At 36.0% G+C, this 72089-nt stretch overlaps 4 protein-coding genes, 1 long non-coding RNA gene and 1 pseudogene across 5 annotated transcripts in view; 3 read left to right on the top strand and 3 right to left on the bottom strand.

Annotated features, from left to right (window-relative positions):
• LOC145608396 (F-box/kelch-repeat protein At3g23880-like) overlaps nt 1-719 on the top strand; it is a 2605-nt gene extending 1886 nt beyond the window's left edge. Inside the window, exon 3 of the mRNA XM_081664006.1 lies at nt 1-719. This exon is cut by the window's left edge and continues 754 nt beyond it. Within this exon, the coding sequence (XP_081520132.1) occupies nt 1-405 (405 nt within the window). The 3' untranslated portion in view covers nt 406-719.
• A 2178-nt stretch (nt 720-2897) lies between these two features.
• Nucleotides 2898-3473, top strand: LOC145607080 (protein synthesis inhibitor PD-S2-like). Its single transcript, XM_081662850.1, has 2 exons — nt 2898-2901; nt 3010-3473. Exons 1-2 carry the CDS (start codon nt 2898-2900, stop codon nt 3471-3473), a joined length of 468 nt encoding a protein of 155 aa, XP_081518976.1.
• Nucleotides 3474-14869: 11396 nt separating this feature from the next.
• LOC145608330 (uncharacterized) lies at nt 14870-18936 on the top strand. The gene is made up of 5 exons (XR_014105783.1): nt 14870-15099; nt 17242-17709; nt 17785-17915; nt 18019-18072; nt 18172-18936. It is a non-coding gene; the product is annotated as an uncharacterized LOC145608330 (long non-coding RNA).
• A 4859-nt stretch (nt 18937-23795) lies between these two features.
• On the bottom strand, nt 23796-27225 carry LOC145607081 (uncharacterized). Its single transcript, XM_081662851.1, has 8 exons — nt 26982-27225; nt 26076-26548; nt 25652-25955; nt 24740-25424; nt 24427-24643; nt 24266-24331; nt 23960-24079; nt 23796-23843 (listed from the first exon to the last, which is right to left on the bottom strand). Exons 1-8 carry the CDS (start codon nt 27223-27225, stop codon nt 23796-23798), a joined length of 2157 nt encoding a protein of 718 aa, XP_081518977.1.
• A 57-nt stretch (nt 27226-27282) lies between these two features.
• On the bottom strand, nt 27283-28685 carry LOC145607082 (uncharacterized). The gene is made up of 4 exons (XM_081662852.1): nt 28622-28685; nt 28060-28420; nt 27826-27929; nt 27283-27746 (listed from the first exon to the last, which is right to left on the bottom strand). Exons 1-4 carry the CDS (start codon nt 28683-28685, stop codon nt 27283-27285), a joined length of 993 nt encoding a protein of 330 aa, XP_081518978.1.
• Nucleotides 28686-54950: 26265 nt separating this feature from the next.
• LOC145609813 (small nucleolar RNA R71) lies at nt 54951-55049 on the bottom strand (annotated as a pseudogene).
• Between the last annotated feature and the right edge of the window lie 17040 nt (nt 55050-72089).

A 72089-nucleotide genomic window follows, 5' to 3' on the forward strand; every position in this document is an offset into this window, starting at 1 on the left:
ATTTCTTTTGACTTGGCTATTGATACATTCGAAGAAATGGATGTTCCAGACTATGCACAACCAAGCTCCAAGTGTCTTGGAATGTATGATGATTCTCTTGCATTTATGTCTCTCCATGAGAGTGAGAAGAATTTTGATGTATGGACATTGAAAGAAGGGTGTTGGACCAAGAAATTAAGTGTCGGGCCGTTTCCTGATGTTTGGCGTCCTCTTGGTCATTCGATGGACAATAAACTTCTACTACAGTGCCATGATGGTGGGCTAGGTTTATTAGATCCCGACACACAAGAGATAAAGGTTCTTGCATTTCAGCATACATGGTGTGCAGGAGCTTTTGCATACATGGAAAGCCTGGTTTCGATTAAGGATAAGAATGCTGAGGAAGTTGAAGCAGGAAACAATTGAGCTTAGTCCGTCCTACATTGCCTCTTCAACAACTTTACTAGTGCAGTTTAGTGTTTTGTGTTTTTTGATAAAACCAGTCCTTGTAGTGTTGGATCGAGTGCTTTGGTGATGAGAGTAAGGGAAGTTGGAATCTGAGGCAACAGCTTAGTAATTTACTGAGTAATTCAGAGTTTGCTATGCTGCTATTATAAATGTCATACAAATTAACATATTATGGAATAGTTTGTATAATTTGAGGATTTAGAGGTGCTTGTTGTTGATATATGTAGTCCCGTTATTTGATGAAATAAGATATTCCAAAGTCTATTCAGTTATTACTTGTATTATGTAGTGATCCTGTTGTTATGTATGACAGTATGCATACACCTCTAAACTCTAATTAGTGCTTGATGTTCACACCTATGTAATTTGTATGGTCGCTATTTTAATCACCTACAGTATAGTAAGCGCCTTAATTTCGGAAACTTTTGGTAATATGACTCCAATCAGTTGTATGCCTAGTACATATACATAATGGATCGGAGGAGCTTATCTTTAACTAAACTTTTTAGGGTCGAATTTGACCTCAAAACCTTCGATTTCACCATAGAAACCATCGTTTTGACGGAATTATGCAAATGTCACCAATTTGACCGTGAAATCACCAATATTGCGAGAAAAACAAAGAAAGAACAAAGGGAAAGAGGAGAGGAGAAAGAAAAGACGAAGGAGAAGGAGGGAAAGAGAAAGACGAGAAAGAGGAAAGAGGAAAGAGAAAGACGAAGGAGAGAAAGAGGAAAGAGAAAGACGATGGAGAGGAGAATAGGAGAAAGACGATGGAGAGGAGAATAGGAGAAAGACGAAGGATAAGAGGAGGAAAGAAGCGGCGCCCATACATTATGCCCATAGGGTTAAGGGTGTTATAAAAAAAATTATAATGGTTCCGACGGAAAAACCCGTCGGAAAGCATTAATTTTCCGACGGATTTCAATTCCGTCGGAAATTTAATTACTTTCCAACGGATTTTCCCGTTGGAAATTTCAGACGAATTTTAAATCCATTGTAAAGTACCTATTTTTTGACGGATTTACGATACGTAGGAAATTTTCGACGGATTTTCTGACGGATTTAATGAATTTGTCGGAAATACCCAACGGAATGGAAATCCGTCGGAAAATTTAGTGTTTCCGACGGATTTAAGTGTTCGTCGGAAATAGTTGTTTTCTAGTAGTGATTGTTACTAATAATTATATTTTAGTTCACTACAACTCTATTTAATTTAGTCTAGTTCAATTTAATTATTTTTTCCAACTCTTTAAAATATGCCTTAAGTGGCCAAGTATTATTGTCAAATGTTTTCGTGTATTCAATCTACTCATGGCCTACGATACTAACTTCATGATAAAACTATTTGTTAGTGTCACACTGTCACAAAGTCTAAACTCAAAATTGGCGGAATTGAATGAAACCGTGCGAAATTACAAATTAATCAATGATTAGATTACCAACAATGGCATGCAGCACTCAATCTCCAACTCATCAACCACCATCACTCACAACTTAATTTGTTTCCTAAAAAAACCTACACATTCTCTCACCTTCATCGTCATTTTCGACACATATCGATAGTTGAAAAGGAGGTGGATTCTCAGGTTACATATCGTACGCTGTTGCATGCACTCAAAGTATTGTGAATATAATATTCCCCTATTATGAGCGAGTAAAAATTCATTAAAGGTCTTCCATACAAATGAGCTTACCAAAATAATAAATTAGTCCACTATAACAATATTATGATCCCTAATTCTAGATAATATTATAAGATTCCCCTATTATAAGCGAGTAATTAAGAATTAATTAAAGAAGTCCTTCAATACAATGGGGTTACCAAAACAGTAAATTAGTCCACTATAACAATATTATGATCCCTAATTATAGATAATATAATAATATTCCCCTATTATGAGAAGTAACGTAGTGATGATAGTTTCAAATGAATGACTAGTGCTCCACTATCTGACAAGATGATCCTTCCTTGTTCCTTTTCTAATTATGGCTTGCAACATATAGTTCATATATGTCATTGTAGCTTGCATTTTATGCTTGTATATATAGGTCAGCCTATTCAGTTGTTTTATTACTACGTTGTATGTAAAAGCATTTTGCACACACACAGAAAAAAAATAACACTCGAAAATACATTTCTTACATCTAACACCAAAAGAGCTAATCATGGAGTTGTCAAGAGCCGCAAAATGCATCTGGTGGTGCATGATAATGCTGATTATGGCGTCCTTTTTTATTCATCCAACAGCGAGTTTCAATACTGTCATTAGAATTTTATGAAACCGACTACTCAGACTTCTTAACCCAAGTGCGAAATCAACTCGCTAGCTCGGTGAAAACATGTGAGATACAGACAACGCCAAGTAATCCAGCAATAGGTGTGAAGTACGTGTGGGTGAAGCTCAAAACTGACAGCAAAGAGATCACCTTGGGAGTAAATGTCACAAATGGGTATGTTTTAGGGGGTATCAAGACAGTTACGATGGAAAAATCCGAGCCAATGTGTTTAAGGATATTAAATTAAAGCAACTGAAGCTAAGGAGCTATTTCCTAATGCAGCAACAACAGTAACCTTTTCTTTTAGCAGCAGTTATTCTGATCTTGAGCGACCATCAATTTCGGGCACCAATAGAGCGACAATTGAATTAACATTTGAAAGCCTACATGGTGACGTTGAAGCCATTGCTGGCCAAAAATCTGTACAAAATAAAGTGGTGGCTAAGTTCTTTTTAAGAGCTACCCAATTCGTGTCTGAAGCGGCACGTTTCAAGTTTATTGAAACTGCCATTGAGAATCAAGCAATTACACCAGAATTTAGGAATAAAATGATAAGCTATGAGAATGCGTGGGATAATATATCTCAAGAAATTCACACAGCAGCGTCCGAAACTAATTGCGGGCGTTTTGAAAAACCAATTACTGTCAACGGCCAGAAGTTGGAATATGTCAAGGATGTGAAAGGGGATATGAGCCTCATTAAATGCAAAACTAAGAAGAAAGCCGCAAATAGTTCTACTCTGTAATATTTAGGATTTTAGGGATAATAATAATAATAATAATAATAATAATAATAATAATAATAATAATAATAATAATAATAATAATAATAATAATAATAATAATAATAATAATAATAATAATCATAATAATAATCATAATAATCATAATAATCATAATAATAATAATAATAATAATAATAATCATAATAATAATAATAATAATAATAATAATAATAATAATCATAATAATAATAATAATAATAATAATAATAATCATAATAATAATCATAATAATATTAATAATAATCATAATAATAATAATAATAATAATAATAATAATCATAATAATAATAATAATAATAATAATAATAATAATAATAATAATAATAATAATAATAATAATCATAATAATAATTATAATAATAATAATCATAATAATAATAATAATAATAATAATAATATTAATAATAATAATAATAATAATAATCATAATAATAATAATAATAATAATAATAATAATAATAATCATCATAATAATATTAATAATAATCATAATAATAATAATAATAATAATAATCATAATAATAATAATCATAATAATAATAATAATAATAATCATAATAATCATAATAATAATAATCATAATAATAATAATAATAATCATAATAATCATAATAATAATAATAATCATAATAATAATAATAATAATAATAATAATAATCATAATAATAATCATAATAATAATAATAATAATAATAATAATTATAATAATAATAATCATAATAATCATAATAATAATAATAATAATAATAATAATAATAATAATCATAATAATAATAATAATAATAATCATAATAATCATAATAATAATAATAATAATAATAATAATCATCATAATAATCATAATAATAATAATCATAATAATAATAATCATAATAATAATAATAATAATAATAATAATAATAATAATAATCATAATAATCATAATAATAATAATAATAATAATAATAATAATCATAATAATAATAATAATAATAATAATAATAATAATAATAATCATAATAATAATCATAATAATAATAATAATAATAATAATAATAATAATAATAATCATAATAATAATCATAATAATAATCATAATAATAATAATAATAATAATAATAATAATAATAATCATAATAATAATAATAATAATCATAATAATAATCATAATAATAATAATAATAATCATAATAATAATAATAATAATAATAATAATAATCATAATAATAATAATAATAATCATAATAATAATAATAATAATCATAATAATAATAATAATAATAATAATCATAATAATATTAATAATAATCATAATAATAATAATAATAATAATAATAATAATCATAATAATAATAATCATAATAATAATAATAATAATAATAATCATAATAATCATAATAATAATCATAATAATAATAATAATAATAATCATAATAATCATAATAATAATAATAATCATAATAATAATAATAATAATAATAATAATAATAATAATCATAATAATAATAATAATAATAATAATAATAATAATAATATGGAATAGTTTGTATAATTTGAGGATTTAGAGGTGCTTGTTGTTTGATATATGTACTCCCTTTATTTGATGAATTAAGATATTCCAAAGTCCATTCAGTTATTACTTGTATTATGTAGTGATCATGTTGTTATGTATGACAGTATGCATACACCTCTAATCTCTAATTAGTGCTTGATGTTCACACCTATGTAATTTGTATGGCCGCTTTTTAATCACCTACAGTATAGTAAGCGTCTTAATTTCGGAAACTTTTTTTAATATGACACCAATCAGTTGTATGCCTAGTACATATACATAATGGATTGGAGGAGCTTATCTTTAACTAAATAACTAGGTTAAATCTCGTTCAAGTATTTAAAAAAATTACCACATGTAGATATATATACAAGTAGCTATAATAAACAAATTAATATTTTAATTAGAAAGTTTAGTTTAATTTTTTATGTAAAGCAAATGTCATAATCATATCATATCACTAAAAAAATACAATATCATGTCACTAATAAATAAAGCAGGCGACAAATTGGTATTATTGACTTATTGTGACAAAGAGTTTTATTATTGATATACTTCTAATTATCATATATATACATAATTATTAATTAATCCTAACTTTACTCCCTCCGTCTCTTTATTAATGTCCACTTTCTCTCTATTATGTGAGTAATAAATGATAGGAAGTGGACATTAATAAAGAGGCGGGGGAGTAATAAATATCTTATAACTGGATTCTATTTCCAAAATAAATTCTTTTATACATAATTAATCCTAACTTTTATTAAATATCTTATAACTACATTCTATTTCCAAAATAAATTCGTTTTAAAAAGTTCTTTAAAGTAAGATCCATTTGTTATTGAGTTTATTTTAAAAAAAAAATAGAGAATTGTTAAAAATAAGTCTCAATTAGTAAAAATATTTAAATTCAATGAATGTGACTTAAGTAAGGGCAAAACAGTTAAGGTTATAATTAATTTCTACCTACGTGGCACGACAACACTTGGTGAATAGCTGGAATGTCAAGTGTCGCTGTCTCATGGCTTATCTAAAAGTTTAGCTTTAGTTACTAGTTTTGTGCCCCGTGCAATGCTCGGGTTCGTTGTTTATTAATTTTAAGATAAAGTTTTGATCTATATGTCAAATTTTAAAATATATCATTGATGCAAAATTAGCTAACAATTGATATGCTTTTGAAACGATTTAAACTTTGTAGTAGGCACGTAAATGTCTAATAATAATATTTGTGAACAGTATTTGATTAATACATTTAAAAAAAAAACAAAACAAAGTAAGCATGAAATATTAGAAATTTCTATAAATTAGCAAAAAGAAATAAAAAAAAATTAAGTAAAACAAATTGTTCTAAGCTTAATTAGTGTGTTACCCGAACCCAAAACTTTGGGATAGGGTTGAACATTTCTTGACTCGTAACTTAAAGTGGCCCGACCCAATTGATTGATCTACATACAGTCATAGAATCATACAAAGTATTATATTGTGAAGTATATTATTTTAATAGATTAGATGAACTACTTCTTTCGCTCCAAACAATATTGTGATATAAAAAATAGATTTATATAATAATTAGTGAGTGTTATAATATAATATTTTTTTAAAATAAAATTATAATTCAACTTGTACATATGAAATAATAGTGGTATTTTATCGAAAATAAAACTCTAAACTAAGAATTTAATCCTAAAACTCTATCTAAATTTGATTGAAAATAAAACTTTATACTAATTTTTTTATCCTACGAAGTCTATATAGATATATCCAACGTGGCGCGACACTTGGCATTCCAAAGTTGGAATGCCAAGTGTCGTTGTCTCGTGACCTTGCTAAAAGTTTAGCTTTATATATACTAGTTATATGAAATGATATGATTTATTAAAAGTTATAATTAATTTTGTATACATGAAATATTAGAAGTATATCAATAATAAAACACTATACAACATTTCTATCTTAAAAAATTTATCTAAAATTCGCTTATTTAGCATCCTATGTGTCACAATAATACCTATTTATTGCCTATGTGGCTCGACACGTAGTGTAACACCCCGTCTAAAATAGAAGGCGAAACATTAGCGGAAATAACGTCAAGACGGAATGTCACTCTAAGGGTTACTAAAACTAAACAAAATAAATAAATAACTGAAACAAACATTATGAAGAGAAAGAAATCTCAAATGATCAAAGAAAACTTTTAACGAGGCAGAACAACCTCAAATTCGACTATCTCATAAAGAGTGGTAAAGACATCAAATTAAAGAATAATCGATAAAAGTACTTGGGAACAACCTAAACACTTTGCTCTCAACCCAGACTCAACAAACGCTACTCTTCACCTGCAAATAACATTTAGGTTCCACAATCAGTGGGGAGTAACTAGCAGTTCTCTCAAAACTTGTAGAAACACAAAGCTAAGCATAGTGTAAAGCATAGAAGCATACATAAAAACAATACAACATGTAGACAAGATAAACAACTACTTCACAATATACTCAAGATAAACATGGTAAGATACATAGATAGGAATACAAGTCAAAACATGCAACATGATTACAATACAATACAAAACAAACATGTATATTAAAAAAAATGAATATATTACCACATGATTACAGCGTAAGAATAAATAGAACCCAAAGCATAAGCAATAAACTCATAAAAACAATAATTAACACTTATAAAGGTTCTTTAAATAGATTTAGAAAATTCTTGACTTGACTTAAGAAGACCTTCTGAAAGTAGTAAAAATTTTGAAATAGAGAATTTAACTTTTCGGAAACTGATCCATAGTGAGGCAAGCATATAAAATATGAACGCCGGTGCAGTGAATTCCGCAGCCCACCATCAAAGGTTTGTCACGGCTAACCTACAGACGATTCCGCAGCCGTCTGCGTCTGAGAATGGCCAAATTCCCAGTTTTCCTACTCGAATTCCGCAACCCGAGTAGTTTCGGACGACAACAATTAACCTAGAAAATTACATCTCGAATTCCGCAGCCCAAGATGTTGGCATGTTCCAACCATTGAATTCCGCAGCCCAATGGTTGTCTTACACTCACGAATCAAATAAAGCAGTAAAAATAATTCTTCAAAATTATCCAAACACATTTAGGGATCATCAACCCCAACTTAAAATACTGCAGGATTTTACTTCTAAGACCAAATTTCAACAAAAATCCTTCAAAAGAGTTTAACTTTGAAATTCTTCAAAGTGTACAAAAAAATCATTTATATATCATAACAAGGTGTCACTCTTATTGTCTGGATTTGGGTACGAAGCTAATTATAATAAAATATCACAATACACTCCGTACACAACCCTTGGCGAAGCGGTGCTAAAAACAGTGTTATTCTACTTTAAAGCACAACGACGTCGACAATTCACTTAACACCCAAAAATGGCAGCCAATATACGACATCTTAAATGCTTCATGAACACACCCAAAGCATGCCAAAATGATAAAATAAAACTAGGACATATTAATCCACATAATAGGCAATATATACACACAAGATATGATTAAATTCATGCTTTTAACATACTAAAAACTACATGACAATGCAGCAGCCCCTAATTAGAATTACAGCAGTACAATGCACAACAATTTCACCGAAACCAACCTTAAAACCCATAATTAATCTTAGCCCATAAACATACATAATATAAAAACATAATAGCTCAGGACAGGCACAATATTAGGCATAAAAATTAGGCAATTAGAGCAGCAAATTTGCGAACATTAGAGTAAAATTAACGCTTGAAAACCACCACAAAACACGACAATAATATATGGTACCAAACCTATATAAATACAGTACTCCTAGGCATGATTGAACAACATAAAAACCAGAAATAAACATGAATATAATACCCTCATTCCTCACACACAAAACAGCAAACAACCATGAGATAAACTACAACAATTTCTAATCTAATCAACTCTAATTTGCACCTAGCCTTAACCTATCCTAGCCATGATTTCTAAAGCTTGGAATAGTGCTAGTTACCTCTTGATGTATAGGCAATCGAAACTCAAAGAAAGGGATAAACCACGCACAAACAGCAGCAACCAATACGAACAACACCCACCCAAGTAGCCTTGTGCCTTGCTTCGTTTCCGTGTTGTTTTTATAGAGGAAATGGAGCACGAATTTTGCAGAGTTTATGGAAGTAGTTAGTTTTTGATTTCCCTTTTATTCCCACCTTGAATCCCACAAAAAAAAGATGGGGAGAAGAGAAGTGAGTTGCTGCATCTTTTGGGTGGAGAAAACTGATAAAAGTTAGCCTTGTTTTGTACGTTATAAGAGAAGGAGAGGAGTTGGGCAGCCATAATTAGGTATTATTACCATTGATTAGAGGATGTTACTTAGGGTAAAATGATCAGCCATATATCCCTCAAAGCTGTTGTGTAAATCAGCCTAAATTGGGCTTAAATGAAGCGCATAAACAAGCCTCATAATACCGAGGTTCAAGGATTTTCTTTAGGGCTTGATTAAATGATTACATTAGCTTAAGAATGGGTTTAAGGAAGCTAATAAACAAGTCTATCTTAATCTATATAGTCATGAAAGCTTTGAGGAAAAACTCGACCAATATATAAATGCTAGTTGACCCAAAACTAGACTAGGAAAGGAAAGTAACGAAAGGCATTTTATTTAAAACGCATGCAAAAATGATAATATAGATTGTATTATTTATATCTCAATAATATATAATATCGATAATAATAATGAAAATAATCATTTAAATCACAATAAAGAAAATATATATATATAAAGTTCATAAGTACTGAAAAGCGACATAAAAGACGAAATGTGAAATTAGTAATATTATTCATTTATAATGACCTTATAATTAACAAAAGGACATTATAATGAGTACAATAAATAGAAGAATTAAAGAATAGTTTATAAACAATATCAATTTGATAAACGAGTTGACGGAATCACCCAATACAACTTTATTTATCGATATTGATGCGATTGCGCATAAAACGTTTTTAAAACTCTAAAAATCATTTTATACCTATTAGATTGATACCTCGGTCAAGGAATCACCCATGATGACCCGTATCAATCGCAATATGTTAAATATTAAAATTACATATAATTTAGTAGCACTTACTAAATTGATGCTTAATTAAGCTTAAGGAATCACCCTGTAAGGCTAATATCAATTCAGACAAGTCAAATAAAATTTGAAATGATTAAAACTCAATTATAGAACCTTTTTAAATAATAACTTTCAAACGTTCGGTCAAAATACTATAATTAGGGTCTAAAAAGGTTGGGATGGCCTTTAAAACAAAGAACAGTCTTAATAATTAAATTAACATTTCAAATTTAGAAATTGAGATTAAAATTTGAAATGAGGCTTTATGGGTTGAAACACACATAAAGTAATGGTTCGAAAATACGGGGCTTTACACGTAGTCTGGCTGCGAGACAGACTTTATATATCAGTGATATGATATTATAAGATATATATAGATTAGAGTAAAACTATACTTGAAACTTTGAAAGTATACGTTTTATGATTTTTTTGGTAAACATTTCGCATTTAATGGTTGTCAATTAAAATTTTTAATTGAAAAATATATAATTTGAAATATGATCATGAATATTTTAGGCGAAATCAATCATCAATCAATAGTATATACTAAAAGACACACCAGCGATGACACGTGTCATCTCCTGGTGTGTCCTTAGTTATTTTTTTCTTTTTTTTTTTCAAAAAAAAATTTTAATTTCATAAGCAAATCATTTACAAAAATCATATATATTTTTTTTGTACATATTTCGTATTAACACATAATGATTATTAGGAAATTTTAGAAAATAGCACCTACAAAATCACAGAATTTTGTTTTTAACACCAGAAATTTTCAAATTTATATTATAACACCACTGAAAAAAAATTAAATGTTGGTTTCACCACCAGATGACGGAAACTGTGACGGAAAACTTGAAAAGGGCCCACATAACAGTTTACCATCCAATTTTCATCCTCTTCAATTCGATTCTCTCTCTTCTTCATTCAATACCCAACTACTCCTCCTTCATTCAATCAATTCTCTCTTTATACCTTCAACTACTTATAAAGAATTAAACCCTAACAATTACTAGTAGAAAAACTGCTAGTTGTAACTGGCGAAATTTACTTTTTGTAACTAACATTGTTGGTTGCGAATGCGCCGTTACAACTAATGAAAATTATTCGTAACCGGCTAATGTTAGTTACAAATAATATACTATTTGTAACTGGCTTATCCTAACGCCAGTTACAAATAGTCTATTTTCCAAGTTAGAAAGCATACTATTTGTAACTGGCATTAAGTTATGTCGGTTACAAATAGAGTATTACTTGTAACTGGTGTGGCCTAACGCCAGTTACGAATTGTGTGTTTTTTTTTTTTAAAAAAAAAAAATTAATTAGTAAATTCCTATAATGCCACCACATGTACCCCATTTTTTTTTTTAATTTGATATAAAATACAATAATTATCCCTAACCAATATAATGTCAAATTTAAGCGAAATCTACATATACACATCAACTCTAATATAATATTTGAATTGTGTGGTAGTGAATTTGAGTTGCATAGGGAGGTGTCAGAAGTGGAGCGAAACAAGTCAACGAGTGGGCGTCAGCCATTATCAACAACAAAAAAGCTTGGATTTCTTCGTGGAATCTGACAGAAATGGAAGCAAGATTCCAAATTAAAAGAGGTACCTTTCGAATCTTTTAAAGTTATTTTAAGCATCTTTTGAAGTTAATTATGCTATTTTCATTAGTATTCTGGGGTATTTTGGGAAAAAAATTGGGAACCCTAAATAATAAAGTGAAATTGGGTGTGAATTACTTAGTGTACTGTGCGATTTTCTAATTAAAATAGAATTTACTTAATTGAACTATGCATTAGTGCAATTAGTTTATTGTTTACGACTGTGATTCATTGATTTTGTTGACATGTATGTTCACTCTTTTGTCCTTGGTTTTGTTGACTGAAGTTTGTTTAGTTGGTAAAATATGTTTGGTTTTATTGATTAAACTAGTAAAATTGACTGTGTAATTGGGTCAATATATGATGGCTTATTTTGACTTCTTCTGCATATGTTTATTGAGTAGATAAATGGCCAACAACCAAGATGGTTTAATTAATATAAAGTTTAGAGTTGGGGGTGCTTTTGTTCCCAAAAGGGTGTCACAAACAAAACATTTGCTTTGCTGGTGTGGTGTGGTGGATTGTGTTATTGGAGGAGGGATGTGGTACAGGATAGGATAGATGTGAGTTATTTGAGGGAAGCTGTTGTGCATGGGTTTGTGTACTATAATGTTCATGTCCCTCCTAACTCCTGGGCCTTTTCCTGTTCTAATCTAGCCTTCTCAGCCAAGGCCTTTACCTTTTTATCCCAATTAGCCAGAGCATCCTTAAACACCTGCCCAAGACTTTCTTTCTCCTCTAAAAAAATTACTACTGTTTAGGGCTGCAAACAATCCGGGCCGAGCCGAGTTTTAGTCTGTTCGAGCTAAGCTTGATAAGGAACATTCGTGTTCGAACTATCTCAAGCTTGAACGAGCTTTTTAAAATCTTGTTCGAGCTAGCTAGACTCGTTAAGAATTTAGCTTGTTCAAGCTTTGTTCACAAACGTACTCGTTTCCATTTCGAGTTTAAGTTCGAGCTTGAACGGGTCTAAATCGGGCTTGATTAAATAAACGAGCCTTAATTTATTTATCATTAAAAAATGGTTTCTTTCAAATTTTAACACATCCATTTAATAATTTTATAAAGATTTTTATATTCTTTCTATAGAATAAGGTAATGACGGAGTTTTCATGCTTTTACATAATGAAATAATTAATACTTTTTACAAATATGTATGAATAAAAGATATATAAATTTTTGAATTTTAATTGGGTGTGGAAAAACTTATAAATGGACTTAAACGAGTTGTTCATGAACATCACCGAGTCGAACATGATGTTATTCGAGCTTTGTTCACCTATTTGACGAGCTTAAGATTTTTGTTCAAGCTTGTTTGTTAGCTTAACAAACGAGTTTTGACCGAGCTTGTTCGCGAGTAGTTCACAAACGTATCAGTTCATTTACATCCCTACTACTGTTTCCTTACCTTGAAACCAATCCCACATTCTCAACATGTCCCTATCCCCACACAACTCCAACTTCCTATTAGTCCTAGGTGGCATTACATACAAACTAAAGTAGTATTTAGGAAGTATCACATTTTCCTATACAGAGTCCTCAAACATAAACTCATACAAGTCCATTAGACTTGTTCTGTCAGTATCATCAACCAGGACATCAAACCCCTGATCTCTGTAATGAACATCAAGCCACACTCTACTCATCCTATCAACAAAAAATTACCGACATATTACTTCACTGAACAACAACACACAAGATTCATATCAACACACCACACATCATAACAGACCAAATCATTACCAACAATGCCAATACAAAAATCGCAAAAAAATGTAATTTAAAGACTTCACAATCAAAAACCATAACAATACCAAATCAATTACACAACAAATAACATTTTTAACTTGAAATTTAAGATTATTTCACACAGTCAAGTCAAGTAATCACATTTAACATGAACATTTCAAAAAACCTTAACCCTAACTCAATTCTCGCAAAAACTGTCAAATTCAAAACGCGAAAACAAGATCGAAAGTGAGAATATTACCTTGTTTGCTATCTCCAACACCCCAAAGTCAAATTCAAGTGCTTTTAGCTTCAACTTCCTCCCCTACTTGTCAGCGCTGTTCTGGTTCGCCCAACTTCAATAGCAAAAAAAGCTTCAATTTTTAGGAATGTTTGGTTCAGGTGTTGAAGAAAGCTTCTTGTTTGATTATGGATTTCAGGGTTTGAATAATGGTGAAAGTTCGAAGAACATAGAAGAAGAATGAGATGACTTTTTTTTATATCAAACTTGAAGAAGTCAGAGAGTCAATGAGGTTTAACGCGCCATTAACCCCAACACATGGCATACTGGTCATTTCGCAATAATGGACTGTTAACGTCCAAACCTCATTAATGGCATGTCATGTCATTGTACTGTTTGTGAGTGACATTTGGTGAATTTTAAAAAGTTGGATGACATTTGGTGAATTTCCAAAGTGCTTAGTAGCATTTGATGAAATAGCCGCAATTAGAAGTGGTCCCACATATCTTTCTCTTTCTTCCTTTCTCTCCTTTTCATGTGACTTCTAGTATTTTAGTACTCAGTACTTTGTTATAACTATTAAAATTCATAACACTACATTAGCACTCCCTTCCGAGTGATGCTACACATACAATGGTTGTATGTAGTAGCCCACATACAATACCATTATATGCATGCCACATCAAATTATCAAAAGGGAGGGAAATAATAAGAGTAAAAAATAGGAAGAAACTAAATGGAAAAAGTGGACATAAAAATGCAAACCAATCAAATGCACCCAACAATAGTTGTATGTGGGGGGTCCACATACAACCATTATATGTGTAGTCTTTCCCCTTCCGACTACAAGTAATACAGTCGAAGTCTTCTTCAAACGTTAAGACCTCTAAAAGTCTAACACTTTAACCCCACGGTCAAGTTTGAAAAACAGGAAAAAAAAAAAGAAAAAAAAAAAAACTCCCATCTCGAGACATAAAGGAACGAGTAGAATTCCAAAAGTATTGAAGTTCCTCTCCTTTACTAAAACCAACAGCTTATTGGCTATTGCCACGTTTCATCACTACTTAACTTCAAACCTCCACCAAAGTATCCAATCCCCATTTGTTTTTTTTTTTTTTTGAAAATAATAAATTTATCATCTTTTCATTAATTATGTGTCGCACGATTTAATTTCATTTTCATTTTCATTTTTCAGTTTTAGGGTACACAAAAGTCTGAAGATTTTACCTGGCCTTTTTCCCTTTTTCTTTAAACCTCTATTCTCTCTGTTCTGCTTTAAGCTGCAATACCCAGAACACTTGAACAAGACGAAGATTTTGCATACTCAGCTGATTTTTCAACTTCGCTTTTTACCTCATTAACAAGTAATTTCATCACCCAGATCTTTTTATTGTCTTTTATTTGTTATTTATTTTGTTTTTGTAGTTGTTTATCTTAATTGAAGTTTAAATTTGTGAGTTATTTTTTGTTTACTGCCAGTATTTAGTCTTGGTATATCAGTGCAATGGTGGGTGATTCCTGATTTTTAATTTCTGGGGTTTACAGATTAGCGTTAACTGTATGTCTGTATGTGATAAAACTCGGGAAGAAATTAGAAGTTGTTCATATGGGTTTTGAATTTGGTTGTAGTAGTAATTTTACCCAGAAATTGAATTGGTAAATGCGTGGAATGTTGAGTTTGTAGGCCTTTGTTTTGATTAAGTTACTAAGCAGTCAACGATATTCCTGTTTAAGGGATTAATTTCCCAGAAATGAGTTGATTTATAGATCCGACATTGGCTTGTTCGTTCAATTTTAAGGTAGTTTTTTGGATGGATTGTACTTTTTATCCATTTTTTCATTTTATTTTGTGGTTTGGAATTGTTTGTTTGCTACATATATTTTTTTTTTTCACTTCATATGTATTAGAGTATTACTGTTGAGTTGGGGTATGGGCTCAAATCTTGGGAGCATTTTGAAGGTGACAATGGCTATAGCCAATTCAAAGTTTCGATTTATTATTATTCGTGTGCTAGTGGATATGGATATCTTCAACAAAAGATGGTGACAGTTGACAACTTTGTGAATACAAATTTCATGCTTTCATTCTTGTACTGTTGCAGATAAGCTTTGTTGTGTTAGATATTGCTTGCTTTTTTTGTGAAAAAGTATCATCATCAAACATGTAATTTGTTACTTATCGACGAGGTTCATGAGTTGATCACAAATTTTAAGCTGACTAGAGTACTAGACTAGGAAGCTAGGATTTTAGGGCTTTTGCTACTTAAGGAAATTCTCTTACTCATGAACACTTTAATGCTCTCATTGTAAGAATGTCTTGCAGTCATTACAATGAAGTTTTGCTGCAATTGAATTCTAAATTGTGTTAATGAGAATAATTCCACCTTTACTTTGTTTATGGTAAAATATACACTATTGTTATGCATATTCCCTATAAAGCTCAAACTTAAGCAGCTTTGATAAAGCATGCTTACTTATGAGAAACTGGAATTTCATTAAGGATCATTAATCTCAATTCAGATTATGTTTGAAGCACCTTAACATTCACACATTATTTTTAATGAATAAAATTCCTAATGCACATTGTGTCTCTATTGCTGAAGGTTATTTGTTGGTTTTTTGAACTTCTTCTTTCATCAACTCTTTTCTTTTCTATCTTGTGTCTAAGCAACATTAATTATAGTCATCTTCAGAACTATTTTTAACTTTCTATTTTACCATTATGCTAATGGGTCATTGACTACTTTGGTAAGGCTGTTTAAGCTGACCCTTTACTTTGCCTTGGACAGGAGCCTCTTTAGAGGCACAGGGTTGATTCTTATGCTGATGTTGGTATTCATTAACTACTAAGTGACATTGCAAATGACCATAAACCTTGCAAAATTGAATTTACTATCAACTGTATACAATAACTTATGAATCTTGAGTCCCTTGTATTTGGTGTTTGCCTCCTGATCTAAATCTGCATCCGGTCACAAAACAATATTCACAAGAAAATGACGTGGAGCTATACATCATTTTTCTCTGTGGTTGATAATGAAGTATTTAATAACTGATGATAAATGCATGAACTATTCTCCGTATTGTCACATTTGATGACTCAAGCTTTCCTCATGATAGATGAAAAGAGCTTGGACGAATAGGAGCAAGATATGTAGGGATGTAGAAAAAGAGAGGGAGAGTTCTGTGTACTTTTCTGGATTTCTTGGTAATGGAGATTGTTGCTCATGCTTAGATGGTCTTCTTTGCCTCTGCAAAAATCAGGAAGAGTATGGGGTTTCATTTTTATATGATTTAATATTAATCCTGGAGCATTTTGGAAGATTAAATGGTGAAACTTGTGTAGCACCACGTCAAGAATTGCTCTCATGGTCCGCTTCACAGTTTGGGCTTTTGCTTTTCTGTGCTGTTTTGTTGAAGCTACTTTATGAAGAAACTTTTTTTTAGTTGATCGGTGTTTAATGTCCTCTTATGCCCTCATTGATAAGCATTTATGTTGTATGTAGAGAAATTGCTGCTAAATAGACGCATTACAGTGATGGCTGGCCGTGCCTCCCGCACAATTTATGTTGGCAATCTTCCCCTGGATGTAAAGGAATGGGAGCTTGAAGATCTGTTTTACAAGGTTCTGTTTTCATCTTCAACTCAAATATGTTCAGATATTTTGAACTTATGGTAGCATCCGGCAAGGGCGGCCGCAAGCACATAGCTCATAAGCCCAAGAGAGGCCCAGACGCCTCTACTCACGAAGCTGATAGGGAGATCAGCAAGCCGAATATCCAAAGGACATCGAAGGGTGGCTTCAAGCAACCTTCTACTGCTGGCGGCTTAACAGGTGAGAAGAGAGAAGAGGTTTCTGGGGGAGAAACCTCCTTCTTCTTCCTGTAAGGAGAGGTTTTTGGGGGAAAAGCCCTCCTCTTCTGCCGGTGAGAAGAGGAATCTGGGGGAAGAAGAGGAAGAAGAAAAGGACGACGGTAAAGACCATTCGTCTTTCTTTAACTCCAAATTATCCATACTTGAATATTTTTCTAACTTTTTTCTCTATTCAGTTCCTGTGCAGAGGCTGATTGTAGTTCAAATGGCCAAGTCCATGCTGACGGTGATTGATACTGATGACAAAGCATCTGTCAGAGGAGTCGGCACCCTAGACTTAGATGGCATTCTAGGGAACCTTTGCGAGGTATAAGTTTAAACTTGAACAATTTTTCATTCGTCCTTTCTCTTTTTTTTTTGTGTTCAAGTCTTTATCCGTCTGATTTTAACCATTCGACTTCTTTTTCCAGGCCATGCTGCGCGTCCAAGGGCTCGGGAAACCCCTCAAGGACAAGTCCAAAGAGGTAAAGGTCGCAAAGGCTAAGACCGAGTCCGCCTTGGATAGAGCTCAATTTGATATTACTCAGAATGAATTTCTGACGCTTGATATGATGTATTCGCAGTCGGAAGCCAATCTGCAGGTGAAGGAGGACCTGGACTCGGCCCGCCTACAAGTCTCCAACCTTAAGAAAGAGATCAAATCTCTTAAGACGGAGCTCGAGCCTCTTCAAGATGCCAAGGATGAGGCCGAGAGAGCCAAGAAGAGGGCCGCCTGGTGCAGCGCCTCACAAACCAGGAGCACCAGCTGAAGACCAAGTATGAGTCCCTTGCTGAGCAAGAGAGAAGTGATCTTGTTAAGCAGATGGTGAGTGATTATGAATCCATCATGCGGGACACTTGGGCGGCTGTGCAGCCAGGCTCGGACTATCAGATTTGGAAATCCAAGTTTGATGAAATCAGCAAAGCATTCGACGATCGACTCCTCGAGGAGATGGAAGAAGCTACTAAGGCTGATGCCGAGGCCGAGGAAGGCTCTGGGTCTGACTCTTCTGGGGAGTCGTCCTTTGATGAGGAGGAAGGTCAGGCGGAGGAGCGAGAGAAAAATGATGAAGAGCAGCCGAAGGACAACAGGCCGGCTGCCAATGAAGAAACTCTCCCCTGATCACTTAAGCTTTTTATTTTCTGTTTCTGCGGCCGAATGTCCAAGTACTTTGTTTTTCCGGCCTACGTGCCGAGTTTTTGTATTTTTACCGAACGAGGGGTCGGGTAATTTGACAATCTCTCTAGCTTTGCCTCTGGCTTTGCCAGATAACAATCTTAACCAATCGTCTGGTGGCGATTGGTCTTTTTTAATTTGAATCATTCGGCCATTTGGCTGAAGTTGTCCATATTCTTTCCTTTGAATTTTTTTTGAAATTTTTAAATGTTTTTGGCTAAGTATTATAACCTGTATACTATGCGAATGTTCTTGCCCCTAGACGGATGTCGAGTGGTTTCGGTTTATTGGATTGATTGACTTAGAAATTGTTGATACATAGAAGAGTATTCATGGTTTCTAAGTCAATCAATCACTATGGTGATTGCCCTAAACCACGCGGCAGACGTCCATCCAGAATTGGCAAATATAAGTGTTCATTCGGCCATTGGCTCGAACTAAACTCAAATTTCCAACTTAGCTGATATGCTAAGGAAAAATCCTCGCCTGTTCTGCCTCATAAGCAAAAACAAGCGCATCCGGCCATAGGCCTCTTTGAGATAAAAATGCTAAGTTTGTAACTTAGCCAATTTTCTTTAAATTAATTGTCCGTCTGTCTTGCCCCATAGGTAAGGATCAGGCGTTCTCCGGCCAATAGCCTCAATTAAGTGCTAAGTAGTTAACTTAACTCGTATATTTAAAAAATATTCCGCCTGTTTTGCCCCTGAGCTAAAATTGGCTCATCCGGCTTTATGCCTCGGTTAATTAGCCTCTACTTATGAAACAGTGACCATTTATGAACTGTGCTAGAACAGATAGAAAATTCAGGCCTGTTAGATTTCACTTTCGATTAGAATAAACGACTGCGAGTCTTAGCATTCGGTTGGGCCGCTTGATATGTTCGTAGAGCAATGTGCCACCCAAATGGGAGATGCTTCTCGCCGACGAATTCGCCCGAATGGACGTTGCCGGTTATCTGACTCATGTTGGAGCAGACGGTCATACTCATGTTGGAGCAGACTGTGACCATTCGGTCTCTTTTTGTTTTTTAGCATCCGGCCATAGGCCTCATTATGTATCTATCTGGCCTTAGGCCTCTTAAATGATTAAGTAAATATTCGTCAAGTGTTAGTATAAACTTAATGAATTCGTAGGAACGACTGTTCTAAAACAATCGGCTCCTTCAAAGGGATGGGGTCGTCTGCTGTTGGGACAGACACTTTCCAAACATATTGGCCGTCTGTATTTGGTACAGGCGACGCTAAAAATTTTAACTAAAAAGACAAGTTGGAAAATGAAGACAAATTCTCATTAACAAAACTTGAGTTAATAAAATTGAAGCATTTACATTCGTACTTAGAAGTAGTACTTTTTCAAGTTGTCTACATTCCAAGTTCTAGGCAGCTGCCTGCCGTCTGGTTCTTCTAGGCGGTTGGTGCCGTCTCTTATTTCCTCATAGATTCGGTAGGGGCCTTCCCAGTTTAGGGTTAGCTTTCCCTGCTCATTCTCCCTACCGACTGCTTCCATTTTTCGTAGCACAAAATCCCCCACTTTGAGAGGACGCTTGTGTACTCTTTTGTTGTAAGCCCGAGTCATTCTCCGACGGTATATCTCATGGCGCAAAGCAGCAAAGGAAAGAGTAAGATGAAAAGCAGCAAACAAGCTGACCTCCCCAACCAGCAAAGGTGAAGTTTTCTGGAGGAAAGGGTTGCTGTTTTAGAGCAAAAAGTGGAGAACCTGGAAGCACTAGTGCAAGCACTTTGCTATGAGCCAGAAGATAAGCAACCAAGCCCAAATAAAGAAACTCCAAATGAGATACCAAGCAAGCCTAAATTTATTCTTGGCTTGGATGATCTCCACCACCATTCAAGTCCTTCATATTCACCTGAGAGTGATGCTTCCTATGGTGGTTGTTTCTAAGGGAACTCTTAATTTCTATCCACACTTGTTGTAGGTTTTTAGTCTTACAAATGCTGGTTCTAAAGTAGAAAAACCTTATTATTGTTGTTTTCATGTATTACCAGCTTCAAGCTGGATTTTCAAAGTGGTGGCACCTAGTGGTTGTTATGTTATCAGTTCACTTTGTCTTTGGCTTTCCTAAGTAGCAGCTATTATTGCTTTAGGGTGTATTTTCTAAGTATTAATGGTTATCTATTAGTGCTGTGTGGATTTATTTATTATGCCCGTCTTTAGCTAAAGTTAACTCTTTTTTTTCCAGCTGTACATGCAAAACTAAGCTGATGTATTCACCTTTATCTTCACTATATGCATAGCTTAACTTTTTTTTATAAGGATGAATTTAAAGGTATGGTTTCCATGCAAGGTTGAAAATAAAGACAATTCTAACCATTTTTAGGTAGTGTATTATGGTCTAAATAAATGAAATCTTAATTTTAGCACTCAAATAATACCTAGCTGAGTTAAATTCAAACATTCTGAGCACTAATTAAGCAGATTATACAACCTCTTTGAATTGTCACCATTTTATTAACCAAGGGTAGCATAAATGGAAGTTGTACCTTTAGTAAGGCATAGCTTTACAACTAAGTGTACCAAAACAAGCATCTTTTATAAGCCTATCTATAGGGAATATTTCAAGCATTATGATCCCAAACTTGAACCCCACTATGATCATACACTAAAGTATGGTGGCGTTTTAAAGGGAAAGAAAAGAGCAAAAGAGTCGCCAACAAGTTTTAGGAACTTGTAAACCCAAAAGACAATCCAAAGGACCGTCAACTCCATAAGGTCTTGAACCAAATAGGGTTCGGGGATGAGGGTATGAATCCAATCTACAAAAGAAAGGAGCCACCCTATAAAATAGGCCTCTACTTTGTTTTGCTCGTATTCATGTGCGCTTTTCGAATAACATACAAACATTATATTAAACCTACCCTGTTTATCTATGTTGGTTGAATATTAATGCACAAATAATACTATGATTGGCGATCACTTGAGTTAAAATCACATTAGCCTAAACCAAATTATTAATTATCTTATTAAGCGTGATTTCAAGTACAAATTTCCTTTAATTAAACATGCATAAAAGGTGTGATCAAGCAATAACAATAAAAATATATCAAGCAACATAAATAATAAACAATAAGCATAATCATAATTATCATGATAAGGTAAAGCTTTATAATAATAGCAAGATCCTAGGCATGATACTAACAAGATTAATAACGAATCCTAGCATGTCACTAAACAATAAAGATCAAAACTTTAAACTAACATGATACTAACATGATATTAGAAAGAGTAAAAGCACCCTAAACATGTACTAGAAAGCATTAAAAACATCCTAACATGATACTAGGAATTAAACAATAATAAATATGCTTTCTACATTTTTAATAAAATAGGGAGTAAGCTAATCTACTTACTTTGAAGCCTCATACCTCTTTCTAATAACAAAATACACAAGTTAGTAAACTTCAATGAAAATAATAACTCAAAGAATTAAATTAAATAAAGTTTTGACTAGATTTGGACCAAACCCTCAGAAAATATCAAACCTTGCACGTCTAGGGCGAAGGCAACTTCGAACTTGGCTAAGAGATTCTAAATCTTGTGAGTGCGGAATATTGTATTTTGTAAAAAGGTTGGTTTAGAAAAAGAGGGAGAGAAAAAATTTAAGCTATATTGCTTAGAGAGAGAAATAGAGGGAATTGATGATGAGAGTTGATGAATAAAAACGGATATTCGGGACCCTATTTATAAGGAAATAGCCCGGAAAATCATTGAATTTGATAAGGAATAAAACTACACGCTGTCACCAGGAATTTACTCTGTCGCGAGGCGACAGCCTTGTCGTTTGGCGACAACCTGTTTAAGCGCGTTTTTTCCACGCGGAATCCGATCTTTAATCAACTTGATCTACGGAATCCGTACAGAAGATAAAAACGTATTTTAAAGATAATAATAATAATAAAATAATGATGTTTTATTCCAAATAAAAGTCCATTTTAAAATAAATAATTATTAAATCTAATAATATTAGAATTAAAAGGAACCTTCTAGAAACTTCTAGAAAATTATAATTAATCCTAATAATTTTAGGAATAATAATTAACATTGGGCCCTCCTCTAGATCATTGGGCCGCATGTAAATAATTAACCGAGCCCAGTTTAGTATTTTGGCCATAACTTCCTCAATATTTATCGGAATTGGGCTTATAATATATCGTTGGAAAGGTCTCTTCGAGCCCCATTTAACTACATTATTATTGGACCTTAATTACGGACCAAACTAAACTGGTTTGGCTATTTTTAAATAAATAGAGTTATTTTCAAAAACAGGGAGAAGAGAATTTTAATAAAACTAAACCGCAATACTTGACTTTCAAACACTTTCACCTCATTCGATTATAGTTCGACGCGAAAGGCATTCATCACTGGGTTTGGTTTTGGGGAGACACAAATAGGTGTCTACACTATCATTTACATAGTTACTGTCAAAGTACTACTTAAAGTTAGTGTAAAGGGCACTGATGAAAGCTGTTTAAAGTGTACATGCAAATTCTGAAAGCTATGCTTATCTGTCATAGAATTATACTAATGAAGTTTACTTATTTTCACTTATCAGGCCATGAATTTACAAAGAATATTAGGTTGCAAAACAAAGCATGCTTATCAGTTATAATATTATATAAATGAAATTTTAGGTACATGGTTTGTTAATTGCCCTAGCAAATAAGCTAGAGTGAGTGATTGTGTCTTATCTTTGTACACTAAATCAAGAGAACAACATGGCATTGCTAATTTGAAAGCAAAAAGAAAATTACAAAATGAAAAACTGAATTTAAATTGAAGAGGAAAAGCATTTATGACCGAACCCTGTTAGGGTGGGTTTGCAAGCTGTTATTGCTAGATCACAGCAACAGAGAACTAAAGTGACAGAGAGAAAAGTTAGGAGTAAATGTTCTTTGTGAGCTGTTATGATTTTAAATAGCATTAGAGGCTTCTAAACTTAACATGAGCTGCATATAAATTCCAGGGCATCTTGCCATGGTCTGGAACATATTTTTATCTAGCAGATAAAGAAGTGCATTAAACAAGACAGTGGCTAGAAACCTCCTGTGCATTGAGTGTCTTTTTCTGTAAAATAAAATAGAACATAATATGGACCAGCAGTCAATAAGATGTGTGTAGGAAAAGTAAATGATGAAATTTGTTTTTTGGGTAATAGAATGAATGACATTTTGCTGAAATACAGCTGCAAAAGTAAAGCTGTAATCCAAAAGCAAATATAAGATTTGTCTGTATAGCAAATCAGAATCAGGTTTTTGGATAATAAGGTTGGAAAACCTAGGATTTTTCCATTTTTGTGCTACCTATTTCAATATACCTCAGATGGCATTTTAAAATAAGAAAGTGTGAAAAAAAATCACATGCAATAGGTTCAAAAGCAACTGAATACATCATATAAACATAATACATGGTTGTAAAGATAAATATCTCTAACACCATTGAACTAAGTTCTTACACAAATGGGCTTACAAGGATATAGAAAGATTAACCTTATGCTCAATTACATTTAGATATATAGAAGGGAAAGCACCTGCATTTGTAACATGGTAAATATTCTATTAGTCACAGCATGTAGAATAATTGATTGAAAATTAGGCTGACAGAAATAGTAATTAGGGAGTTATACCTTTAAATTGATGTATCATGTTACGCCAGATAATCGCAAGACATCATACGCTACAACGTTTTTCAATACTGGTGAAGTGTGTTGTTCATTTGGGTATGGTGTGATTACAGTCACCTTAGCTGACTTTTTTGCTCTGGACAATGCAACATATAGCTGTCCATGGGAAAAGCATGGTTGTGGAAGGTAAACTATCACTTGGCTTAGTGTCTGGCCTTGCGATTTGTTTACAATCATTGCAAAGCTGAGTTTCAGAGGAAATTGAATCCGCTCAAACTGAATAGGATATTTTGCTGATGATGGAGGCCGGAGGTTAACACGATGAACGAATACAAGTTACCCTTGACGATGACCAGTGGCTATAGAACAAACAATTACATTCCTTCTGAAAGACTTGCATATAAGACGTATTCTATTGCACAGTCCATCTGCTGGATTAATGTTTCTGAGCAATATTACAGGGCTGTTTATTTTAAGAACAAGTTCATGCGGAGTCATACCACCAGGGGCTAGCTGGTTTAGGAACTCTATAGGGTAAATTGCACAGTTGTCATCTAGCATGTTGTCAAAGCTCTTGTAAATGACAGAGTTCCCTAGAAATTTGTTAATGAGAACTGTGTTAATGGAATCAACTGCATCATTCAACGGTGTAAGAATGGCTCTCTTTGTGAAGATATCAGGTGTAAATACTGCATGTTCTAATTCTGGAAATGCAGTAGCAGCTAGGTGATTGATAGGACAATCACTCTCATGATAATAACTCACAATGTGAGGAGGAACCTCAACATAAGCATTTCCATTAGATTGCAGCTGGCCATTACCTAAACTCAGCAAAAATGAAGCATATAGGCGATCTTCTCTTGCTTTGATGTTTTCAGTTAGGTGTAGCTTCTCTAGCCAAGGCCAAATATGTGAATTTACCAGGCTTGCTGCAACAGCTTCTCTCTGAGTTTTGCGAGGAACAACTGGCAAAACCTGTCTAAATTCTCCCCCAAAAAATACAACCTTTCCACCAAACCGCTGTTCTGCGTCACAAAGGTCACGAAGCAAGAGCTCAACTGATTCAATGTTTTATTTTTTGGCCATTGAGGCTTCATCCAAAATAATAAGAGCTGTTTCTTTGATTAAAGCAGCTAGGCTGCCTTGTTTGGGAACGTCACAAGCAAGAGATGTCTCTGAATTCAAGGGAATTTTAAACCTTGAGTGCGCTATTCTGCCATAAGGGATGTTTGCTACAGCAATCCCTGATTACCTGCCATGCGAACTTCTGCATCTAAAGCATTGTATAAGAATGTCTTGCGAGTTCCTCCAGGACCATCAACAAAGAAACAGCCAGGCTTTCCTGATTGGACTCGAGAAATAATTCTGTCAAAAGCAATTTGCTGAGCTGAGTTCAGTTTGCTTTTACAGTTAATACATTCTTGAGGAATAGGCGCATCTAAGGCATCAACGTTGTCTTTAGTTCTATTAAGCTCTTCTGGCAGCTCTTCATGTAAGTGATCAAGTCGGAAATGAGCTAGTGATTTTCCCAAAGACTCTAAATGCCGTTCAATTGACTATATAGTCAACAACTTAACACAGAATTCATTTTCAGGATCAGCATGCCTGTAATCATCAGATAGGTCATTGTGGAATCGCTGCCACAGTCTATTGGGGTCAGTGGGGTTGCAGAATACACAAACAGCTGCAAATAAGTGCCGTAAGGGTCTTGGCAAGTGGATTTCTGCTGCTTCAGCCAAGCATGCATGCACAACATTGTCCTCCTTACATAAGCCTCTTTTAATAGCTGCTTCTTGAAAAGTGGCACAAAGTAATCCATTAACAGTCCGAAGGTTAGTGAATGACTTAGGGCTGCGTACATTAACCAACAATAGTCGTAAGTAAAATAGCTCTCCTTCTGCTGGTGTAGCACTTGCCAGCCGACCAACCACAAGTTTCTTGTTTCGCCTTTGATACCATCTTTTCTTACTGGCATCCCATCTGTGGTGGTCCATAAATTCGCTATAAAGGTATCCTGTGCCTTGCGGAGAGGCTGCATTTGCTTTAAAAAATTCTGTCAGCTGAGTTTTAGATCTAAGCTCATTTAGCATAGCAGAGTCTAACTGTTCATTAGCACGTAACTGAACTGTTTGCATGTTTTCCATATGCACTGCCAATTGTTACACAGGTGGGTGCATTTCAAAGAGATTAAAGGAAAAAATTCTCCAACCTGCCTCACACGGTGACACCCATCGACTTGACTGAAACCTCTCAATTTCATCTTCAGAATTTTTTTCTTTACCAACCACATTGAAAGAAACCCTATCATGGCTTTATAAATATACTTGTATAGATACTTCACAGCCTTAATAGATGAGCACACTTCTACATTCAAATGGCAATCAAATAACATTGAAAGGTATGGATTGTATGGAATGACCCAGCGGTTATCAAGGCTTGCACCCCTTATCCGGACACTTTCTCCCATTTCTCTTCTTTTATACAAGGGATATCCATCATCGTGGTTTGCTGTTTCTTCAAAAAAAAAAATTTCGGATAGCCATATGTACAAGACAGGGGAGAGTTGTGCTTTGTCGTCATACATGCACAATAAGGATTAAGTTCTCCACATTGCCCATGCATCACATGCCGTACAACAATCATCCGAAGTTTTGGAGAGCTGTGAGGTGGCAATTCTGCAGAGACGAAGCGATCAAAATCCGAAGGATTTTGGATCATGCAGCCTGGTTTTAAGATAATAAGGAAGTGTGCATGAGTTAGGCCCCTTTTTTGGAATTCAACAACATATATCATAGCAGCAACTTTTCCAAAGATATGCTTCTTCATTATTTGTTTTTTCAAGGAAATCAGCTTTTCCCGAAAAACACGAGCAACAAGATCTGGTCAGTTCTGAGCTGCTTCCCCAGCAGCCAGTTCTGCCTTAATCTCTAGCCAGTTTGCGTTGCAAGTCATTGTGACAAATAGATCTGGCTTACCGAATCGCTGCACCAAAGCCATTGCATTTAAGTTGCGGCGCTTCATGTCTCGTGGACCACCAATAAAAGATGGGGGTAATATAACTCGTCTGCCAACATTTATGGGATTTGTTTGGCCACTTTCAATCGAGTCTAAGATCCCCTTGTACAAATCAGCTCTGATTGCATGCTGATTGTGCCGGAAAAAGTCAAGACAAGTATTTTCAATCTTCACATACATGTCAATATATTGCTGAAGACACCTGCCTGCCCTAAGAAGTATGTTGTTTAGGCGAGATTGCAGCTTGTAAGCATAATACTCATGAGGCAAAACATGCCTAGCTGAAGTACCACCTGCATCTGCTATACTTGAAATCGGGTTGTTTGCAATGTCTGTCAGATAAGGCATATAATGATAGGCAAAGAGATATGATAACAACAAGCAAGTTCATCACTGAGGCGAAAAGCTTACATGTTGCTTCCTGTTCAAGCACATCTTCCTCCGTATGTATTGCAGAGGCTAGAGGAAAGTCTGCTTGCTCCTCAGATGCGATGCTGTTTTTAACTATACCTTGACTCCAACCACAATCACCATAAGGAAATAACAGTGGGTACTGTAGAGGATCATAACATCCGTAATGATGGTATATACGATGAGGATCGTTTGATCTTCCTTTTACAACAATGTATGGGCCGCTAGACTCACTTGACGATGTATCTATCGTCAAGCCCGATCACAGCCACTTCATCTGTTGTAGGAGCATTATAGGTGCGTTGGTCTACAACAGTGTTTTTGTTGATCAGGATTTGTGTGTCATCTTCAATGTCAACTTCTCTCAAAGATCTGAAAAAACGAGCGTATGGATTATGCTCAGTCACCTCCATTAGTATATTTATAATATGCTGTCTAATCTGTTTAAAGCAGTCTGTCCTAGCAGTTGCTTCAAATCGGCCATCATAAAAATAGAGTTTCAAATAATTAGGGCCTTCATCATTAGGGATTAAGTCAGGGAAGTTACAGTAATTCTGGCCATGCAATTTAAAGACATAAATTCCTTCTCCTGTATCTGCATCATACTTGCCACCCAAAGAGCTAAATGCAAACAAGTTATTATATAAGCGGATATATTGTCTAAAGTGATGTGCATTATCTTCGTCAGATGTGAAAAGTCTATATAATGCAGGGGGATAAGCATTAGTTGCTAATTTAATTGATCAATTTCCATAACAGAAATAAAGTGATTCGTGCTGAAATTTTTTTGCATTACAGTGCCCACAATACTTAGGTGCTTTAAGCTTTAGAGGAGCTGCAGGTAATTTTAGACCAACCATAGCAGCTGGGGGTTCTGCTATGCATGGAGCAAATGCCACATAATTTATTTGCTTGTAACAGCAAAAAAAAAAAAGAGGACATATGGATAGGAAAACTTACTTGTCTTCTTTGTAGTAGGTTGCTTCACCACTTTTTTTTTGAGAAAGAACAACAATTGTTTCTGTGATATGTAAATGTCACAGGCAAGTTCTAAGCAATCAGGCATCTAAAAACTAACTGAAAAGGTAATGTGCACAGATTTGATGTTAAGATATCATTAATTAGTGGTCACTGCTTATATAAAGTATTTATGTGCCAACCTTTTGTCTCATGGACAATGATCAGTAAATAGTGACTTTGCCAAAGTTTTGCTTGTTGTAAAAAAAGCTATACTGAATAAGTTTTATTTCAATATTAACACCTAATATGAATTTCAGTATAAAAGGGAAGAGGTCAATGTGAATTGTATTTTGTTTTCACAGGCCAAGAGTTATATTGTACATTAGCTTACTCTTCTCTAGCTGAGTTAGGTGTGGTGTAGCTCTAAAATATCCTATCTCTCTCTCTCCTTTTTTTTTTTGGATAAGAAAAGCAACACTACTACATTTTTGATCTAATGCAACGTCAAAAATAGAGCTGATGCGACGCCTCTCCTAAAAATCGTTGCAATAGGTTGGCTAATACGACAGTTTTATTTATGTTATATCTAATGCCACGGTTCATTATATGCCGTTGCATTAGATTAGCCTAATACAACGGCACTAAAAGCTATCACAACGGCATTGGCTGATGCAATGGCCCTAAAAAGCTAACACAACGGCTAAAAAAAAAACTTTAATCTTCGTATTATTTACCTAAATTTTTGAAATTCGAAATGATTGACCGGTCTTACTCTCTTACCAGTGACCACACAATTGACACATATTGAAGCACCCCCTCTCTCACATCTCTATTATTAAAGTTAAAATAAGAACATAAAATAGATCTCCAAATTACTCATCTTCTAGAGAATGTAGATTTTGAGAGAAAATCCAAATTAACTTCCCAGCTTTCATTTCAAAAATAAGCTTGGAGAAGTAGAAATTCATGGTTTTTTTTTCTTTTTTTTTTCATTTTACTCGATCGTATTTCAGTTCAAAGGGTTAGGGTTTATTATAAATTATGGGTTTGAGTTATACTAGTTCGAAGTTCGTCAGATCTAGTGAGATACTTCTGATCCCCGATAATCCGACTGTCTTCCTCCAAAAATCGCCCAGCCAAAAGAGGATAGAGAAGTGTGTGGTTGGAAGAAGAAGAGAGCACGTCAAATCGAGAGCTACCATCGTTGCTTCAGCAAGAACAACTTAGAACCCTAGAATTTGAACGCTCTCGCAATCCGTCCAACTACGATGCTCATGTTCAGGTATAATAGATTATACAACATAGTTTAATTTTAAATATCTCTAAAATTTTGGTAATTTTGGAAGGTGATTAATTTATATTGGATTTGTTATTGTTTTTGTAGTTCATAGAATTGCTTAGGAAAATGGGGTAGATTGATATACTCAAGCGAGAAATTTGATGAGTGTTCTCCTTTAATACCCCCACAAATGTGGCAAGAGTGGGCTAAAGATGAAACTACTTTGTCTTCAGGGTACTGAATCTTTGCTCCTTTCTTGTTAATCTTGTTTAATTTATCAGAAACTATTATAATCACATGTCTAATATTGGGTATTTTTATTTGTAAGATTTGAATTTTGAAATGATAATTATTACAATTTTGGAGTTACTTTGAGCTAATAATTTTGATTTTAGAAATGTGATTAATTGATTTTTGTTTAATTGTGTGTAATTCTGATTTTTGAAGACAATTAAATGATTATTACTACTTTTGAAGTAATTTTGAGTGTATACTTCTTTTTTTGAGTGTATACTTCTGATTAGAGAGTAATGATTTATTTGTTTTTTCATTATTGGAGTGACTTTAAGTGTATAATGATGATTTTGATATGCTGAGTATATATATTGGTGCATTATATAATTGTTTGAATGCAGAATTTCAACGTTAGATTGGCATTTAAAATAAGAAGTAAATTGATATGTAATTTCTAAATATAAGGGTCTCATCTTCTAGCAAAAATACTAGAATGCTTGTAACTTGTTAGTGGCTAAGTGATCAAAGGTACCCTGGGAGGTAGTGATATGTCGATTTCATGACCTCACTCGAGTAAACATGCACTATTTAATTTTATTTACTCTTCTACAAATAATAAAATTGATTAGTATTCCAAATTTTTTACTAAGAAATTCCACTTTACAGTTTTAGACTGTGATAATATATTAAAGCATGCATTTGGAGATCTTACAAATTGCAAGACTATCTTTAGCTCCATACACTCTATTGTCCATCTAACTTTACTTAGGGTGATTCCTGTCACAGTGTCACCTAACAAGCTTATTAGATGAAACTTCGTTGGATTTTTACTCAAGTAATATGAACTTGACTACAAAGTCGATGAGTCTATATATAAAGAAATTTTCTCATTATGTAGTTGTTATCAAGCCACCCATCTTTCCAACAAGTAGGGGATTTGTGATAGCTTGGATTGATGTTGTGCAATAGTTGAAGTCATTTAATTAAGGTTCTTGTATATGTTCAAACTTTCACAAATGAATTTGAGCATATGACTTCTTCTTCAATTTGATTTTCAAGATCGATTTGATGGCATCATTTGGACTTTAAAAAAAAATCAATTGATTACATAAGAGTAATATTTGACTTTGTCTTTAGACTTTAAAATTTGTTATTGTTACTTTGCTTTCCTAACAACTCCAGTAATTCATTTTCCCATGGGTTATCCGGTTATAAGAAACTAGATTCTTCTTTACTATAGTTAAGTAAAGAACATCATTATCCATATCGGGTCTTCTGACATATATTGAATTTTCATGCTAATTGCATTTCTATGTGAGGTATAATATGGGATTCTTTATCCCTTTTGCAGGAAACCCGTCTGAAGTTGAAAATTGCCTCTGGTCAACTCAATCTATCAGAATGGAGCTCAGAGACCTCTATCAGAATGAAGCCTTGAAAACAGAATGCCTAATTTGATCATATGAGCATGGTGCTACGTACAATAGAAAGACTTAATGGGACAGAACACTAAATGATTTCATTTTGATATTTTTCTTTCTTAGTTTAATTAGTGACATTTAATTGTGTAATTTTCCCTAAGGGTAACAATGTACAATTCCTCAATTTATATTAACAAAATTCCGATATAATTGTCTTAATGATTATTATTATTATTATTATTTATTAAATTATTATTTTTTATGGCCATTGCATTAGCAATTTAGCCGTTGTGTTAGGTATATATGGCCATCGCATTAGCTAAGTATAGCTAATACAACGGCTATAAATGTGCCGTCGCAATAGATGTATAGCTAATGCCACGACTATAAGTTTACCGTTGTGTTAGATCATTTTACCGTGGCATTAGGCCTATTGCAACGCCAGCAGATGCCACGGTACATGTCTGTTGCATTAGGCCTAACACAACGACTTTTGACACCTAATGCAACGGATTTAGGGGTTGCAATAGATCAAAAATGTAGTAGTGCAAACAAATGAATATGGAAGGAGATAGGGATACATTTCCAGCAATGCAGAACTATGATATTGAAGCTAGGCTTCGAGTGTTAGAGTTAAGGGAAGCTAATATACAGGAAAAATTATCTAATGCCATGTCTATTCATTTTGATGTAGGAAAGAGGATTACAAAGCTAAAGAGGAAATTAGATGAAATATCAACTTAGATTTTAGAGATCAGGAATCTTGGCAAAGGAAAAAGAGCTCAAAAGAATGTTGCAAGCGAAGCTGGTGAATTTGCAGCTGTTATGCAAATAAGAAAGAACAAAATGCTGAATAGAAACTGCAATGAAGATGCCACTATTTCTGTAAATGATGAGGATGCTGAAATAGCTCAGGAAGATGTGAACAAGGTTATTGTCGAAGCCTATGAAGTGAAAAGTGATGTAGTCATTCAGCACTTGTGGTGGGGATAATACATAGAAGAAGAATTTTGTAGGAATGTTCATGTTAACGCCTTGACTATGAAATATGGTTATTATGATCCTGATTTTAGCTTCTAATTGTTATGCTGTAAACAATTTTAGATTTTGCTAATTTATAATGTATGAATAACTGCAATTCTAGATCTTGATGATGCTAGGTTATGAGGCTATCAGGGGAAAAATGTTCAATTTTTGTAACAGCAAAAATGCAAACCTGAATAGGCTATTATTAAGTCTATATGATACGCAAATCTGAACTAAATCATGTACACTTACTAGTGTTCTTAGTTTGTAATTTCTTCGACTTTGGGTTCCTTGTTTGGCCTTGTTCACTGGTTTCACCTATTTCCCTATATGCATAGCAAATAATAAAGGTTAAAGAAGTACTGTTCTTAACCATTAAATAAAACTAAATACGTGTTTTGGCAACAAAGAGAAGTAGTAAGACCTTATAAGAACATGTGGTTGAGACATAGAAGCAATTGCCCGCTTGCGCTTGCTAGTTCTTGGATTATCAGTAGTCTTCTGATACAGCATGCAGTGGTCTAAAAGTGCACTTCCAATATCCTGTCTGTCAGTGTGCGCACTATTCAATTCAGGTGCATCACTAGGCAAGATATGGGGGCCGGTAATCAAAATATCATGTTATCTAAGTGTAGCAGGAAACAATGCATTATTCAAGGCTATGCTTTATAGTTAGGCCTGTGCATTTAGCATGCCTCATAAGTATTAGGGTAAGATCTCTATAATTTTTACAACCATAGTGCTCATCGAAGAGACATCTAACAGTGTTTACTTTCATTTATGCTCAGCAATCCGGCAGACAATTGATTACCAGCAACCTGCCACCTGATAACTTCTGGCGGCTGTTTACCAGATCCTGCTGTGCATCTCTAGCTAAGCTTGCCTCATTAGGTTCTCTGCATGATGCAAGTGAATAGGGAATTGCAATGAATGTGAAGAAAAGTGTTAACAGACAATGTGACTGAATTAGAAAGGCACATTTACAACCAAAACAACAAACAAGGACCTTATTGAAACAGGTGTCCCAAACAAAGCTTGTAAGCCTCGTAAACGCTTGCTAGTCTTAATTTTTGCAGGCCCCTTCTTAGCAACTAAGCAGCGATCTGGAATACAATTTAATAAATTCAGATTCACCCTCAAAAAACTTGTTTATGGGTGCTATTGTCTTATTGATAAGTTGGTGTTGGTATATAAGCAACAATCAAATTCAGAAAGAGATAGCAGCAATACTCATTGTAGCAGTATAGATTGGTGCAACATAAACAGTTGAAAGCTGGAGTTTAGCTGCCTAGCAAACAAACTTTGCTGGAAGGGATGCACCTAATTAAACCTGGGATTGGGAAGAAATGCAAACTGGTCACATTAGCCATCTATTTTGGCGTAAACCAGTGTCTACGTATTTTGCTTTAGTAACAAACATAAGACACAAAAAGCTAAGTATTAAATTCAAACATTCTGGTGACTTTAAAGAATCTAAACTCAAATAATGTAAAGCACGGCGAAACAAGTGTATATCATTGATTAACAACAAAAGGGTGAGGTACATCATACTTAGGAAAAGCAGTACATAAGTTTTTGCCAATAACATGTACACATAGACCAGCTTTAACTTTAAAACTAAATGGCAAAATGGCAGAACACCAGTCTCTGCTAGCTACATGTAGACACAAGTACAACAAAATAAAACTGCACCATAACTCTAAACCTTAAACAAAATAAGTGTACTTTGAAACTAAAAATGCAAAGCTATGGCTCTATGTGAAATGCAGCAACACACTATTCAAATTTTCTATGCTTAAAGTAGCTATCCAACTCAGCTGGTGTGGGTGAAAGATGTCCCGTATAACTAGCACTAAAGGAAGGCCTTGATCTTGGCTTGTGAGGAGGTGGTGGAGGAAGAGTAGGTGTTGGGATCCTATGGACAGCAGACTTAGGCGTAACACAGCCTTCCTTGACTAAAACAGGGGCTAATTGAAGAGCACCTTGAATCCCCAACACACGTTCTTTGGCTACTAAATAACTCTCTCTAGCCAGAGAACTCTTGATACCAGCATAAATCCCATTTCCATAGTTCAGATCAACCATGTCAAGATTGTACGTAGTGCGTATGAAATCAATAGCCTTCCTAGCTGCATCTTGCTTAGTTGCTTTCGAGTCAGCACGCACAGCACTAAAGAAACACTCCACTCCAGTAGCAACTGAAGTTCCATAAATTGTCACCCATGATACAAATTTTCCAGGGCCAACATTAAAGGTGTCGACTTCTGAAATTCGCGTCTTGGTTTCAAAAGACAGGGTGTGTAAAACATCCATGTAATCAATGCAAACATATTTCTTGCGGCGCTTATGATCAGGCACAGCTGGCCACTTCACTGGAACCTGGCTTGTTCCTCTTTCCATTGCTTCTAGCTCAATACGCTTCATCTGATACAAAAACTCAGGACGCTCGAGTCTTTTGATTTTCCTAGAAGTGAAGTCTTCAACCTGAATACGGAATTCCATCCGAAGAGCTCGAACAACATTCTCAACAGCCTTTTCACAGGATTCCCTAACCGTTGTAGCTGGACCACCCTCATACACAGAAGGACCCAAGCTTGGATCAGTCTCCATGACAATCTTCACAACATTCTTCCACACATCCACCAAATAGTAAGCTGGCACAGGAAGTTCCAGATACTCAACAACCTGATGGAGGAGGTGGGTAAAAGAAATAGAAACTTTCCGAGTTTCATGCCCACCCACCTATGTGCACATCCATGACATGAGAAAGGTATGCATGCAACTGATTCTAACGTAGACACCTAATAAACTAAGCTACATGTAATAGAAAGCAAACATTTTGCACAAGAACATAGTAATTTTATACCCTAGCCAAAATAAATTAAGTAAAAACGCGATATATAAAATCATCTAAGAACATGATATTATACTCATGCAACTAAAAGGACTTCATTTATAAATTTTAAAACAAAACCAGCCACCTCATATATATTCAGCTAATAATAAGAAACAAAGATATGTAACATGGTTTAGCAAAGAACAATAGCAAATAAAAGTAGCATAACACACAGCATACAATTTCTTGCAAAATATGGCAGAAAATCAAAAAAATGTGCAATGAACATAACAAACTCAGCAGCAATTAAAAACAGCAACTAAACAACACATGAGCAAACCAGCTAAACATAGAAAGGCTTTAGAAATACACACATCAAGAACTTCATCTACAGCCATTGCAAGGTCATAACTCTGCAAAAGATAAGGCCAAAACCCAAAAAAAAAGTTCAGCATTTTACCAAAATAATCTGGAAAATTTGCAGATGATAAAATAAGCTAAAAAAAATAAGATTGCATAAAATTTGCAAGCACTCCATTACTTTGATAGCAATCTAAACCTAAGCACTACCAATGTAACAACTGAGAAATTGCTAGTGTAGCTTAGCAAGCCCATGTAAACCCATCAAAGGTCAAGCACAACCAAGTAACATAATGCATCCCCGCAACAAACCCATGGTAGCCAATCTTGAACCCACACAATTATTATTATTAGTAAATTAAGGCAAAGTTAATTAGCCACTTAATGGTCCAATCTTATCATCATTTAAGAAATAGATCTGCAAGTCAATCTCAGCAAGTCCAGTATTCCATTTTTTGGGAGAATAGTTAATGATTAGTGGAGAACTAACCAAGATACCATAGCAAGTCAAGGTAATTGTCCTCAGTGCACATAATTTAAGATCAGTGTTCCAAAGCAAGTCATTAAGTGTTCTGTTTTCATTGTTAGCTCTTGTATGTTGTAGTGTTCTTGACAAACAAAAGTAAAACCTAGATCTAATTTATGCATTACCTCTAATGTAACCCCCAAGAAATCTGTTCTGTATAATGCATATGCAGGAAACTAAATAAACCCCCCTGTTTTATTAAGCAACAAAACAGTAGAAGACAAAATAAGAAAAAGAAGGTACAGCAAAACACAACAGGTAATTGAGCACACCTATTAAAGCTAACAATAAAGTAAGCATGCGTTTGATCTAATGACGTCCTTACAAAGCTCATTATCACTAAACAAGCAGCTAGGTTCACTGCCCAAAAACCAAAAAAGGTTCTTTAAAAGAGTAATCCTCTTACCCATTGTAAACAAAGATTAACCAGTGTGTAATGCAATGCTTCAGCTTCATATTCCAAGTAGAATGAGCATCTAAAACCCATAGGTCCAAAGAATGTTCTGTTGAACAGCCAGAATATAATGTCAATGCTAGTTATTAAAAATAATTAATTGAACACCCACATAACTTTATTAAATCTTAAACAACCTAACTATCAATCGACATCTTTACCCCTTTCAAAACTAATAAAATAGTTAAACAAGTAACAACGAATCAATGAAGCAGTACATTAGTAACCCACTTTTACAGAGAAACACCTAACAAAGCTGTAAAAAGATAGTTTAATAAGCAATTTACAACTAAATTATAAATTAACATGCATCAATAAATCTGAACAAACTAAACAACCAATAAAGAAGGTTAGCAAACTGCAATAAGGCAAATGAACATGTACTCCATGCATCTGTAAATGATCAAATTGCACACACAATAAGCTCGCAATTGCATTCAGCAAGTACGATCGCTTACTCCACCAATTTTTCACTAAACATCAACACCCCGTGCACATGGAAATAGCAACACTGCGGCGAAAATGAGATTAAAATCATTGCGGCCATTCCGCACAGTAACTAATTTAAGACTAACCTCCTACTCTTCCCATCAAGCTCGCCCTCAAAGAAGCAGCCATGAACTCTAAGTGACCTCCATTTTCAAGCTGAGGAAGAAGAAAGCTCGAAACACGTGTTTTGTTTTAAAAAATACAACGTGGAATTTAGTCAGGGACCACATAAGCCTTCACATGCACAAACACAGAAGGGCAATATGGGCATCACACTATGAAAAAGAAAGACCTTATAAAAAATGAGGGGCGATTTGGGCAGAAGGTCCCATCAGCATTGACATATTTTTTAGGGCAATTCTAGAAGCACACTATTCATAAGGATTCCATGCACAAATACAGGGGCAATATGGTCAACACACTATTCATAAGGGGGGAACAAAAAAATGATGCTTGGTGCTTTTTTGGGTTTAGGGATTTTTGCTCTCTGTTTATTTTGCTTTTGCATTTTTTCATATTCGCATTTTTTTTATGTGTGGGTAATCCCGATCATGCGGTCTATCACTCACTTAGCATTCATGTTTCTTAGGCACGGTACCGAGCACTCGATAAGAGACGCAATCTGAGACGTGTTCTTATCAAAGATATTTTCATATCAGAGATATTGGAACACTTGCCCTTTTGTACACTTTTATTATTTTTTTTTTTTTTGAAATTTTTGGTAAAATCACTCAAGCTTTGTATTTAGAACTTGCATAAGTTGCACACCATCCCATCCCGAGGTTAAGTAGATGTATGTTGAAAAAAGAAAGGTCTATCATTAGACGAGGCTCAAAGTTTTTTATCAAGAAAGGGATTATATATTTAAGGGTGAAGACGATATAATGGGCTACAAGGGGTGCCTCTAATCATAGGTATACCTTGTATTTAGTTCGACCTTGATTTTTTTTTTCTATTTGCAATGCAATGATCATATGCAAGAGAAGAAACGCTCAGTTTATTATAGGGGAACAAAATAAAAAACCTATGAAATAAATCTAAGGAAGACGAAGGGTGCCTATGCTAGACTTATGGGGGAAAGGTTTGAAAAAAGAAGAAGAAAGCATGAAATCTTGGTGAGAAGCTTGCCTTGTATTTTGTCCCATCATTACTTTATTTCTTGTCAATCACATGACTCAAACTCTATTCAACATGCATAGATGGAAAGAGATCATGGAAGAATGAGGAGAATGATATGCATGGGAAAAGAATGTAGTAAGTGGGAAGATGATGGAGATGGAGAAATATGGAAGAATTAGGAATAGAATGGACACCCAACCCAAATGACGGAAAAACGACTCATGCATGAACCTAAGACATGGCCATGGTGACATGTGCAAAAGTGTGTGCTAAGACTAGTAGATATAGGTGACATGCTTTGACTTGTGTCATGACCATGTAACTAGACTATGTGACTAGACTTGAACATAGACTAAGTTAAGACTTCACATATATGCATTAAACTGGACAAACTAGTATTTTAGTAATAACTTTTTATCTGTGACTCTAATTGGGACGAAACCAACGCCAAATTAAAGACAAAACTCCGGGCTACAGAACCATAGTTTGTGCAACTCGTGGTTCTTCCTTGAACTCCGGTTATGACCAAAACAAGTTGACGCTTGTGCAGTATACAAGAATAAAAATCCGGGTTGACTTAAAGGAACTATGACTCGATTTTAGGCTTATTCATTAGTTCAAATCTTTAGTCATTGGTTAGTCCATTATGACTTATTTACAAACACAAGTTAAGATAAACGGTTAGTTTAGTCACATATAACCTATGAACAAGCAAGAGATGCACAAGTAGTCGCAATATGATGCAATGAGATTGCAACCTAACCATGGCTCTAGTTCTCTAAAGTTCGAGGATATAGGTTAGTCAAAGAGAGTCCATGGTTATGAATCCGGATGCATCGCGCGGAAGCCTTACCTTTGGAAGAGTTGGCGCGTATGTATGGGACCCCGTTTGTTAAAAACTTGCTTCCACGGTTTGGTGGATTCACAAACTCGGATGTACCCGCCGTTGCCAGGAGCGTTCGATTGTGTAGATGGAGCGTGAACCCCCAGAGGGTTATGTCCATATGTAGAACACATATGGGTTTTAGAAAAGTGAGAAAAACTCAATCAGGAAGTAGAATCGAGCCAACTGTGCTATAAATGGTCAAAACAAGAAGGCAGAGTTCTGGCTCGGTATTTGAAGAACTTGGCGCCAGACTATAGGGACTGTCGCTGCAAAAGAACCCCTGTCGTCAAGCGACGGAAGCTCTTTACAGGTGACAAGTCTAGTTTTCTAGACGCTAGTTCCTACATGCCTTGGCAGGTATCTGTGTTCTTAGAATTTTCCAGATTTCGCAGTATTATTTCGATTCTAGTTGTGAAAGATATTTCTCAAATTTCATATGTGTAAAATCCTATGTTTTTGACTCATTTCGGATGGTCTGAGGACCTTTTTTATGCATATGACAATATTGTTAATCAAAATTACGCACATGAAAACATAGAACTTTTCGAGTCTCATCCGCTCATTCAAAGTAATTGCAAAAATAAATTTTAGGAATTAAAATAGAAATCCTCCCCAGCAGAGTCGCCAAAAAACTGTGCGGAATATTTCAAGCACTATAACCCCAAACTTGAACCCCACTGTGATCATACACTAAAGTATGGTGGCGTCCAAAGAGAAAGAAAAGAGAGAAAAAGAGTCGCCAACAAATTTTAGGAACTTGTAAATCGTTCACGAGGTGAAGGTTACACCCCTTAACGATCCAGGAGATCGTCAACTCCATAAGGTCTTGAACCAAATAGGGTTCGGGGATGAGGGTACGAATCCAATCTACAAAAGAAAGGGCTCGCCCTATAAAATAGGCCTCTACTTTATTCTACTCGTATTCATGTGCGCTTTTTGACTAACATGCAAACAATAGGTGAACCCTAAACCTATTTAATCTATGTTGATTGAATATTAATGCACAAATAAATCTATTGTTGGCGATCACTTGAATTAAAATCATATTAGCCTAAACAAATTAATAATTATCTTATTAATCGTGATTTCAAGTACAAATTCCCTTTAAACATGCATAAAAGGTGTGATCAAGCAATAAATATAAAAAATATGAAATATCAAGCAACATAATCATAATCATAATCACAATCATAACATTAATAATCATGTTAATAATAAAGCTTAATAATAATAGCAAGATCCTAGGCATGATACTAACAAGATTAATAACAAATCCTAGCATGTCACTAAGCATCAAAGATCAAAGCTTTAAACCTAACATGGTACTAACATTCTATTATGATATTAGAAATAATAAGAGGCACCCTAAACATGATACTAGAAAGCAATAAAAACATCCTAACATGATACTAGGAATTTAAACAAATTTAAACATGCTTTCTACAAGAATAGAGCAATTAAAATAAATAGTAAGCTAATCCACTTACTTTGAAACCTCGTACCTCTTTTTAATAACAAAATACACAAGTTAGTAAACTTCAATGAAAATAATAAATCAAAGAACTAAAGTAAATGAATTAAAAGAAAGAGAAATAATCTTTAGACTGGATTTGGGACCAAACCCTCAGAAAAGTTTAAACCTTTCACGTCTAGGACGAAGGCAATTCGAACTTGGCTAGGTGTTTCTAAGTATTGTGTATGCGGTATTGTGTTTGTAAAAAGTTAGTTTAGAAAACAAGAGTGAAAGAATAAGCTATATTGCTTAGAGAGATAATAGAGAGAATTAGATGATTGTGAATTGATTGTTGATGATTGAAAACGGAGGTCGAGGACCTTATTTATAAGAAAACAGTCCAGAAAAGCATAGAATTTGATAAGGAATAAAACTCCACGCTGTCGCCAACAAACCGACCTTGTCGCCAGAAATTCATCTTGTCGCGTGGCGACAAGCCTGTCGTTTGGCGACAAAGACAGTTTTTGCGGATTTAATTTTTATCATATATTTTGATCAAAGAGTCCAAATAAGTCATATAATATGTCGTTGGAAAGCTCTTGAAGTCTACTTTTCAATGAAATTAGAATAACATCAAAATTTTTGTAGATAAAAAGATATGGTCAAAATAGTGGAAGGGTGTCAGTTTTGGATAGAGTTTCGTATTTCTTTCATATCTTTTTCGTTATAGCTCAGAATTAATATTATAATATATCATTGGAAAGATAATTACAAGATCTATCTAACCATATAAAATTTGGATAAAAAATATGAGGCACGTAAATAAACTCTGACTATCTTTGAACATCTTTAAATTCGAATAGAAAAAGGAAAGTTTTAAAAAAGGAAAGTTTATATTTAAATCAAATTCCTTAATCTTCTCTTTTCAAAAAAGGATGATTAAGATATTTTAGAAACTTATAGAAGTTTCTAATCAATCCTAATTAGTTTAGGAATAGAAGAAAACCTTTGGACCCCCCTCATGATCATTGGGTCATAGGTAAAATCCGATTTGGGCCCAGTTTAGTATTTTGGCCATAACTTCCTCATTATTCATCGGAATTGGGCTTATAATATATCGTTGGAAAGGTCTTTTCAAGCCCCATCCAACTACACTATTATTGGACCCTTATCATGGACCAAACTAAACTTGATTGGATGTTTTTATAAAATACAGCAGGTTTTCGAAAACAAAAATAAAGATTTTTAATAAAAACTAACCGCAACACTAGACTTTTCACACTTTCACCTCATTCGATTATGGTTCAACTTGAAACGTTATTCATCACTGGGTTTGGTTTTGGGGAGACACAAGTGGGTATCTACAATAACATAAATTACTTATAAAGAAATCACATAAATTTATAAAAAACCTGAACCCCCACATGACAGCATAAGGTCCAAATCCCAAAAAATTCACAACTATGTCATAGAACTTGGGTGTTATAACATTTAAGGTAGAGAAGAGTAAAAATAGATCTTTGAAACATTGAATTAATCAAAGATAATAACTCAACAACACTTTAAATATTTATTATCATGCCAACATATGAAATTCAGGGCATTTACAAATTACTCATGTTTTATCCATAAAGAATTATAACACAATAAAGAGTTATAGGCAGTAACAATAAACCATCACAATATATTGAAAATTCGTAGTTTAATTCCCAAAAATATTTGACTCGAAGATTCTCAAAAGAAAAAGTCATATAATATCCTTACATAAAAATTATCACATAATTTCCCTTCTCAATACTCAACAAGTTTTAGAATTATAAATTCTACACATACATGTTAATAAAATACGAGAATGAAATAATGAAATCAATTGAGTTATGAACAAAGCTTCTCAGTAAGAGTATTGCATATCATGGATTCAAGAAATTTACATAATGCATCTCAACCCCATGCTCAACACATACATGAATCATGATAAAAGTACTACTCGGAGTACATACATGCACCTTAAAATATGTCAAAAAAACATTGCTCAAAAGTATCCTACTGAATAACAAGCTATTCCACAAAATGAAGAACCAACAAATTAAAGGTAACTGATTATAATTGACAAATTCAACATTCAACGTACTTTGGCAACAACCACAAAAGCATATATTTGTTAAGATGATTACTAGGAATTAAACAAGATGATAAAGATAATAACATGAGACCTGGTTTAGAATCAACCTCCCTTGAATTAAATCAAGTAACATGTGTGAGACCTTTATGAGATGTCCAACCGTCCTCGTTGTAAATAAGGGCCTCAAGATGTCATCATAACTCCCTAACCTGAGTAGCTAGTGAGAATCCAACCGTTGGAAAATAAGCCTCATGTGTCCTAAACATACTCCAAAAATTTCAGCTCAAACAGATCAAGGATGACCTTCGATCCGGGGTCGACTTTGGGAATGCTCCCAAAAATCCGCGAGTAAGAACCTAGTCCAAAAAATTATCTCAAGAATATTGAAAAGGTATTAGAAAATAATAACTACAAAGAAGATAAATCTTTATAATTGGACTAAACCAATATGCAAATCAAATATTAGGGTACACACGATAACCATATGTAAACAAAATCAATCCAATTAAGAGATACAAAATATGAAAACATTAAGCCCAATAAAAAAAAAACAAAGAATCTAAGTATCGTGTGACTCAATCAACTTGAGCGTGTAAAATAGCAAGTTAATGATAACAATATTTCCCATTAGAAAATGCATCAACTTGAAAGACCAACTCATACATATGAGAATCGAAAAATATCAAGCATGATATTGCACAAATGCAATAAATTATTGAAAACACAAAATTACCTACCAATTAAAATTAGGCAAAACCATGTACAAATAAACTAAAGTCTATAAGACACATAACCAACATATAAAAACAATAATAGGGGCCTGTTCATATTTACTTAATTTCAGTTCAGCTCAGCTCCAATCAGTTCAGTTCAGTTCAGTTCAGCTCTTAATTTCCCTCTCATATAAAATATTCAATTCAGTTAAGTTCAGTCCAGTTCAGTTCCAATCAGTTTGGTTTAGTTCAGTTCAGCTCCAATTAGTTCAGTTCAATTCAGTTCAGATCCGTTCAGTAAATATGACCAGGCCCTAGATAACAATTATAACAATTCCTAGATGATAGCCTAGGATAATTCATTTCCTAGTTTAAGTATCCATTGAGTAAAGGAAACAATTTATGGAATCAGTTCACGGAAAAATTCTTTGAGAAAAGTCGAGACGGCGAAATCAAAACCAAACTTTCCATAACAATTTACATTATAGGCCTTCTCACAGTAAGGTATATGCATCGATTTAATAAATTCCATGAAATCATTCATCATTACAATAGTAATATGACTAATCACGTACATACACAACAAAAGATTGCTCCAAATAAAACCACATCATAACTAACATGCGAAAGTTCGTAATTCTTAGAGCAAAAAAATTTGCAATTTCGACATATAAGGAATCAAATATTTGGAGATAATAAATCATCTTTTAGATTATTAGTATATAAGCAAATTAAACGGAAAAACTTATCTCAATGTTGTGTAGACCAGTTGACAATTTCCGCGTCATGGTAAACCATTGACCTAAAAGACGATTCCGCGCTACCCCGGTGCAGTAGACATCAAGTGGTCGTCCTCTAGGATAAGCACGGCGCTGGAATTTGTGTGCACTCACAAACCCGACTGGAACCAGAATACTTGCCCAAAAACCGAAGGGATAAATTTAGAGAGGGTAAAAGAAAGCTAATTTTTGTGTGTGTTTTTTTAGCTTGTAAAAGCACATATATATAGGCCAAAAGAAGGGTAACGTGCAACATTGAAGAAGGCAACAACTAGCTTGATTTAAGAAGAAATGGCAGCCATAAAAGGCATTAACATTTTGCCATTAAACCCCCCATTAACCAGCTAACAATTAGGGAATCAACCTAATAGTCAATAGTTATAGTAATTGATCACAACTTTCCAAAATAAGATCAAGCCAAAGAAGAGAAAATCATAACTGAAAAATAGATATCAATGTGAGACTTTATCACATTTATTTTCCCCCTCTTTTCTTTGTGTTTCACTCAAGAATTTCCAACAGAGCATACTGTGAGGACGATGCTCGTGCCCACCAATCACTAATCCTCACCTCAAGCCAAATTTCCTCTACTCTCCAATTCATTTCCCTGTTCCCCAATTCATTCCCCTGTTCCCCAATTCATTCCCATGCTCTAAGCTGCCGCATTTAATTGCTTCCCCTGCACCACCACGCAGCATCAACATTAATTATTCCACGACCAATTGCAACCGCACCTGACCACTCGCAACACCCCTCCAACGCCACCAGCCGCACTTTACCTCCAACCCCAACCCCAACCCTGCTTTCTTCAATTAACCACCGCCGAGCTGCTGTCCCCTGTAACCACCACTTCACGCACCTCCAACTGGTCGTAACACTAGCTCCCCTGCCGCCGCAATAATCACCAAATCAGCTACCGATTTTCTCCAATAACAACCGCACAAATCAGCCACTTACTCACCAATTGCGCCACCTTCTACCTCCGCAAACCGCAACTAATTGCACTTCCTTCACCACTGCAACTAGCATCCCCTGCCCTAACCGCAACAAGTCAGCCAACACTGCACTCAAAGCCACCAATCGCACCTCACACAGTCACATAAACAAGGCTTAAATCGAACCGTATTCACCGCGGGCGCGCTCCCTTACATCGCGACCGCGCGTTTCTAGGTGTGTAAAAATCAACGATGGTGATTATGATGATCGTTGGTGATGTTTTGAAGAAGTGTGAATCATGGGATAATTTCCCAATTAGGCCCTGTTTGACCTAATTTTGCTGAACTGAAATTATTTTTACTGAACTGAAATTATTTTTACTGAACTGAACTTAATTTTACTGAACTGAAATTATATATACTGAACTTAGATTATTTTTACTAAACTGAAATTATTTTTACTGATTTTTTATTATAATTCTTCTTTAAGAAAACTGGATTTTACTAAATTGAACTTTTTTTCTGAACTGAAATTATTTTTACTGAACTAGACTTAATTTTACTGAACTGAAATTATTTTTACTTAATATTATTTTTTTAAGGTGAAGAGAACAGGGCCTTATAGGTGCCGTTTTGGAAGTCCATTGACTTCTTGTTTACGGATTTTATATCGATTCTTTCAATTTTCTTTCTTTTAATTTTCTTTTTATTTTTCCCTTTTATTTTCTATATTTCTTTTTACATTCTTTTTCTTTTGTTATTTATTTTATTTTAATTTCTTTTTCTTTTGTTTTCTTTTAACTTTGTAATTATTTATACCCATTTTTGGGTTAGAGAGAAAAATAAGTAGAATTAGAATTCATATTAACTTAGCTAAGTTGAGAGCTTCTTTCTCTAGTTTTAGGGTTAGTTTAGGAGTAGATTTTAGAGAGAGAAAGTGAGGAATTTCAATGGTGATTTGAGTGATTGAAGATTCAAGGTGACAATTGTATTGAATATCATCAAATCAATCAATGAGGGTTTCTAACTCTATCTCATTTTATTGCTTTCCTTAGTTAATTCACGTTTGTTTGGTTTGATTTTGATGTTTGATCTTTGATAGTATATTTGTTCTTCATATTTTGATGATTCTTGATTTCAATAGTTGTTTGTTAGTGGATAATGAATGTTGAGTAGTTATTTGGCTAGGGATAGGGTGAAACTTGTATGATTGATTGATTGTGCTTAATTTTGGGATTGTGTTGATTATTTGTTGAGATTAAAGTGATTAATGGAAGTTTGCATGTATGTGTTTAATTTATGAGTGATCAACCTAGTTACTCGCACTAGATTGCATTGTAAGTGCACATTGATACAAACAATTGATTTGTGGCTTGCATTTGTCGATTGAGTTAGTTTGTGAAGTTCCTAGCTAGAGTCTCCCGTAGTTGGCTCTAATTTGACCTCCAGGAGAATAGCTTGTTGACTCATTTGATTGAATTTGCCATTAGTCTTCACAACCATTGATTTGCATGTAATTCCGAGTTGGTACAATTGCCATGATTATTTGTTGATCCAATTCCCTAGTTGTAGGGAATATTTCAAGCATCATAACCTCAAGCTTGAACCCCACTGTGATCATACACTTAAGTATGGTGGCATTATTCCAAAGGGAAAGAAAAGAGAGCAAAAGAGTCGCCAACAAGTTTTAAGAACTTGTAAACCAATCACGAGGTGAAGATTACACCCCTTAAACGATCTAGGAGATCATCAACTCCATAAGGTCTGGAACCAAATAGGGTTCGAGGATGAGGGTACGAATCTAATCTACAAAAGAAAGGGCTCGCCCTATAAAATAGGCCTCTACTTTATTCTACTCGTATTCATGTGCGCTTCTTGACTAACATACAAACATTAGGTTTAACCCTAAACCTGTTTATCCATTTTGGTTGAATATCAATGCAGAAACAAAACTATTATTGACAATCACTTGAATTAAAATCAAATTAGCCTAAACCAAATTATTAATTATCTTATCAAGCGTGATTTCAAGTACAAATTCCCTTTAACAAGCATAAAAGGAGTGATCAAGCAATAACAATAAAGAATATCAAGCAACATAATAATCATAATCATAATATAATCATAATCATGATAACGCATAGTAAAGCTTAATAATAGCAAGATCCTAGGCATGATAATAACAAGATTAATAACAAATCTTAGCATGTCACTAAGCAATAAAGAACAAAGCTTTAAACCTAATATGGTACTAACATGATATTAGAAACGATAAAAGGCACCCTAAACATGATACTAGAAAGCAATAATAACATCCTAACATGATACTAAGAATTAATCAATAATAAACATGCTTTCTACATTGAAATAATTAGGGAGTAAGCTAATCTACTTACTTTGAAGCCTCATACCTCTTCTAATAACAAAATACACAAGTTAGTAAACTTCAATGAATGTAATGAAGAATTGAAGAACTAAAGAATCAAATTAAATAAAGTTTAAACTAGATTTGGACCAAACCATCAGAAAATTATAAACCTTGCACGTCTTGGGCGAAGGCAACTTCGAACTTGGCTAAATGATTCTAAATCTTGTGTATGCGGAATTGTGTTTGCAAAAGGTTGGTTTAGAAAGAGAGATAGAAATCAAATAATTCTTGATGAGAGTTGATGATTAAAAACGGAGGTCGAGGACCCTATTTATAAGGAAAATAGTCTGAAAATTGACAGAATTTGATAAGGAATAAAACTACACGTTGTCGCCAGAAATATACTCTGTCACGAGGCGACGAGTTCTGTCGCCAGGCGACAGACTTGTCTTTTGGCGACAGCCTGACTTTCGCGCGCCTTCCACGCAGAATCCGATCTTTAACCAAATTTGATCTACGGAATCCGTACAGAAGCTAAAAACGTATAATTAAAAATAATAATAAAATAATAACATTATATTCCAAATAAAAATCCATCTTAAAATAATCATTAATTCTAACTTTATTAGAATTTAGAAGAACCTTCTAGAGACTTCTAGAAAATTATAATTAATCCTAATAATTTTAGGAATAATAATTAACATTGGGCCCTCCTCTAGATCATTGGGCCGTATGTAAATAACGAACCGGGCCCAGTTAGTATCTTGGCCATAACTTCCTCAATATTCATCGGAATTTGGCTTATAATATATCATTAGAAAGGTCTTTTCGAGGCCCATCCAATTACACTATTATTGGACCCTTTTCATGGACCAAACTAAACTGGATTGGCTATTTTAAATAAAATAGAGTTGTTTTCAAAAACAGAGAGAACAGAATTTTTAATAAAACTAAATCGCAACACTTGACTTTCCACACTTTCACCTCATTCGATTATGGTTCGACATGAAAGGCATTCATCACTGGATTTGGTATTGGGGAGACAAAATTAGGTGTCTACAGAAGCCCCCACTTTGACTGAGTTTGGAGAAACCTAGGTTTCGAAAACAAAAGTAAAAGTAGCGATAGGGACAGAGAATGATTTAGAACGTTTTGCGATCCTAAACCATTCTTACAACGTCGATACCTGCAAAACAATGTTAGTTAAACAGATAAAAGAGTTTAAGAAACGCATATCTTGCACCGTCGAGCACACATCTCTAGAGGTAACCGTTTTGTTGCTGCATTTTGTTTTGACAACCTTCCACAAGCTAGAGAACGCCATCTTTGAAGGTAACATTGCGTCGTCATCTTCAACATGTCTTGGTGACAATCGTCCATAGTATCTCGGGAACATCGTCGAAAATAACTGCACGTCGTCATCTTCAAGGTAGTGGCAGTACGTTGGCAACGCCGTTATAGACAATCTCTTCTTTATCTTGAGGGATCGTTGAAGGTGACCATATCTCGCCATCTTCAAAATTTGTGAAATTATCTCGCCACGGAAGTATCTCGCCATTAGACAACTTCCTCTCTACATTGGGACATCGTCGAAGACAACTTTACGTACTGATCTTCAATATTACTCTTATACCAATACGTCGGTGCTTCCACTGTTTTTGTGAACCATTACCTCTGTGCATTTGCAATGAGCCAATATTTAGTCGTTTAAGCTACGTGAGACAATCTTATATCAGGTCGATCACTTAATGTGATTGTAATCGAGCCGATTACTAAAATCATGTCAATTTTCTTAGAAAGGCTAACTGGCGTACCAAGGAACCCAAACTGCTGCATGATGAGTGGTAGAATGGTAGGTCGTTGGGCTACCTTCCCCAATCAATCAAACAAAATTTATACACTCAACTAACACCTATACAAGTATAGTAGCAAGTCATGGGTCGAACCCGAAGGAACGGTGATTGAAAGTCTATTGTCTTACGCTAAGCTATTCCGAAGTGAAAAGCGGGGTTATAAGCTAGAACTAGAGCTAATGATGCAAATGAACTTGTATGAAATCAAAGGTGATAAACACTGGGGCTAGGATCCACATGCATTTGTAATGGAGATGGATAATTGGGAGGTCAAATCAACTAAGTCAATCGATGTGAGGGAAACCCAATCATGCAACCAAAAGAGCATATCAAGCTATTCTCCTAGAGGTCTAACTAGCGTCAAGTACAATAAACTCTAGCTAGGAAACATCACAAGACACCCAAATTATGTAAATGCAAGTCACAAATCAATGGTCCGTATCAATGTGAAATTACAATGCAATCTAGTGCAACAATCAAAGTTGGCCAATCTTTAATTAATCACACACATGCACATGATTCATCAACCAAGTTTAATCACATCATCAACTCCATTATTATCCCCAATTAACACTAATCTATTACTCATACATGCTTCACCATTACCCTAGCAAGTAAACTACGCACTAATCATAGTAATTAAGATCAAAACACAACTAATCAACAATTTCATCATCAACATATTAGAAATCTAAAAATCAATACAAAAATCAATGAAACTTCAATCAAACTTCAATCATACATCAAACAATCAACAATCATATGAAAAACAAATGAAATAAACTAAAATCAAACTTATAGAGAAATCAAAGATGAGTAATCCTTACAGAATTTGATCAAAGATTGATTGCAATGAAGAAATCTTGAATTTTCAACAATACACCATGAATTTTGCTCTCTTCAAACTTGAGTTTCTCTCTCTACAAAATATGATCAAGCTCTAATTCTCTCTCTAAAATCTATGAATGAAGTCTAATTATGATCTAATTGCAATCTAATGCCTAAAAATAGAAGGAAACAACTATATATATAAAGGAGAAGTCGGTTATGACGTCCAAAAATAGACCCACGCCGGTGCGGCCGCACATAGGGGAGAAGAGGAGGCGCACGAGCACAAACCCACAGGGGTGCGCCCGCACGCGCCTCCTGTGCGGCCGCACAGGCCCCTTGTGCGTCCGCACCAAGGAGGGTCTTCCTTCCCCCTCTTCAACCTTGATCATCTAGTGCACACGACTTTGGTGATGGTGATGAACATTAAAGTAGGCAGCAAGTTCAAGGAAATTTTGGTGGGTTTCAAGGCATAGATGGTTCCCCCACCACATGCGTGCACCGGTCTTGAAACTTTCCCTTCGAGTTCCTCTAGACTTGAATCTCAAAATACTAGCACAAGGCATCAAAAGCAATGATAATTGTTAAAGGGAAGCTCGGAAATCTTTGGATGATCGATCATAACCTACAAACAAATGAAAAGAAACAAATAATAGAGAAAAACAACGAATAAACAAGAAAATGCACAAAATAAAGAAATTAACTACGAAAAGCACAAAGTAAAGAAATAAAGAGCAAAACTAAGGAAGACTAAAGAAAATAGCTATAAAATGAAATGAAATTCATCCAAAAAGAGATCAAATGAGAGCCATAAATGTCACTCATCAAATTCCCCCAAGCTAAACTTTTTCTCGTCCTCAAACAAAACAAAGCAAGAAAGAACAAGGATGAAAAATTTATTTAAAATGAATAAGAAAGACTCAAGACAAGAATGTACACTAAGGCTCACTGTCATAGGAATCACGGTTGCTTTTAGCTACAACAAGCACTTTAAACCCCAAAGTCGCCTATGAGAACGAGTGAGGTCTCGTAAGGGTGTCCTAAGAGTTTGCCCCATAACTCTCCACCAAACATCAAAGAGGCAAATCCATAAAAAGAAAAGAAATCAAAATGAAAACAAAACCTTTGCGAAATGGACTTACATAGAGACTATAATGCAAATGAATGAAAATCTTTCTCAAGTAATCAAGGTATGCACTTTTCAAGATATCTAAGGTTGATTGAAACATAGGGTATGCTAGGCATAAGAACTAGACATCACAATCCACGTTCATCCCAAACAATCTTACCGCGTTCTCCCCACTAGTCTCAAATCTCCCCTTAGTGAGCATCCCAATGATTCCTCGAAGGAACCGGAAAAAGAGATTTTATTTAGGCTACTCGAAAATCTCAACTATGCATCCCCTTTCCTTAGGCAATGACCCATAATTCTCTCCCCCGAATATTGACTCAACTTTCTAGGTCGAAAGGTCTTTCCCAAAGGTTGTAACGTAAGGCATAAAGGGTGAAGGTAGGTTAAAATTTAAAATTTGGTATTTTCCTAAAAAGTGAAGCAAAAGGGTGATCAATCCTCAACAACACAATCAAGAAATTACCAAACAAAAACAACACCCCCAAGCTTACTTGAAGCTATACTCACAAGAAATATATTAAAAAAGCGTAAACGCTTCTCCCCCAAGCTAAAATGAAGCATTGTCCTCAATGCTTAGAAGGAGAAAAGAATACATCAAAATATTTTTGAATTTTCACTTTTTCAATTTTTTTTTTCTTTTTCTTTTTCATAACTTGAACTTGCAATGTCCTTGCCTTTTGCTAAATTTAGACGGCTTTTTCTATAATGCAATTTATTAGTCCGTGCCTTTTATGATTAAGGACGACTTCTACTCAAACATTTGCCATTATTCACAAAGAAAAGTTTATCACAAACTTGCACTCATAAAAACCAAATGTCCAACTTATCCACCACAAACTCCATCATACATGATCAATTTGCTTCACAAAAACCAAGAATAGAAAGAAAATGAAACAAAAGGCCAAAGAACTAAAGATGTGGCTTGAAAAGAAGGTATAAGGCTAATATGGTTGCAACAAGGTAAATGTAAACCTAAAAATAAAGATAATACAAACTATCTTAAAAAATGAAAAATACCACCCCGAAAAATATGCCTTTTGATGAGTGTCATTTATGGCACTCATAGGGTAGTCTTTTAGGTTATTTCTTTCCCTTTTTGTTGCTTTCTTCTCTTAGTTTTGGTCCTTTTTCCTTTAGTTTCTCCTTTTTCCTCTTTTCTTTATGATTCTCGTGTTTTTATCGTGTTTTCCTTTATTTTGCTCTTTTTCCCTTTTATTTCCTTCCTTTGTTTACTTGTGTAGGTATTGTGAGATTCACCTTGGAAAAGGATACAATTCGGGACCTCAATGATCAAGCAAGGAAGAAGCATTTGGCTAGAGAGGGCTTAGAGAGACCTCGGAGAGGTCTCCAAGGCATTTCACCAGGCCGCGGGCGCGGGTCATCAAGCCGCGGGCGCGGGCCTATGATGCTCAAAACTGCCAAAAGTTGGCAGGAACTAGCCGCGGTTGCCCCGAGGGCTTCCCGCGGGCGCGGGCAAAATGGAGAGGCCTCTCCACTCAGAGAGACCGCGGCCCCCTGATCAGCCTTTGGGAGCAGGGGATTTTGCCGCGGGCGCGGGTCATCTCCCCGCGGGCGCGGGCCCCTGATGGCGCGGGCGCGAATGCTGCCCAGACAGCCCGCGGAGGGTTCCGTACCCATTTTTTCGCGGGCGCGGGTCTATCGGGAGAGGGCGCGGGAGCTGCCTATTTCTTCTTAGCTTATAAATAGAATTGTATTTCCTTTTTGAATCCAACTTTTTGATAATATTTCATTAGCTTAGTTTTAGAGAGAGAACTTAGAGAGAAGTTAGAGAGGAGTTCTTGGTTTTGGATTTGTAACTCAACATTTGATCAATCAAGTTTGGATTTCTTCATTTTCAATCATCAATATTAGTGAGAATCTTTTCCTTCTTTCATGTCTTACTTACTTGCTATTTGATTCTTTTTGCTTGATGCTTGTTTTTCTTGGATTTGAGTTTGATAATATTGATTACTTTGATTTCTATTAGATTTTGATATAGAATGATGCTTAATACAATATCTAGTTATTTGGTTTTGAATCTCACCATGATTAGTGAGTAGATTAGTTGCTAGGGAAAGGGGGAAGCATGTTTGATTAACGGAAATGCTAGTTGATGCTCTTTGATTGGTTGATTTGTTGCAATTAAATTGGTTGACATAGTTTTGCATGAGATTGATTAGATTAGGATTGATCACCCTATAAGATTAATCTAGATTGCATTGCAACTCTTAATGATATGACCAATTAATTTAAAGGTTGCTCTAATTGATTGAGTTTGCTTGTGATTCTTCTTGGTTTGCCTTTCATAGTGACCACTAGATTGGCCTATAGGAGATAGCATTTGAACTCTCTTGATTGCTACTATTGTTTGTCCATTGCAATACTTGAATTAATTGATTGAGCTTTAATCTAGCATTATCATTGATCTTGCATGTGGAACCCATATCCCTAGTGTTTAGACCCTTGATTACTTGTTGAATTTGATCTAGTTCATTTTAGCACCAACCATAATCTCATTTTCGTCTCCGAGGTAGCTTGACTTAGACTTTAGTTTTCATCATTGCATTCCCTTGGGATCGACCCTTAACTTGCCCTATACTCATATAAGGTTGGTTAGGTGTTTACAAATTTAGTTTGGCTTGGGGAAAGGGTAGATAACGACATGCATTTTCCTCTTGTCAAAATGGCGCCGTTGCCGGGGACTGCTATTGGTGCTTAGCTTTTGTTGTTGAGTCTACTTCATTTTATAAAAAAAATACAAAAAGATTTTGTTTCTTTAGGCTACACTTGTAGCCGTGCTACTAATATTTTTCTTTGAGTTTTGCATGCATAGAACCCGTGATCGTTCCTTTGTTCCCCTTGATCCGGAAATTGAGAGAACTCTTTCAAGAAGAAGAGTGGCTAATAGATCCTTGGGTTATAGCTCTTCAAGTGAAGAAGAAATTCAAGAAGAGCAAGGCATGGGTGAAAATCCTAGAGTGGCCTTGAAGGAGCTTGGAGTGCCCGGGGCATATAGGTTTGAGAGCGGAATAGCTCCACCTACTACACCGGCAAATGATTTCGAAATCCGGCCGGCAATGATCACCTTGATTGAGAGAAGGCAATATAGTGGGGCCAAGAATGAGAGCCCATTGAACCATCTAAAGGAGTTTGAAAAATATTGCAACACCATCAAAGTCAATGGGGTTTCTCAAGAATTCATCCGCCTCAAGTTGTTCCCTTTCTCTCTAATAGGAAGATCTTTGGAGTGGCTAGACAAAGAGGTGAAGCCCAACTCCTTGAGAACTTGGGACGATGTCACAAAGGCTTTCTTGTCCCGCTTCTACCCCCAAAAGAAGACGGCGGAGGCAAGAGCCTTGATTCAAGGGTTCAAGCAAAGGCCAAGTGAAAGCCTTTACGAAGCATGGGAGAGATTCAAAGAGTATCAAAGGGAGTGCCCTCACCACGGAATCCCCACATACCAAGTGATCCAAATCTTCTATGGCGGTTTAAGTCCCCAAGGCAAGTCATGCCTCGATGAAGGGGCCGGGGGCCCTATCATGAACAAAACCGAAGAAGAAGTTGTGGACATCATTGAGGACGTGGTGACATACTATAGGGATTGGCAAGATGGGGAGAGGGACTCTTCAAGCAAGCAATCTTCATTGTACTCGGTGGACCATCTAAATGCAATCAACAACCTTTCCTCCCAAATGACAAACTTAGGAAAGGAGGTCACCGCAATCAAAGCTATGTTGGAGAGCACTTCCTCCCCTTCTCAAGCTTCGAATCTTCCCTCCCAATTTAAGGGGAGAGGTACTCCTTCTAACTCTCAACCCCCTCCCTCTTCACATAGTATGCCTATGGGTTGCTTGTTTTGTGATGCATGTGGATCGTATGAGCATGACTCTAGTGCTTGTCCTAATGAATGTGTTGATGAGTTTGATAACCATGAGAGTGAACATGTGAATTATGTGTCGAATAATAATGGTCAACGGTTTGATAATCAAAGGGGTCAATGGAATAGGAACTTCCAAGGCCAAGGCAATTTTGACAACTATAACCAAGGTGGTGGTTATAGAAACCAAGGGAACCAATGTTCTCGTGGTAGCTATAATAATCAAGGTTATAGTGGCAAAAATCAAGGCCAAAATTATGGTAATCAAGGCCAAAATTATGGTAATCAAGGCCAAAGTTATGGAAATCATTACCAAGGTAGTGGTAACCATAATCAAGGTGGTGGAAACCATAATCAAGGCTATGGCCAAAGTCAAAATAGGAGTAATTGGAACAATCAAGGACGGGGTAATTTTCAAAAATAATTCTCAAAGAGGTCCCCCACCCGGGTTTGTTCCAAAAACTCAAGGTGAAAGTTCCTATTCTCAACCTTCTTCACCTAGGACTAATTTGGAGGAGATAATTGAGAATCAAACCAAGTTGTTGAACACATACATGGCCGTGAGCGATAAAAAATTCAATGAAATGATGACCCACAATAAAATGCTTGAAAACCAAATCTCTCAACTTGCTAATGCCTTGAAAGATCATGCAAGTCCTTCTTCTTTACCTTCCCAAGGTCTTGACCCCAAGAAACCCGTGAATGCTATTGTTACTAGGAGTGGAAAGGTTCTTGAGCAGATATTGCCTAGGAAGGGTGTAGATAAGGAGATTCCTAGGGAGGTTTTGGTTGAGGATGAAGGGAATAGGGCATCATTGGATGAGGTAGTGGTTGAGACACCTAGAGAGGTGAGAGTAGAGAAAGAGATTGTGAGACCCAAACTCCCCTACCCACAAAAATTCATGAGACACAAATTGGATGAACAATTTGGGAGATTCATTGAGATGCTAAAACAACTCCACCTTTCTCTACCTTTTACCGATGTGATCAACCAAATGCCAAACTATGCCAAATTCCTCAAAGACATTTTGAGTGGGAGAAGAACTTGTGAGGTTGTGGAGACCATCAATTTGACCGAAAATTGTAGTGCTATCATCATGAACAAAATGCCACCCAAGTTGAAGGACCCCGGAAACTTCTCCATCCCTTGTGCCATTAACAAGATGCAAATTGATAATGCCTTATGTGACTTGGGAGCTAGTGTGAGCCTAATGCCATATTCGGTTTATCAAAGACTTGAGCTAGGGGAACTCTTACCTTCTAACATTACCTTGCAATTAGCGGATAGGTCTATCAAATTTCCAAAAGGTAAGGTAGAAGATGTCCCTTTGATGGTGGGGAAATTTGTGTTTCCCGTGGATTTTGTTGTTCTTGAAATGGATGAGGATGCCACCATTCCGATCATTTTAGGTAGACCCTTTCTTGCTACCTCGGGAGCCATGATTGATGTGAGGAGTGCTAAGATCTCCCTTAAGGTAGGAGAAGAGGTTATAGAATTTGATTTGAATGAGAGCATGAAGTATCCATGTTCTTCTTTGGAAAATTGTATGATGATTGATTCACTTGATATTGTTGTGTCTTCCATGCATGAGCACTTGCTCACTTCTAACGATGCTCTTGAGAATATTTTGTTGAACAAAGACAAGGTAGGTGCTTCATGCAAGGAGATGACTTTCTACGAGGAGTTACTTGATGGAAGTGTGGAGGACGTGGATGAGCAAACATGTTTGGAAATCTCAAGCCATGAAGCTTTGCAAGTGGCCACATAACAAGAAGGTAATGGTGTGCCTATGGTGGAGCTCAAACCTCTACCATCACACCTTAGGTATGAATTCTTGGGCCCTCATTCCACTTACCCCGTGATAGTTAGTGCATCCTTGAGCGAGAGCCAAGCTCAAGCGTTATGTGGTGTTTTGAGAAAACACCAAGGTGCTTTTAATTAATGACCTTAAAGGTATAAGCCCCGCTTTGTGCCAACACCACATAACGCTTGAGGAAGGCGCCCTTCCCTCTATTGAACGACAAAGGAAACTACATCCTCAAATGGGAGAGGTAGTTAAGAAGGAGATCACCAAGCTATTGGATGTGGGAATCATATTCCCCATCTCTAACTCTAGGTGGGTCTCCCCCGTCCATGTCGTTCCAAAGAAGGGGGGCATGACCGTGGTTGAGAATGAGAAGGGTGAGCTCATTCCAACTAGGACGGTCACCGGTTGGCGGATGTGTATAGACTATAGACGTCTAAACATATCTACCAAGAAGGATCACTTCCCTCTTCCGTTTATAGACCAAATGCTTGAGAGATTAATAAGGCACAAGTTTTATTGTTTCCTCGATGGGTATTTCGGATTCTTCCAAATCCCCATCCACCCTAATGATCATGAAAGACCACGTTCACTTGTCCCTATGGGACCTTTGCCTACCGGAGAATGCCCTTTGGGTTATGCAATGCACCCGCTACTTTCCAAAGGTGCATGATGAGTATCTTCGGAGACATGTTGGAGGAGGAAATGGAGGTCTTTATGGATGGATTTTCGGTGGGGGGTGTTTCTTTCGAGGAGTGCCTTGTGAATCTTGAGAAGTGTTTGGCAAGATGTGAGAAAGTCAATCTTGTTTTGAATTGGGAGAAGTGCCACTTCATGGTGGAGGAAGGTATAGTGCTTAGGCACAAGATTTCAAATAGAGGCATTGAGGTGGATAAGGCCAAAATTGATGTGATTGAGAAACTTCCACCTCCGGTGAATGTCAAAGGAGTGAGATCGTTCCTTGGTCATGCGGGTTTTTATAGAAGATTCATTAAGAATTTTTCACTCATTGCTAAGCCCCTAAATGACCTTCTTCAAAAAGATGTTGAGTTCAATTTTGATGACAAATGCTTGAAGGCATTTGATAGATTGAAGAAGGCCCTAATCTCTACTCCTATTGTTCGAGGCCCAAGGTGGGATCTTCCTTTTGAGTTGATGTGTGATGCGAGTGATTGGGCGATTGGAGGTGTTTTGGGACAACGGGTAGACAAGAAACTTCATGTGATTTACTATATGTCCAAGACTCTCAATGGGGCTCAAAAGAACTACACAACAACGGAAAAAGAATTTTTGGCAATTGTGCACTCTTTTGAGAAATTCCGGTGTTACTTGTTGGGTTCCAAGACCATAGTCTTCACGGATCATGCGGCCCTCAAGTATCTCTTTGCGAAGAAAGAGTCCAAGCCAAGGTTGATTCGATGGGTGCTTGAATTGCAAGCTTTTGAGATTGAGATTAGGGACAAGAAGGGTGCGGAGAATGTTGTGGCGGACCATCTTTCTCGCCTTGAAGGGGATCAAATTCATGATGATGGTCTACCAATAGAAGATAGAATGCTTGATGATTTCTTGTATGCCATAGAGGTGAAGGAACTCCCATGGTATGCCGATTTGGTCAATTTTCTAGCATGTGGTGAGTTTCCACCCTCTTTCTCCAAGAGCCAAAAGAAGAAGATCAAAAGAGAGGCAAGGCACTATTTGTGGGATGATCCTATCTTATACAAACGTGGGGTTGATGGCTTACTTAGGCGTTGTGTTCCAAATGAAGAGGTGCCTAGTGTTTTAAAAATGTGCCACTCGGACCCTAGTGGTGGGCACATGGGTGTTTCCAGGACCGCTACCAAGGTTCTTCAAAGTGGTTTTTGGTGGCCACATCTCTTCAAGGACTCATGGGGCTTTGTTAAGTCGTGTGACCGATGTCAACGAGTTGGGAACATTTCCAAGCGAAATGAGATGCCTCAACAACCTATCCTTGAATTGGAGGTGTTCGATGTGTGGGGAATTGACTTCATGGGACCATTCCCCTCTTCATACGGGAATCAATATATTCTTGTGGCGGTGGACTATGTTTCTAAGTGGGTTGAGGCCATTGCCTCTCCAACAAATGATCACAAGGTTGTATTGAAGTTGTTTAAGAAGATCGTCTTTCCAAGGTTTGGTGTCCCAAAAGCTGTGTTAAGTGATAATGGATCCCACTTTGTCCATAATGCCTTTCAAAAGATGTTGAGGAAACATGGTGTGCATCAACGATTTGGGCTTCCCTACCATCCTCAAACGAGTGGCCAAGTTGAGGTTTCAAATCGTCAAATCAAGCTTATTCTTGAAAAGACGGTTGCTCGCAATAGAAAGGATTGATCGGACAAATTGGATGATGCTCTATGGGCTTATAGGACGGCTTTTAAGACACCCATTGGTACCACTCCATATCGCCTTGTCTATGGAAAATCATGCCATCTTCCGGTTGAGCTTGAACATCGTGCCTTGTGGGCCATCAAGAAGATCAATTTTGACTTAGCAAGTGCGGGAGAGAAGAGGTGGTTGGATCTTCATGAGTTAGAGGAACTTCGACTTGATGCTTACGATTGTGCTAGCACCTACAAAGCTCGATCCAAAGAGGTTCATGACAATTTGATTGAGAAAAAGGAGTTTTGTGTAGGTGACAAAGTCCTCCTCTACGATTCTAGAATGAAGTTGTTCCCCGGAAAACTCATGTCAAGATGGAGTGGTCTGTTCTTAGTGAAGGATGTTTTTGGTAATGGTGCCGTGGAAATTTCTCCTTTGGATTCCTCATCTTCATTTAAGGTTAATGGTCATCGGCTCAAGAAGTACTTTGATGGAGTGTCTGTTGGTCTTGTTCACAAGATGATTCTGTTCAAGCCACCTTGAGTGGGGTGATGCGCGTCGAGCTAACGACGTTAACCAAAAGCGCTTACGGGAGGCAACCCGGATTCTCATCTCATTTTTCTTTTCTTTTCTTTTCTTTTCATTTTCCTTGATTAGTTTTTGATCTTATGTTGTGTTGGTTTTATGTTTGTTTTGTAGGTTGCCTATTGTCATCACTTGTTGGAAAGAAGGGGTTTTATGAAGAGTTTAGAGTGCAGGGGAGAGGGCTCCCCAAGGGCTTGGAGAGACCTCGGGGGCCTCTCCAGCTTTCAAAGGAAAATACATTCAGGAACTCCCCGCGGTTGCCCCGCGGTCTCTCCGCGGGCGCGGGGGAGTTTAGAGAGGTCTCAGAAAATTGGAGAGGGCGCGGCCCCTATTTCAGCAAATTTCTAAGTTTTGGATCAGGAACTTCCCGCGGTTGCCCCGCGGTCTCTCCGCGGGCGCGGGAATTTTTGGAGAGGGCGCGGCAAATCTGGAGAGGGCGCGGCTAACATCAGGTATAATTCCTCCAATTTTTGACAGGAACTCCCCGCGGTTGCCCCGCGGTCACTCCGTGGGCGCGGGAGAGTTCCCGAGGCCGCGACAATATCGGGAGAGGGCGCGGGTATCTGGGTTTCATAAACCCGGACGCACCCCTCTCCCTCTCTCTCCTCTCTTATTTTCTCATCTCCTCTCTAATTTTCCCCTTTCTCTCTCTACATACACTCAAACCCTAACCCCAAATCATCAAATCCTTACTCCTTTCTTCAAATTTTCCATCAAATTTTCACAAAATCTACCTTATTTCTTCATTTTCATCACTTCTACTCAAGTTTCTCGTGGTTTTTCGGCAAATTTCGGTAGTGTGTAGTGCTCTAAGCTTGATTTGAGTCTCCAATCTTGGTATACTTCTAACCTTTGTATTATTCTTGTCAATTTCACTTGATTTATTTACAGTGGTTGGTTTATCTTGATTTTGAGCATGATTTTTGTGTTTCATGGTTATTTTTGTGAAATTTGGTATTTTTGAGTGATGATTGATTTTTCTTGATAAATCTTGCATATATTTGATGGATGATTGTTAATATTGGTATTTGTTGTTGGAATTTTGGTTGTTGTGTTGATTTAAACAAGTACCTTGTAGTTTTTGGGGGTTTGGTTGGATTTGAAAGGAGGATTGTGAGTGTTTGAGGTGTTTGTTGCTTGTTTGAGGGAGTTGGATTATTTCTTGTGAATTTTTGTGAACTTGTGTGGTAAAAAATGAATTTGTTGAGAAAAGTTAAGAGTAGCAAAAAGCGCCCGAACCAATCTCCCGGCCAATCTTCTCAAGGCCAATCCTCAAACCCTCAATCCCAAACACATTCCCCAAACCATGATGACGCCCCTCCTCCTCTACCACCTCTATAATTGTGGAACCGGTCTAAACAATTGCCCATCTATAACAAAATGAAAGACCGAAAGTTTAGACCCACCCGCCATTATTTTCGTGATGACATGGCCAAGCTAGGGATAGATAATGACCTTGATGTACTCCTCGAAAACCTAAGCTTGGGTGAGTTTTTGAAATCTAACCCCCGAACCTACTTGCAGCCTTCAATTGAGTTTTTCTCCACCTTTGAATTCAATAGGGTAGGGGAAACCGACTACATCATCTCCTTCCAACTCTTCAATGTAAAGCACACCATGAACGTAGCCGAGTTTAATGTTGCCCTAGGTTTCAACCCAAATGGTGATATCTTCGAGCCCCTAATCTCCCTTGCCCAAAGTGAGTACAATGAGGTCGCTTGGTGGAGAACCATAGCCCACAAAAAACAGTTTGACTCCAAAATTTCCCTTGCTAGTGAGATCATTCATCCGGCCCTTAGGATCCTACATAGAATTCTCGGGTAATCGGTTTATAGTAAGCAAGATTTGGGAAAGTTGTCTCGAGAGGAGATCATGGTCTTGTGGATGGCTACTAAGCCGGAGTTGGGTTCTAGGATAAACTTTGGGTACATTTTCATGGAGTGTTGCAAGGAGATCATGTATGGGGTTAAGACGGGGGAAATTCATTGTGGGGGTATGGTGACCCGTTTAGTGCGGTACTTTAACCAAGAGCGGTACTTAGAGTCTTGCACTCCGGTTGGAGGGAGTGAAGACATTTGGATTAGTTTGAGGCAGGTTAACACCCTCCGTTTCATAACTAGTACTAGGAGAGCCGGTACCTACTCTTCGCTAGTGAGGAATACCCACCATTGCCTTCTCCCTAACCCGGCCGCTACCTCCATTTTTCGCCAAGCTAGGACTGTTTGGATGGTCCCTAGGGACAATGGTAGGATAGATGAGGATGAGATGGAGGAGGATGCAAATTTTGTTGAGGGAGCCGGGTTTGAGGGGGTGCATGAGGAGGAGGAGGAAGGAAGAGGAGAAGAACAAGAGGAGCAACAACAACAACAACCGTTTCATCAACAACATGAGCATTTCCAAGAGGATGTTCAAGGAAGAAGAAGAGAGAGAAGGCAACAACGACAACAACAACAACATCAACAACAGCAACAAGACTTCCAAGGAGATGCTTATCTTCGGGAAATGGAGGCCATGAGAGCCCACATGGAACGCATGCAATTGAGCATGCAAGGTATGTTTTCTGACCACCAAACTTTATCTTATCAAACTAGCGCCTTGTATGACGCTAGTATACGTAGGGGGGAGGTCGCACCCCCGGTCAACTATCCTTATGTGCCGCCCCAACAAGGGCCGGTACCTTCCCGGGGTGGTGATGGCCTCCCTATGTACCCTTATTGGCAAGGGGTTGACACCCCCGATGTGTCAAGGCGCAACTTCCTGCCCTGTGATTATAGGGTCTCGGGGGGGAGTGATTACAGGGGTGACCCCGCTTATTATTATGTTGACCCCCGTCACCCCGAGCCCCTTGTTCAACAAGAGCCCTATGACCAATTGACCCCATCCCAACAAGACCTATTTAAGGGGCATTATGGATTTCCTCCCGGTTTCACCGGAGGTTGGGATGAGGGTGATGGTTTTGGAGGTGATGATGGTGCCGGCCCCAGTGGCCAATAGTCCCCTTTTTGCATATTTGTCTCCCTTTTTGTTCTCCCCTTTTCCCTATTTTTGCATGTTTGTCGGCATCGGGGTCGATGCTTTCATTTTGTGAGGGGGGAGGGTCAAAAAGGATGTGTTAGCATGGGGGCGGCACCTTGGGCTCGGTGGGAAGTGTTTGATAAGGTTTTTGGTGGATCTTGGCTATTGGTCTCGATGTTCTGTTGCTTGTTGTTGATTATTTCTTCGGATGATGGTTTTTAGGAACTTTCTAAAAAAAAACAAAGAAATAAATTTTTGGTTTGGATGATGATGGGTTCTTCTAGGTTTTTGTATATAGTTAGTGTTTAAGTGTTTTTTATTGTTTGCTTTTGTTTGGAAGTTACTAACAATTTCATTTTGTATATATATAGCTTTCTTTTCTTTTACTCACCTTGTTCGTAGCTCATGCTTTGGATTGCGGAGCCCTTTGGAGAAGCTCACTCTTTGGGTACTTTAGTCTAGCACGGACGCTTGGTGAGGCCTTTCTTATTTTACTTCTTTTTATTTTCACTTCTTTGTTTTCTTGGTTGCTTAGATTAAGATTAGACTTAGGGGAAGTTGAACAGTTCGAGGATGTATGAATTTAAAACCTAGTGTGTTTGGGGTCTTTGGCGATGTGGCCATTAGACCACTTGTATGTCGATTGGGATAAACGTGTTATGATTGCATCTTTGCCCTTTCCTCTTTCCCTTTCTTATCTTTATCTTAGTTTTCCATATTTTCTTTTACTTTCTTATCTTTTGTTCTTGTTGGTGTGCATATCTTTTTGAGGTTTTCTTTTTACTATTTCTCTTTTTGAATGTCGGACTTGTATGCAATGGACTCTTGCTTTGGAATAATAGTCTTCCTAGGTAATTATGGTATGCACGGTTTGAGATTACGTTTGGTTAATTCTAGGATAAGGCATGCTAAGATAGTTGTCTAGAACTAGGGGGATCATGAAGCCGGATTCTACTCGTTTGTGGCATGTAGGTAGTTGCTCCCTATCTTTGATTTGACAACCTTAGTGAGTTTTTTCTACAACCATGTGAGATGTATAATTGTTCAAGCTTTCATCAAATTCTTGCATGAGCGGCATGGATCCTTGATTTTCGCAAACCTAATCTAGAATCTTAGCATATGATTCCTAAGACCGTGACCGAACTACCTAGGAAGGACAAAGGCAGCTTTTTCGGGGAGGTATTTTTCTTTTTTTTTTTAGGATAGTCCCTATCATGTTTACTTTTTTTTTGGATTTAGGATACTTTTACCTACTTGTTACCCCTTTGAGCCTTCTTCCCTCTTTTCAAGCCGCATAATTTAATATTTTGAGCCTTTTGTTTCATTCCCTATCTTTTTGGTTTTTGTGAAGCAAGGGTCAATATTTGGTGATTGTGGTGTATGAAGTTGGGGTTTGGTTCGATTTGGTACACATATTTGAGTCGTTTTTGTGAATAATGGTAAATGCTTTTGTAAAAGCCGTCTGAATTGAGAAAGAGGCAAGGACTAATGCTTTAAAGGTGTATGAGAAATTTCAAAAAAAATAAATAAATAAATAAATATACTCCAAGTGTCTTTCACCTCTCTTTGCACTGAGGACAATGCTTCCTTTAGCTTGGGGGGGGGGGAGGGAAGCGTTAAGTCTTCATGCTTTTTGGTCTTATTTTAGTAGAGTATTGCTTTGAATAAGCTTGGGGGTGTTAATACATTTTTGTTTGGCGATTACTTAAGTTTGGTGTTGAGATTTGGCCGGTCTTTGCTTCACATTTTAGAATAACCACCAAATTTTAAATTTTTAGCCTACCTTAACCCTTCTTGCCTTACGTCACAACCTTGGGGAAGACCTTTGGACCTAGGAGTTGAGTCTTTCATCAGTGGAGGGAATCATAGGTTGTGGACTAAGGAAAGGGGATGCGAAATCAAGATGTCGAGTAGCCTAAAAACTTTGATCTTTTTTCGGTTCCTTCGCGGAATCTATGAGATGCTCACTAAGGGGAGATATGAGATTAGTAGGGGGAACGCGGTAAGACTGTTTGGGATGAAGGTGGAGTGTGATAACTAGTTCCTATGCTTAGCATATTTATGTTTCAATCAACCTTAGGTATCTTATAACGTGCATACCATAATTCACTTTAGAAAGGTTGCTATTCATTTGATTTATAGTCTCTTTATAAAGTCCATTTCGTAAAGATTTTGTTTCCTTTTTTCCTCTTTCTTTTCTTTTTTTTGTTTGCCTCTTGGGGGTTTGGTGGAGAGTTATGGGTAAACTCTTAGGATACCCTTACGAGAGCATCACTCGTCCTCTTGAGCGATCTAGGGGTTCAAAATGGCTTGTTGTAGCTAAAAACAACCGTGATTCCTACGACAGTGAGTCCTGGTGTAAATTCTTACCCCTGTTTTTCTTTTTATTTGTCCCTTCTTATTCCTTCTTGGCCTTTGTTTTGCTCGGGACGAGCAAAAGTCTAGCTTGGGGGAATTTGATGAGTGTCATTTATGGCACTCATAGGGTAGTCTTTTAGGTTATTTCTTTCCCTTTTTGTTGCTTTCTTCTCTTAATTTTGGTCCTTTTTCCTTTAGTTTCTCCTTTTTCCTCTTTTCTTTATGATTCTCGTGTTTTTATCGTGTTTTCCTTTATTTTGCTCTTTTTCCCTTTTATTTCCTTCCTTTGTTTACTTGTGTAGGTATTGTGAGATTCACCTTGGCAAAGGATACAATTCAGGACCTCAATGATCAAGCAAGGAAGAAGCATTTGGCTAGAGAGGGCTTAGAGAGGCCTTGGAGAGGCCTCGGAGAGGTCTCCAATGCATTCCACCAGGCCGCGGGCGCGGGTCATCAAGCCGCGGGCGCGATGATGCTCAAAACTGCCAAAAGTTGGCAGGAACTAGCCGCGGTTGCCCCGAGGGCTTCCCGCGGGCGCGGGCAAAATGGAGAGGCCTCTCCACTCAGAGAGACTGCGGCCCCCTGATCAGCCTTTGGGAGAAGGGGATTTTGCCGCGGGCGCGGGTCATCTCCCCGCGGGCGCGGGCCCCTGATGACGCGAGCGCGGGTGCAGCCCAGACAGCCCGTGGAGGGTTCCGTACCCATTTTTCCGCGAGCGCGGGTCTATCAGGAGAGGGCGCGGGAGCTGCCGATTTCTTCTTAGCTTATAAATAGAATTGTATTTCCTTTTTGAATCCAACTTTTTGATAATATTTCATTAGCTTAGTTTTAGAGAGAGAAGTTAGAGAGAAGTTAGAGTGGAGTTCTTGGTTTTGGATTTGTAACTCAACATTTGATCAATCAAGTTTGGATTTCTTCATTTTCAATCATCAATATTAGTGAGAATCTTTTCCTTCTTTCATGTCTTACTTACTTGCTATTTGATTCTTTTTGCCTGATGCTTGTTTTTCTTGGATTTGAGTTTGATAATATTGAATACTTTGATTTCTATTAGATTTTGATATAGAATGATGCTTAATACAATATCTAGTTATTTGGTTTTGAATCTCACCATGATTTGTGAGTAGATTAGTTGCTAGGGAAAGGGTGAAGCATGTTTGATTAACGGAAATGCTAGTTGATGCTCTTTGATTGGTTGATTTGTTGCAATTAAATTGGTTGACATAGTTTTGCATGAGATTGATTAGATTAGGATTGATCGCCCTATAAGATTAATCTAGATTGCATTGCAACTCTTAATGACATGACCAATTGATTTAAAGGTTGCTCTAATGGATTGAGTTTGCTTGTGATTCTTCTTGGTTTGCCTTTCATAGTGACCACTAGATTGCCCTATAGGAGATAGCATTTGAACTCTCTTGATTGCTACTATTGTCTGTCCATTGCAATACTTGAATTAATTGATTGAGCTTTAATCTAGCATTATCATTGATCTTGCATGTGGAACCCATATCCTTAGCGTTTAGACCCTTGATTACTTGTTGAATTTGATCTAGTTCATTTTAGCACCAACCATAATCTCATTTTCGACTCCGAGGTAGCTTGAGTTAGACTTTAGTTTTCATCATTGCATTCCCTTGGGATCGACCCTTAACTTGCCCTATACTCATATAAGGTTTGTTAGGTGTTTACAAATTTAGTATGGCTTGGGGAAAGGGTAGATAACGACATGCATTTTCCTCTTGTCACCTTTGTCCTCCCTAGATAGCTCGGTCTCGAGTTTAAGAATCATACATCAAGCTTTATAGATTAGGTTTTCATAGTCAAGGATCCACGCCACTCATACAAAGTAGGTTGAAGGCTTGAAAAACAATGAACCTCACATGGATGTAGCAAAAACTCACTAATGGTATCAAATTGACTATATGGAGCAACTACCTAGCATGCCACAAACATGTAGAATTCGGCTTCATGATCCTTCTAGTTCAAACAACTATCCTAGCATACACCTATCTTAGAGTCAACCGAACATAGTCTCAAACCGTGCATACCTTTACCACCTAGGAAGAAAATCATGCAAAAGAGAAAGTCCAATGTACAAAGTCCAATTCATGAAGAAAAATGAAAAATAAGCCTCAAAATCATACCATAAACAAGAAAGAAAATGAAAGAAAATAAGGGAAAAGAAAAATAAAAGAAAATAAAAGAATAGAAAAGGAAACATAGAAAAAGGAAAGGAAATTTTGTGAAGAACTACCACTTAAATGACGAGTTTTGAGAACAACTACCATTTAAAACTTTTTTTTAAAAAAACTACCACAAAAACAAAAAAAGTTTGAGTAGCACTACCTTGTCTAACTTTCCGGTAAGAATCTCCGGTAGTGGGACCCATGAAATAGTATTTCCCTCCAAAATTCTTTCTGTCTCCTTTGTTTATAACTGTTATATTTCGATTCTCCCTTTTTGCTTGAGTAAAACAAAATCAAAACCCTAATATGTTGATTTCAATCAATTCAACGAGAGGTAAAAAGGAAATTCGTTTGGGAAACTCAATTCTAGGTAATGTATGTCTAATTTCCCATTGTAATTGACACAATTGTTGGAATGAATCTTGAAATTAGGGTTCTTAGTTAAAAAATCAATATTGAGGTATTATGAAAATGGGGGATTTCGGGCAATTGTTCTGTATAATCCCATCTAAGGATCATTACTCATTCTTTGCTTATGTATTTGCAGCAATTAATTGCTTTTAATCATGTCTAATTCATCATATCAATCAGCTCATCATTTTCCTTCAAAATGCTTTTGCGAAATTCCCCCAAAAATTGAGACCTCTTGGACTAGCAATAAGTTAGACAAGGTAGTGCTGTAGGAGTTTATAGGTACTACGCAGCAGAAGTAAACATGAATCATATTCATACAGTACCTAATCCAAGGATCTAATGCATAACACATAAAGAACAAATAATTGTACCTTTGAAGCGTGATTCCATGTGCGATCGAGCAAGAATAATGGGAGATAAAGAACCCTAAGCGTGATTCCTCTACTTGGTCCACGGGCACAAGTTAAACCTCCACTAATGCTAGTTAGTCGTGACTGAACACTTCAATCAACCATCAACGGAGAGGAGAGGAGACAAACGAGCCACAAACCACCACCACCACCACGAGCAACCACCTTGCTAGGGTAGTCTGTACAGTTGTACGGATGAGGGGAAGGAGAGAGGCATGTGAGAGAGAGTTCTAGAGTGTTTGGTTGCTTGTTTCATAATTCACTGTATGAGTGAGTTGTGACTTGATGCAACCCTAGGCATGGCCTCTATTTATATATCACATATATAATTAGAGTCCATGTGTAGCCCAAACACTTAGCCCACTTCTAACTACACTAGCTCTATTCCTTACATGGCTTGTTATATCCTCATAAGGCCCATTAATGGGCCTTTTACTTGTTTAACCCAATACCCTTGTTTTGTGACCTCATAGAATCCATTTATAAGGCTTTGGGCTATTTAACTAACCCAAAGATCAATTATCATATCTAGCACCAGATATTGGCGACCCTATAGAATGAACTTATTATCTCCATAATAGTGATCCTTGATATATCTAGTAATTGCACTTATCGAAGACATAATTCCTTCAATCTCCCACTTGTCTGAGACAAGTGCACAATATTCAAATTCCTTAAGTCAATGTGTGTCAATTTGATGATATGATTGCATCTCATGTCGTGATCATATTAATCTACAAATCTTTCTTGAAATCTGAGTTAGAATACAAAACAAATGGTTACAATGTAATCCATTTGAGCACGACCATGCATTTTCTGAATTCTCCCTCTTCAAGGGGCCAAGACACATTCCTAATTAAATAAGTAGACTCTATCCAATCTTGTGGCAACCAAAGCTCCCACTCAATTCATGAAGTAACCGGGAAACATCCTTTATAATCTCCAGTTACGGTAAGACGTTTGAATGTACCACAATCAAATCAATCATTGAATGGAATCAGTGTTCCACTCATGTCAAAGGAATCCACTAATATATCCGGAAGCTCTATACTTGAACTTCAAAGTAGGTCTAAAGTTCCGTCATGCATCATTCATGCATATCCATGTGATTGACCGAGCATCACTAAGCTCCTATAGCCCATGAAACTGCGCTATCCAATCAATCTTAACATGCTAGTCCATTAAATGAAATCATTTATGTCCAGTTTAATGATTTCGAACTAGGAACTTAAATAATATATGAATTTAGTTCACCTGTGGGGTTTCATTCAAAAGGTCATTAACCTAGTGAGCCCATTAATTCATAATTATTTTGGACATTTTATTTAATCTTGAAACCACGATTAAAAAAGATTGAAACTTTGTTTCAATTGATAAACATAATTCTGCAAGCTAATGTATTTACTTTTGTAATATGCTTTCTCAAAACATACACAACTAAAATTACATAAATTGCTTCAATCCAAAAACCTTAGTATAACTCTCATACCTTGGTCATGGAAGGGGTTCAGTAAGTAGAGTTCATGAGACATTCTCATAAACATGAATTTTGCAATTTCTAAATTTTATAATCATTTTCATCTCCATACACTAAGAATTTTCCTTCGCCCTTTCGCAAGGAACTTAGGAATTTCTAATTTGTATTCCAACATCACATTGGATTTAGATTGAAATTTATCATCACTTGTTCTTTAAAACACGTGAATTAAATAGACGAGTATAGTCCATGGCATGCATGATGCGTCCTTTGCAAATTGCATAAGGATCATCACTCAAATTCTTAATTTCATCAACCTTTCTCAAGGTATTGAATCATCAAGCAACGTGCCATGTCACATGGGATTGAAACTCTTTTCAATATAATGTTGAACTTTATAAGAATCTTATCAATATAAGCTTCTTAACCAAAACTCAAACATCCTTCGAGACCTATCTACATAGATCTTGAATCCCAAATGTAATCATCTTCTTCTTCAAGATTTTCATACAAAATGCATTACCCACTACTTGACTCTTCAAGCAATGAATAATTGCTCTTTATACTAAACCAAGAAGACTTCATAGCTCCCACTAAACATCTTGTACATACAAGACCATTTCTTCATTTTACAAGAACATCAAACGATTTGATTACCTCACAAAATTAGGAACATAACTCCCTGATGCTAATTTCAATCCATTATGGATCTTTTATGCATCCTTAGGATTATTGGATCTCCAAAATTTTGATTGTATCATATAAATATCTTATTTCATGAACAATTTCAAGAAAGCGTTTTGAAATCTATCTACCAAATCTTATAAGGTAGAAATCACTAAATATCTTTAATAGATCTTTGCAACATGTAAAGGTTTCATCGTAATCATAGTCATACTATGAATTAGTTGAATCCTTTAACAAGTCTTTGCTTTAGTTAGAATACATTTTTCTTTCTTGTCTGTTTTGCTTATATTGGGTTTCACCCAAATTAGGCAAATTATTCAAGTGTCATACATTTGCTTACAGACTTAGAATCTATTTCAGATTTCCTGGTTTTAAAACCACTTGGAGTCATAACTTGTCAAATCATATTTATTACTTGCATAATCATCATGTTCCAAAATAAATATTTTAGAACTCTTAGTCAATATGAAATCATATTTCTCTGACTAAGTTTTACATATACTAGTCATCATTGTGGGTTTTTATGCAACAATTGAAACTCATACAACAACTTTGTTTAGTTTTCAATGAGAAACGACAATAGAGGATGTGCACTTGGAATGTACTACCTTCGACACATGGTTATTAATCCCATTACACATAATGAGACCACGCGTTGTCATTTGTAACATGAGGTGAATCATGCTCATATTGTTGCTTTTAATCGATAACTTCTCAAATTTCTTCAAGATGTTCGAAATCACTTTTCTTAAACTCTTTCAAGGCTCTCGAACTTTTCAAGATTCTTATACTCCCACTTGCCTTTTTGGGGAGACATATTTAGCATAGGGTGAACCAATCATGGTTTGAACCACGTTTGTTTGTTGCTTTTCTCGAACTCTTTTGAGATTTATACTACTCCCACTTGACCTTTTGGAAAAATTTCCATAAGGGCACCTACTTGAGCAACAAACATTTTGTGCTAAGTATGGTTGTGTAGTAGTACCCCGTGCTCTATATAGGAATCGAATGTGCATCAAATGGTTTAATACATGTTTTATTCCTTGCTTTGTAGAAAGACTTAATAAGAACTTTTCTTATCCATATCACATATGAAGCCTTTGCTACATTTGATTTGATATATGTAGTTTGTTTAGTTTTGTAGCTTATTTTAAAAGTATATTCCTTGAACAATGGTTGGAAGATAGGTAATTTACATCCATTATCAAAATATATCTCATATAGGTTGATAGTTCCCTTCATAAACACTTCACAAGGTTTTCTTTCGGAGTTTGTTGTAAAACGATTTCACAACTCTTGGATGTTTATCAAGGTCTTAGCTTAAATTCTCATTA

This window comes from Chenopodium album, chromosome 23 (genome assembly GCF_948465745.1).
Source record: "Chenopodium album chromosome 23, dcCheAlbu1.1, whole genome shotgun sequence".
Lineage (NCBI taxonomy): Eukaryota > Viridiplantae > Streptophyta > Magnoliopsida > Caryophyllales > Amaranthaceae > Chenopodium > Chenopodium album.

Bases quoted from the DNA above. Each gene is read 5' to 3' on its own strand.
- LOC145607081 (XM_081662851.1), bottom strand. From the start codon at position 27,225: ATGAAGAAGCATATCTTTGGAAAAGTTGCTGCTATGATATATGTTGTT. The intron at 24,332-24,426 runs GTAACATGATAC...TGTGACTAATAG, and splicing joins ATGTCTTGCGATTATCTGGC to AATATTTACCATGTTACAAA. The intron at 23,844-23,959 runs GTATTTCAGCAA...TTTATTTTACAG, and splicing joins ACAGCTTTACTTTTGCAGCT to AAAAAGACACTCAATGCACA.
- LOC145607082 (XM_081662852.1), bottom strand. From the start codon at position 28,685: ATGGTTGGTCTAAAATTACCTGCAGCTCCTCTAAAGCTTAAAGCACCT. The intron at 28,421-28,621 runs GTAATGCAAAAA...AGTATGATGCAG, and splicing joins ACCTAAGTATTGTGGGCACT to ATACAGGAGAAGGAATTTAT. The intron at 27,747-27,825 runs GTAAGCTTTTCG...CTTATCTGACAG, and splicing joins GCTTGAACAGGAAGCAACAT to ACATTGCAAACAACCCGATT.